Consider the following 72089-nt stretch of genomic DNA (forward strand, 5'->3'; position numbering starts at 1 on the left):
TCACTGACATGCAGCCACTGTGACAGCTAATTTTATGTATCAACTTGACTGGGCCACTGGGTGCCCAGATATCTGGTTAAACATTATTTCTGGGTGTGTCTGAGAGGGTGTTTCCAGAAGAGTCTAGCGTTTGAGTCAGTAGACTGAGTAAAGCAGATCTGCCCTCCCCAGTGTTGGTGGGCGTCATCTAAAACATTCAGAGCCCAAGTTGAATAAAAAGACAGAGGGAGGTTGAATTCTCTCTGCCTGACTGCTTGAGCCGGGACATCAGTCTTTCCTGCTCTTGGACTGGGACTCACACCATCAGTGCTTCTGGTTCTCAAGCTCTCAGACTTGGCTTTCCTGGGTCCCCAGCTCGCAGATGGAAGATCATGGGACTTCTCAGCCTCCATAATCACATAAGCCAATTCTTTATAATTAATCTTATTTTACATATATATTCTATTGGTTGCTTCTCTAGAGAACACTAGTACAGCCACCTCCTTGATGCACCCTGGTGCTGTGTGCTATGTACATGCCCTTATGCTATACCCACATTGTATGCATCAAAGAAAATCTCCCCAATTAGACTCTGAGCTTCTCCAGGGCAAGGACCTCATTTGTATCTCAGTGCTGAACACACAGAAGACAGCCACTGTGTGTTTATAAAAACCAGCAAACAAAGCAATAAGCAAGAGGCCCTGGGTGCAAATCCCTGTCCTCTCTGATCACATACCACAACTAAGTGACCTCAGACAGGGTATTAAACCTCTCTCAGTCTCAGTTTCCATGCCTGTAGAATGGAGAAAACAATAACAGCTCCTCGGTGGGTCATTCATAGGATTAAATAAGATAACACATGTTAAATGCCTGGTGCAGTATCTGGTGCTTAAAAGTTACTCAATTAGGGGCCGGCCCATGGCTCACTCGGGAGAGTGCGGTGTTGAGAACACCAAGGCCCCAAATAGGGATGGTCAGTTAGCTCACTGGCTGAGCGTGGTGCTGACAACACCAAGTCAAGGGTTAAGATCCCCTTATCGGTCATCTCTTAAAAAAAAAAAAAAAAGTACTCAATTAATGTTAGCTATTATCATTGCCATTAATGAGATTTTAGTTAATGGGGTTTCAAGATTGAGCTTTACATTCGACAAAAGGGTCTCAAGCTGGGCTCAGGTAACAGGGGCATTTCCTATAAGGAAAGCACTTTCTCCTATTCTCTGCCCCATTCCAATAAATTGTCCCCACCCCAGCTATGGCCGGAGCCAGGCAGGCAAGGACCTGCCTCTGCAGGTGGGTTCACAGAGTTTCCTGGTTGTACTGTCCCTATAAGCAGCTGCCTCCACAACAGAGAGTGCCTGAGCACACCACACAGGTTCCGCAGTCTGGGTTAGCACCTCAGTGGCACACAGAGCCCAGCAGGACAGAAGCACAGTCATAGCACCATGGACTTCCAGAGCATTCATCAGAAATGCTTACTGAACAGCAAACCCCAACTTCACAGACAGCTGCACCGGAAAACCTCTCACAAAGGCCTGGTTAGATGACCGAGGTGGCAAATAATTAGGACAAACACTCCCCAACAGAAGCAGAAGAAACACCCCCCCAAGGCCTGAGTTATTCTCTAGAAGGACACAGCACAGAACAGCTTGCCTACCCAGAGGAAAGGAGGATTGGCCAGGGCTTGGGGGTCTGCCCACCGTGGGGCTGCTGAGTGTGTCTTCACTCCTTAGGAAGGTATGGGGAGGGGCTGGCATGCAAGAGTGGATGGACGACTGTCCCCCACACACCGAAGGGAAAGGCCAGGCCACCGGCTTTGTCCTCAGCAGGGATTTTTGAAGAGAGCGTCTCTTTTGGATTCCCCATGGTCAACACATAGCAGGCTCTGGATAGAAGTTGCTGAATGAATAAATCTGTTTCCCTGCATCTTGGGCTCCTGGCCGGCAGGGATTTCTAGAGGACCAGGAGGGAAAGTAGGTCACCAGGGTGGAGGAGGGTGACTCAGGAGCATATTCCCAGCCTCCTTTGTCTTACAGGCCCAGGATCTCGGCTTGCCCCCCCCTGGGCAGGGAGGTGTGTGTTTCTTATAGCTAAGGGTTAACACCTAGCTCTCAGCAATGTGGGGTGAGTTACCGTGTAGATTATAAATTGGTGATGGCTTCATAAAGAACTGCTGAACAAATAGGCTGTGCTTTAAAAACCTATAAATGTGGATTTAATTTTATATTGCCATTCACATTTGGAAAGTTGCTAATTGCCAGTCCGTTCGTGTGCCCAGTTCCCACTCCGAACGGAGGCATGTGTGTGCACATGATGCAGCTTCAGTGGCAGACTCCAGAGCCTTCGCTGTCTACACGTGGCCTCTCCCTTTCCCCCGCATTATTAATACTCTTTGGCAACGCTGCCTGTTGCTGCTTTTGACTTTGAACCCAGACCCCTGCTGGGAGGGCTGAGGCCCCATGTGTCCCCAGTGAGCAAGCATTGCTACTGATAGCCAGGTGGTGCACCCACATGGGGGGAAGGCATTCTTGCCTGATGCCAGGAGCCCAGGCTGAAGCGCCCACCTGGACCCCAATTTCTGCATAGAATGAGGAGTTAGACGACCTGATCTGAAAGGCCCCTCCCAGGTCCGTGCTACAAGTCTACGAGCAAGACTGAACGCCTGTGCATTCTCTCCAGGGGCGTTCCAAAGTTAACCCAGGGATTTGCAGAGCCGATGTGGCCAGCACTGAGACAGGTGGTCAAGGCTGCATAAGAGGAGCATCAGGCAAGGCTTCTGACCTCAAGGAGCTCACGTTTAAGTTAGAACAGCAGGGCTCATAGGGCACATCGCGTCACTGTGCCAGAAACGAAATTTCACTCATCGTGAAAATTCGCTGAGCACTTCCTGTGGGCCAAGAATCCTGTTACCCACTTCACTGATGTGCGCTTGCTTAGTTTCCACTCCCCTGTGAGGGTAATGTCATTTCCTCCATTCTGTAAGTATGGCAGTGAAGGTCAGAGAGGTGAAAGACCTGCCCAAGTTCATGCAGCAGTCCAGTGACAGAGCAGGATGAAACTGTATGTCCTGCTTTACTCCAAAGTTCTTGAGCTCTGGGGGCTTCCTGGCTGGAGTTGGCAAAGAAGACTTTGCGGAAGAGATATGTAGTTATGTATTTATTCATTTACTGACAACCCACCCCACATAATTTTGAGAAGCTTTAAAGTTGTGCTTATAAGAACAGGTGTGTACTCATTATAAAAGGTCAAAACCCATAGAGTACAGCAGGAAGGATAATCGTACCTGAAACCTGAACTAAAATTCTTTCTTCGGCCATTCGTTCAATGAGTATTTATCGAGTACATGGTAAGTTCCAGATACCAAGTGTTCTGTGCTGGGTGTACTGAGCTGAGACACACTCCCTGGCCTCAAGAAACTTAAAGGGTTGTGTGTGTGTGTGCGTGAGTGAGTGTGCGTGTGCATGTATGTGTGTGCGTGTGCGTGTGTGCATGTGCTCAAAAAAAGGGAGGCTATCTACTTGAGTGTTCTGAGGGAGATCATCGTGGGTCGGCCAGGAGCACTGAAGTAGCCTCTTTCCCAGACTTGGGGAGTCAGAGAAGGTTTCCTTGAAGGACATGTAAAAGGAGGTATGTAATGCAAGTAGCTCAGAAGTGATAGCTTTTGAGCACAAACCTACCTGAATTGTATGGCGAGCAAAGAAAAAAGGGAAAATATGTTCTATTCCATAGTGGCCTAACATCAAGGAGGACTTTATTTGTCTGTACTAACATCTAAGATCACACACAGCTGTACTCAAGGAACATGGTCTACAAAGGACAGTGTCTTCCACAATGGGTTTGCAGAAAATGCTAACCTTCACAAAGTGATGGTGACTTGTAGCATACCCCAAGAGGGCCAAGAGTAGAATTCTAGGATGTCCTTCAGTGAACACATTTGCTGTAGATTGGATGCCCCCCAAACTCAGTGAGGCTTAATCCCCACTGCGACTGTTAAGAGGGTGGGAAATCCTATCATGGTAATTGAAAGGCGGAGCCTTGAAGAGGTGATTAGATCGCAGAACCTGCCTAGTGAATGGATTAATAATGGTGGTCAGGGGTGTGGTTCTGAGGACGTTAAAAGGAGAGTGCATGAGGAAGTGTCTCTCTTTCTGCTCTCTCCACTCCACCATTTTCGCACTGTGATACTCTGCCGTCACTGTCGCCACCACCAAGGCTCTCACCAGATGTGTCCCCTGGACTTTGGACTTCCCAGCCTAAGAAACTGTAAGCAATAGATTTTGTTTTTGTTTTTGTTTTTGTTTTTTATAAATTACCCAGTTCCAAGTATTTTCTTATAAGCAACAGAAGCAGACTAATACAATGCTCATGTAGGGAATCCAACTAATGCAGTCCCCTTACGTGGCTTTCCAATTCTCAAACTTGGTTTGCCAAATGAGCGAGAAGAATGTAGAATGGGCAGTGAGGAAATCAGGGAAAAGGAAATTAGGAGGGAAGCTCCTTTTTAAGAGCCTGCTATTGGGCCGCCCCGTGGCTCACTCAGGAGGGTGCGGTGTTGATAACACCAAGGCTGCGGGTTCGGATCCCTATATAGGGATGGCCGGTTCACTCACTTGGGAGAGCGTGGTGCTGACAACACCAAGTCAAGGGTTAAGATCCCCTTACCGGTCATCTTTTAAAAAAAAAAGAGCCTCCTATGTACCAGGCCCTGAGCTAGACACTTCATGTACATTAGCTCATTCAATACTTCCAACTCTTCAAAGTAAATGTCACTTAACCTCCTTTAAGGTGACAACTGAGAGTTGTGGAGGTTAAGTGGCTTCCCAATGTCACACAGCTAGGGCTCACTGAAGGACCTGAAAAATGAGCTGGTCCAGATTGACAGCTTACAACCCATCCTTGTAAGTTGACTGCCCACAGATCTTACCTGTCCCAATCACCTGCTACCAACTACATATCTGACAGAAGAGGTAGCTGAGGCTGATGGAAGACAAGTGCCCTAGACCAGGAGAGGAACCCCAGCCTTGCTTTCCTGACTCCCTGGCAGACAGCTTCTCCCTCCCACCTCTCCTCCAAGGTCCAGCAGAGGGATTGCTCACCCTACTGGAGCAGTCAGTCAAAAGCTTAAGCTTCTGGGACCCCCACTAGTGATGACTTCTCAGTGGGGAGGAGCTCATTGGGACCGATTGGCCCTCTGCCTATGCTCCACCTCAGCGACACAGCCATGTTAGGACAGCTCTGGGGGCCACACACAGGATTCCCCAAAGGGTGAACACATCCTGGACCCATGGGAGATGGGTGTCCAAAATCCTGTCCATGTTTCATTAAGAGGCAATCTCCGCCATGTACAGGGGAACCAAGATAAGGAAAAGAAGATATTCTTCCACCAGCGACCTCCGCAGATGTGTCTTTCCTTCCATCCACCCTTCCTGTGATTTACCCTTGAATTCATGTGCAAGTAGTTCATGACACTTTTTAAAGCCCAAATGAGAGACTTAGCTAAATTCGTCACCAGCTGAAAATTATCACAGAAAGAATGCTATCATAGGGCCGCAGAGAGAGATGGCCCAGGACTGACAGGTTCTCATACAGACCCTGAGGCAGGAGGGCAGGCAGACAGGCAGCAGGACCGGCTGTCTGTGTTTCCCCCTCACCTCTGCCAGGCCCAGTCATGGCCCCCGTGGTGACCTCAGACCACAAGTAGCTGGGCCGATGCAGGGCCAGGCCCAGGAGGTCTCATCTCTGGCATGGCCATTTTCCATGTTCCCTTTGATTTGTTAGCAATCAACTTCTCCTAAAGAAACTCAAGGTTTGGTTCAGAGAATTGTAAAAGAATAAATAATTCCACCCACCCTGCATGTTTTGCCAACAAGAAACTTCTCCATGTGTGCATATGTATACCCACTGGTGCACACATACCCACCGCTGTCCCCTTGCTGGATGGGAAACAGGACATGCAAAGCTCCAGGAGGCAGCACTCTTGCAGGCCTTTTAGTCTTCCCCTCCCCGGAAAGGACAACATGGCGTCATGCATGCACTAAGCATTTTTTAAGTACACAGTTGTTAGTAAATTTAGAAAACTTAAGACCTAGGGTTCCTGGTTACCCCATCTCCCCTTACCTTTTAAAGTCAGCAACTGCATAGTCCCTGACCAGAAGCGAAGGAAGGAGCCTGAAATTTCACTCAGCTAGTCTGTCCTTCTTCCTTTGCCTCTGACCCCGGACCCTTGGCCCCAGGCCAATGCCCCAGAAGCCTCATGACCAATGGCTGGGAAAATATAATTATCATAAGAGGCTTTACCCCCGAGTAGACTTTTTATGAAGTTATGTTTGTTTGCCCGGCATGTTGGAATCTTTCCATTTGCTCGTTCTCTTGAGATTGTTTCTATTTCCTTCCCGTTTCGAGAGGCAGCTGTTGATCTCAGTGATAATGGCCTGGTGATTTCTAACAAGCTCCTGGTCCCTCTGCTGATGGCCTCTCTCAATCACATACCTGAACAAGCAAGACTCGATATTCCCTCTTTCTGTTATCATTAGCCGCCTCCTAGTAAATAAAACCCACCTGCTCCCCTTCCTCCCCCTCCCTCCCTGGCTCTCTTAACCCCTCCAGGCCCAGGCTCAGCAATGAGTAGATTCTCTGGGGCTAAATTCCCAGTGCGGAGCCAGCATGCACTCTGGGTGCAAATTCAGAAAGAGGCCTGTTGACGCGTGGTATTTTTGTGCTAGAATGTCATTTTTTAAAGTAGGAAGCTGAGGCTGGGTAAACCAGGACAAGCGGTTATTTGGAGGGACGAGATGGAAAAATCAGACGACCATGAGCTTGATTATAAGATGAGCTGCCTGCACAGGAACGCACCGAGCTTGCTTCAACAGATGTCTAAGTCTCCAGCAGCCTCCAAGACACTCCCCCACCCAGAGGCTCTCATCAAACACCCTCGTTCCAATCCCACCGGATCTAAGTCGATGGTGCTTGGCTGGCTCGAATGAAAGCTGCCTTTATTCTACCCACAAGAAAAGAGTTTGCAAAGCAAATTAATCATTTTAAATGAGATTGCAGGGTATGTATGTCACCACCTAAGAGAAGAAACCATTTTCAAAGATGGGAGAAGGGGACTGGGCTAGGAAATAGAGGCCAGGATCCTGTCTCAGCCCTGCTGTCAACGATACGCTGTGTGGCCTGGGCTAAGGTGTAGGCTCTGAACTTGCTTCAGCAGTAAGGAAAGGGTCTGAGGCCACCACTCTCCAGGCTTCCGCTTTAAGACACTAATTCAAAACCCTCTCTGTTCCTCTCCCCACCCTATTTACCCTCGACATCCTACCTGAACACCCTCCCAGAACCCATGGAAACTCTATGCCTACTTTCTTTCTGTCAATCAACAGACATTTCCTGAAGTCCCTCTCTCTCTGCTAGGCACTGCTCTAAGTGCGAAGGACTGAGCTGTGCAGAAAGAAAGAAAGAAATACAAAAACAGATGAAGATTCTGCCCTCTTGGAGCTTACACTCTAGTGCAAGGAGGTAGATCATAAACAAATACACACATACACATATACAAGTATACAAATACGTATGCAAATATAGTCTGTCAAAAGGTTGTAAGTGCTTTGGAAAAGTAAAGTGTTAGAGAATAAAAATAAAAATAAAGTGTTAGCCCTGAAGGAGGGGACAAGAGAGGAAAGGTCTCTTTAATTAGCTGATATTTGAGCAGGGACCTGAAGGAAGTGAGGGGTTTGCTATAACAATGAGTAGGAAAAGAGTGTCCTAGACAGGTGGAAGAGCCACTGCAAAGACCCAGAGACGAAAGTCAGCTGGGGGTGTGCAAAGAGAAGCAAGGAGGCCACTGTGGCCGGAGCAGAGTGGCAGGGGGAGGGCAGCTGAACAAGAGGTCAGAAAGGTAGAGGAGCCAGACCACGGAGGGCTTCACAGGCCATTATAAGGGCTGGGGCCCACTTTAAAGAGATTATACTACATTTCTTTGTTTAAGCAAAATTCTATAATTCACAGTTCTTTATTCATTTAGACAAGACTCCTTTAAAATCTCCCATTTGACTCTAGTGAGGGAGTTTTGACCCAGATTGGTAAAGAGATGCAAGAAAATGCACAGTGAAATTTGGAGAAGCTAGAACCTGGAAAAATATATAACCGTACTTGGGCATGCCACGTGGGTGGAGTACGGCTGACCGACATGCTGACATGTACCTAGTGGGTTTCTTCTCTCCACTCCATTCCACATGGAGGGGACAGGGCCCCATGAAGGGGCTGAACTAGATGCAAGGAGGGACAGTTGAGATGGAACCAGAGGGTGGATGGTTCAGGAACTTTGCGTGGACAGATCCCCCAAACAGCCGAGAAGAAGAGAAAGCCTGACCCAAGGCAGAGGACTCAGAGGGGGAAAAGCCCTTCCTTCTCCAGGGCCTGCAATGCTGAACACAGTGCCCACACCTAAAGGTGAAACACCGACAGCCAGCCAGGAGGAAGAAGGTTCTGAAGGACAAGGACGGAAGAGGAAATTCCTGGAAGAGAATGATTGGATCCCAGCTCTGTGCCAGGCTGAATTTCTAACAGGACACAGCAACTAGGAGAGACCTAATCAGTATGCACACATCATACCCTGAGTCCCAAACCTGTCTTCTAAATCCCACACCTGCGTGCTTAAGTATTTGGTATCTTGGCCTGACAACAGTGGGTGGGGTGAGGAGAGGAGAAGGGGAGAGGTCTCTGGGACAGCAGCCCCATGGAATGGAAGTCAGAGGTCTTGCAGAGGACAAACAGAATCCTGAGGGATACCCCTGGGAGAGACTCCTGCTCAGGGGGTCCCTGGGAGGACCCAGCGTGCTGCCAGAAATCAGTCTCTCCATCAACCATGTTGATTGCTGGAGGAGTTGGCACCCCTCTTGAGCCCTCCTACTTTCATTCCACGTCAAATTTCATTCTGAAGTCGCAGATACCTGAGTCCGCATGGAGATGCCCAGGACCTGGCCCTAGGCTGAGCTCTCCCCAGGAGGTATGGGGAAGAGGCCCTGGGCCACCTAGAGGTCTCCTATTGGGGTCCTTCAAAAGGCGCAGACCCAGCAAGGCAGGTCCTGGGTGACGGGCACTTCGTAGTCCTGCCAGCCGATGCACAAGAGGAAGGAGGCTCATGGGGCTGGCTCAGCCCCGCCTTCCCACCTGCAGCAGGGACCAGCAGTTGTGACTGCATGCACAGACACTTCTCAGACTGCCCAGGTTCTCTGTAGACCTGTGCTTTCCCAGGCTGTCCTGGGGCGGCACGGTGAGGTGCAAGAGGGTGAATTCCAGGGGCTAGGGTGGGGCCATCACTGTCATCACCTGGGACCACAGTACTCCTGGACCATTTCCAATTGTCAGTGAGGTCAAGTCTCCTCTATTTGGAAGAGAAGGTTTTTTAGCAGCCCCCCCCCCGCCACCAGGCACCCCAGGGAGAAATGCTATGCACTCACTCCCAAGAGGGAGGCGTTCTAATACACTCAGCCAGCTTTCTAACAACGCAAGAATTCAGAGCACTTTCAGGTTGCTGGGGCCCCTAAAAAAAGGCTTTTCATCTTCCATTGAAGATAAAAGTGAAGGACGATGGACTGGGCCAGCAGGTGTCATCCCACAAGGATTCGCTTATCCAACCAGGCTGGACTCTGGTTTTTAAATGGAGTAGGTGAAAGCAGCAGCCTTGATCTGAAACTGTTAACTTCCTGTGTGTGAGTGGGCAGGGAGGAGGTGGCAGGCGCGGTCTGCTGTGCGGTCCCGGGAAGAATCAAGAAGAGCTGTCCTGGTCACCTGTCGTGTGGCTGCAGGAGCTTCAACACCAAGTGGTGCTCACTGTGGCGGTGGTGCAGACTCCCCTCCTGCAGAGATGTTTGATGAGAAAAGGTCACTTTCTGCCTGGGTGGTCCACAGTAGGGAGACGAAGTGGCCACTGACTACTGAGCAGTACCCAGGTCAAGGTGATGAGTCCAGGGTGCCCTCCCCCAGGGAGGGAGGCTGGGCCGGGGGTGCCTCTTGCTCCCTTTGGCACCAGAGGTTGGCTTCCCAAGAAATGCCATCTTGAGGGAGAGGGCTCAGTCCAGAGCATGAGATGCCAGGCCCACGTGAGCCACTGGCAGCACTCCTCAGCTCTGCCCTAGACACAGGTGAAATGTCAGAGCCACCAAGCGGGCTGGATGTGTTTACTGAAGGAGAGATGAATTCTGTCGGCTTCCAAGCCACTTTGTGCCAGACTGGTGAGGTCAGAAATAGCTGGCAATCCTAGAGTCACAGAATCCCCCTGCAGGGGGCACCTTGGAGCAGCCCCTCTGACCTCTTCCTTTGTGGATGAGGAGCGTGCAGTGCAGCAGGGCTGAGTGGCCTGCACCAGCCGTGCAGCGCTCTCAGGGGCACGGGCCTGCTCCTCTCCCACTCCTGGAGCAGAAGCTCCACTTTCTCTTGGCCACAGGTCCTCTACCAGCACACACACAGGAATCTTTGTGCAAATTAGGAAACAGGGAACAATATCCTCTCTAGGGCTGAGGCCCAGGGCAGGCACATGGATGGGCAGTTGAGTGTGGCTGGATTTCAGCCCCATGTTCCTGCTGGCCCGATGCCCTGTGCACAGTACAGCCCCACAGCGGCACATTTGTAAATGAAGTTTCATTAGAACACAGCCAGGACCAGTCACTGACATATCACTTGTAACTGCTTTGGAGCTACAATGGCAGAGCTGGTCACTGCAACCAAGATGGTACAGCCCACAAAGCCTTTCATATTTGCTCCAGGCCCTTTACAGAGAAAGTTTGCTGATCCCTGACCTACAGCAACCTTTCCAAGGCTCTGAGAAGTTCAGTGACTCGGCCAACATCACCAGCTGATGACTGGCAAAGCCAGGGTTTGAGCCTGGGTCCCCTGACCCTCTTTCCAGTATATCCCAGACTCCTTGAGGAAAGAAAATGACTTTAATATGTCATCAGACTCTCATCTCATTGTCAACCTTTTTTCTATAGGAAAAAAGCACACAAAGTAGAGACACTTCTGATCAGAAAGCATCAGGGTGACTCAGACCCCATACCCAACAGCTGCCGCTGGGAGCCTGGGCTCCCTCCCTGCAGGGAGTCCCTGAGAGTCCAAGGTGGCAAAGCTTGCTGTGCTCCTGCCTGGGGCCCCATCAGGGACCCCTCACCAGCCTGCCCTCCATGGGTGCTGACATGCCCCTCAGCTCAGGCCCCATGTCCAGTCAGTGCTTCCTGGCCTTGATTTTCTGGTGCTCAGGTGGTGTGGCCTTCATGCATGAGGAGGGGCAGCCAATCAGAGGGACTTAGAGAGTGTGATATTTGGATGTCCTGTAGCTGCCGTCCCTGGGTACTTCCAGAGCAAATAAGCTCTGATTTACAAATACGGGGACATCTCCTCTTTTTTCTTTTTTCTCTTTACTCTTCCTGCCCTCTGAACTCTACTTGGCAATGCTTCCAAGAGCACAGCGCCGGTGCCTGATACAGTCTAGTTCTCCTGTCTGCTGCAGGGAATCCACAGAAGATTCTTAGGACACAGAAAGGATGGAACCCAACGCAGCTCCACCCACTGCCAAGAGGCAGGGCCTGGTGGGCCGGGCAGATGCTGAGCAATCACGGAGGCCCAGGAGAGCTTGCTCGCTGGGTGAAGGGTGTGGCACGGCTGAGTGCCCACTATGAGCCAGCCACTTGGCAGGGCATCCCATTTAAGCCTGGAGCCATTCCATGAGGCACAGTCCATCTCCATTTTCCAGATGAGAAAGCTGAAGCTCAGACTGGACGTGGTCACCCAGCTGGTCAGTGGCAGATCTGGAATTCAAACCTAGGTCTGCCTGATTCCAAATATGTGCACTCTCGTCTTTAGGCTCCCCTGTGAAGGCCACACGGTATGCTGAGCGCTGTTTCTGTCGGTGGTCTGACAGCCTTGACCCTCACTAGTGCTGAGGTGCTGGAGAGGGAGGGGAGGGCACAGCAGTGAAGCCCAGATTAACTGGACCACCCCCCTCCAGAGGAGTGGCTTCTTCCCCTAGGAGGGAACACACGTGGAGGGGGCAGCAGCCTGGCACGGCAGCTAAAGCTGAACCCCCAGAGCCAGCCTGCCGGGTTTGTATCTGAGCATGGCCACACGTCCTCTGTCATATCCTGGGCAAGGCAGTAACTTCTCTACGCATCAGCCTGCTCGTCTGTAGAATGGGGGTACAGCCCCAGCCCCCCGAACCCCAGTGGGGATTAAATGAGTTAACAGGCATACAGTTCTGGAACAGCACCTGGCACATGATGAGAGCCATATAGGCACTGGTTAAATCTTAAATACATATATTTTTAAATATCTACATTTGTCTGTCTTCAGCAATGCTATTAAAATCCTTCAAAAATATTTGATCCCACTTTCCTGCTCTGGAGGGTACAGCACAAAACCTCCGCTTCATGCTGAAAGTGGAGTGTGGCCAGCAGTGTCCCAGTTCACTGACGCTCTGCACAGCCCTGATTTTGTAAACAACATATTTGTGAAGATTTCAAAGTCCTCACTGCGTGCCCATGTTTTAATGTAGGAAGTATAATGATGAAGTGGTGTGGCTGGGTTTTTCGAAAACACATCAGAACTTAAAAATCCAAAGTGGTCCCCTCAGCAACTGGGCTTGCTCAGGGAAGGGGACGTGCTGGGCAGAAAACCAAGCCGACTGCTCCAAGCCAGCTTCAGGGTCAGCCTCCATCCATCTGTGTCTCTCTGTGTCTCTCTCTTCTCTTCCGGAGCTTGGTTAGAGTTGAGAAGGACTTTAATTATCATCTAACGTAACCTTGTAGGGTAACCATGGTTGAACAAAGTGACAAGATTTTCCTAAAGCCACCCCATAAAGGACTAGAAACCAGCTTTCCCACCACAAAGAATGTCATTGGCCTTATTTACCAGTTTTGGTTCCAAATGACTTTGGCTTTCCCTAAAAAGGTAATCTTTTTTTTTTTTACTCAAAATATTTTCACATTTACTTGTACATATTTGTGGGGTGCAGTGTGTTGTTCCACTACACGCATGTACTGCACAATGATTCACTTAGCGTGGACAGCACAGTTTTGTACCCGTTAGTCCAACACTTCTCCCCCCACTCCTCTCCTGGCCTCTACTCTCTACTCTCTACTTCTGTCAGAACCACTTTTTTTTTAGATTCCACGTATGACTGAATCATGCAGTATTCATCTTTTTGTGCCTGGCTTACTTCACTTAGCATGATGGTCTCCAGTTCCACCCATGTTGCTGCAAATTACATCATTTTTTAAAAATAGCTGAGCAGTATTCCATGGTGTATATATACCACAGTTTTTTAATCCATTCATCCACTGATGAACATTTAGGTTGATTCTATCTCTTGGCTATTGTGAATGCAGCTGTGATGAACATGGGAGTGCAGGTGTCTTTTTGATATGTTGATTTCATTTCCTTTGGGTATATACCCAGTAGTGAGACAGCTGGGTCATAGGATAGATGTATTTTTAGTTCTCTGAGGAATCTCCATACTGTTTTCCACAGTGGCTGCACCAATTTACACTCCCACCAACAACACAGGAGGGTTCCCTTTTCTCTGCATCCTTGCCAGTGTTTGTTACTTTCTGTCATGTTCATAATAGCCGTTCTAACTGGGGTGAGATGATATTTTAGTTTGGTTTTAACTTGCATTTCCCTGACTAGTGATGTTGAACATTTTTTCATGTGCCTGTTGGCCATTTGCATGTCTCCTTTTGAGAAATGTCTGTTCAGGTCCTTTGCCAATTTTTTAACTGGGTTATTTGTACTTTTGCAGTTGAGTCATTTAAGTTCCTTACATATTCTGGATATTAGCCCCTTATCTGATGTATAGTTGGCAAACACTTTCTCCCATTCTGTAGGTTGTCTTTTCACTTTGTTGACTGTGTCCTCTGCTGTGCAGGAGCTTTTTAGTTTGATGCAGTCCCATTTGCATATTTTTGCTTTAGTTGCTGGTGCCCTTGAAGTCTCATTCAAAAAAGTGCTGCCCACTCCCATTTCATGTAGTGTTTCCTGTTTTCCTCCAGTAGTTTCATAGTTTCAGGTTCTAAATTTAGGTCTTTCATCCATTTTGAGTTGATTTCTGTATATGGTGAGAGATAGGGGTCTAGTTACAGTCTTCTGCACATGAACGTCCAGTTTTCCCAGCACCATTTGTTGAAGAGGATGTCCTTTCTCCATTGTATATATTTGGCACCTATGTAGAAAATCAGTCAGCTGTAAGTGCATGGGTTTGGGACTCTCTATACTGTTCCATTGGCCAATTTGTCTGTTTTGTCCTTAACTTCCAAATTCTACCAAACATTTAAAGAACTAATACCAATTCTTCTCAAACTCTTCCAAAAAGTTGAAGAACAGAGAATATTTTCAAACTCATTCTATGAAGCCAGCATTACCTTCAAAATAGCCAGTACCATGCTGTTTTGGTTACTATAGCTTTACAGTGTATTTTGAAGTCAGGAAGTATGATGCCTTCAACTTTGTTCTTTTTGTTCAAGATTACTTTAGCTCTACAAGGTCTTTTGTGGTTTCATACAAATTTTAAGATAATTTTTGCTATTTCTGTGAAGAATGCCATTGGTATTTTGATAGAGATTGCATTGAATGTGTAGATTGCTTTGGGTAATATGGGTATTTTGATGATGTTAATTCTTCTGACTCTGAACATGGGATATCTTTTCATTTATGTGTCCTCTTAAATTTTTTTCACCAGTGTTTTACAGTTTCATTGTAAGGTCTTTTGCCTCTGTGGGTAAATTTACTCCTAGGTATTTCATTTTGGGGGTGGTTATTGTGAATGGAATCACTTCCTTGATTTCTTCTTCAGCTGTTTGTTATTAGTATATAGGAGGGCTACTGTTTTTGTGTGTGTGTTGATTTTGTATCCTGCTACTATACTGAATTCACTTACTAGTTCTAGTAATATTCTGGTGGAGTATTTAGGGTTTTCTATGTATAGGATCACATCACCTGCAAATAGGGATAGTTTGACTTCCTCCTTTCTAATTTGGATGCCCTTTATTTCTTTCTCTTGCCTTATTGTGCTGGCTGGAACATCTAGCACTACACTGAATAAGAGTGGGGAAAGTGGGCATTCTTGTCTTCTTCCAGATCTTAAAGGAAAAGCCTCCAATTTTTTGTCCATTCAGCATATTAGCTGTGGGTTTGTCATATATGACCTTCATTGTGTTGAGGTACATTCCTCCTATACCTAATTTGTTGAGCATTTTATCAGGAAAGGGTACAGGATTTTATCAAATGCTTTTTCTCTGTCTATTGAAATAATCATGGGTTTGTTTTCCTTCATTCTATTGATGTGATATAACATGTTTGTAGATTTATGTGTTATTCATTAGAGATATCAGTCTATAGTTTTCATTTTTTGTTGGTTCATATTTTATAATCCATTCAGCCACTCATGTCTTTTAATTGGGGCATTTAATGTTTACATTTAGGATTATTATTAATATTTAGGAACTTGTTACTGTCATTTTGCTATTTGATCCTTTTTTCCTTTTGTCTGGTGTTACTTTCTTCGTGACTGTGTGGTTTTTTCTAGTTGTATATTTTTATTTCTTGCTATTTGTTTTTAGCATGTCTCATAAGTTTTTGTGTTATGGTTACCATGAGGCTTACAAAAAAATCATGCTATAGTTATAACAAATTATTTTAAATGAATAACAACTTAATTTTGATATCTAAGAAAAAAACCAAAGCCAACTCTATGCTTTGGCATCATTCCCCCCTGACCTTTTGATATTTGGTTGTTCTGAGTTTCATGTTTCAATGTTGCCTATCTCTTTTATGGTGTTGTATATGTTACTATTTGTTAAGTTTGTCCTTTTGTCTTTATACTAAGGATATAAGCAGTTTGTTCACCACCCTGACAACACCAGAGTATTCTGAGGTTATTTGTGAACTTACTTTACTAATGAATTGTGTATCTTCAGATGTTTTCTTGCTACTCTTTAGTGTCATCTTCTTCCAAATTGAAGAGCTCCCTTTAGCCTTCCATGTAAGGCAGGTCTAGTGTTGATGAATCCCCTAGTTTTTGTCTGTGTAAGAAAGACATTAAATCTCTTTTATATTTGAAGGTTAGTTTTGCTGGATAGACAATTCTTGATTGACAGTTTTTTTCCTTCAGCACTTTGAATATATCATCCCATTTTCTTCTGGCCTGCAGGGTTTCTACTGAGAACTCTGATGAGAGACATATTGGTGCTCTGTTGACTGTTATGTGTTTCTTTTCTCTTGCTGCTTTCAGTATTCTTTGTCTTTGGTTTTTGATAATTTGATTATGATGTGCCTTGGGGTATTCCTCTTGGATTGAATTTGACTGGCAACCTATCTCTGAGCTTCCTGTATCTGGGTGCTGTCATCTTTCTCCATACTTGAGAAATTTTTAAGCATTTTTCCCTTGAATACGCTTTCTAAGTCTCTTCCTTCTTCTCCTTCAGGTATGCCAATTATGCAGAGGTTGTTTTGCTTGAAGGAATCCCATATTTGCTGTATTTGTTTCATTTTTCTTATTCTTTTTTCTTTTTGCTCCTCTGATTGGATAATTTTGTGTTTTGTTTTTAAGCTCATTGATGCTTGCCTCTGATTAAGTCTGCTATTGGAGCTTTCTATTGAGTTTTTTAGTTCAGATAATATATTATTTATTTCTAGAATTTCTATTTGGTTTTTTAAAATTAATCCTATTATTTTTTCATTTCTTGTTCTGCTCCTGAATTGTCTTCCAGATATCATTTAGTTTTCTGTCTGTATTTTTGTTGTGACTCTCTGGACATCCTTAAGAGGGTTATACTGAATTCTCTGCCAGACATTTCATAGATCTGCTGTTCCTCTGGGTCCATTGCCAGTGCTTTGTTTGTTTCCTTTGGTAGTGACATATTTCTCAATTCTTTCTCAATCTTTGTGTCTTTATACTAATGCATGAGCATTTGAGAAACTGCTACCACTTCTAGGTTTTATCAGTATTCTTTAGTTGTGTTAGATCTTTACTAGTTAATATCAGAGCTTTGTCTCTGGTATGGGCTTTTTGCTTGATTTTTTGTTGGTTTGTTTTCCATTTTGTGGTGGATTAACAGCTACCACCACCACTTAGATTCTGCACTGGAACTAATGTGCTGTCCTGTGGTTAATTCTTGAATTGGGGGAACTTCCTATGGGGACCAGAACGTAATCTCTGTGTTTGGTATAAGTTCCTGTTTTGCTACTGATTCTCTGGAGAAGACTTTTTGTGCAAATAAGATTTTAACTGTTGACATTAATCACTTCCAGGTCTCAGATGTGTGGAAGTTCCAGCCTGTGACTGAGTCTTTCCTACAGATTGTGCCTCCTGCAAGCCTGTCGCCCTGACTGATGTCCACTGAGGTCAGCTGCTCATGTTGTGCCCCATGTTCTCCCAGAAGACGAGCCTTTCTCCTGCACTCCAGCTACTTCTCATGGGGTAGGACCTGTACACATCCCTCATGATAAATTGCTGGCCTCTGGAAAGCTCATTTCTCTAGTCTGCTGTGGTCAATTGCTCCTATGCAGGCCCAGGGGAATCCTGCCAGTGGTCTTTATGGCCTGTGGCCTCGTCTGGTGCTCTCTGAAACCCATCTGTTTCCTGCAGACTCCAAGCAAGCTCATGCAAAGGCTGCCACTTCAGATTTTTCTGTCTTTGATCCATGTGCTGCAGCTACTCCCCACCCAGTATTACACTGGCTCAGAAACAGCCAGGGCTCAGAATGATCAGCACTGTCCCTGCATCCTCTTGCCTTGGCCTCTCACGCCTTCACAAACTCCACTGCTCTCTCCTCTTCCCCCAGCTCCAGTGGTCCCGGGCTCCCAGTCTGCTTTTTAATAGTTGCAAACTGGTTATTTATGGGGAAGAGCAAGGCTGGGAATCATCTATTCTGCCATCTCGATGTCACTCCCTTCATAATCCATTTTTAGAGGATGAATATCTACCCCCACAGATACTCTTTAAAAGAATGGACAGCAGAATATGAACACATCTACTTGTATTAACATGGAATGTGTGGGTGGTTTTATCTAACCCTGGCATCCTAGCCTTTTTGGGAAAGACACCCCACTTAAACTCAGTTCACACATTAGAAAATGCTGGCAAAGGTTTTCTCTAGCCACAGTCCACACTGGAGCTTTGCTCTTCTGTGAGTAACGGAAAGTCTGTCTTATATGGGCATTTGGAAGTCCATGGCGCGTGCGCGTGCGCACTTCCCCCCCACACGAACATTTTGGCATGGTTAAGCCATAGCAGGGGTACCATCAGACCTCAGGCTCCCAGGGTCCCACAGGCAACCAGTGAAAGGAGGCCCAGCCAGGGCTCCTGAGTGGGCATCTCAGTGAGCACATGAGCCACGGTCAGGGGCCTGGGGCTGGGAGGTCTGGTGGAGACAGCAGGGGATCCCAGTCAGGGTTTGATTCCTGGAAGGACCAGCGAGAGCAGGGTCAGGCCCGGTCCTCAGAAACCTGTGCTGGCAAGCAGGTTACGAAGGCAGGGCCTGGGGTGGTGGGAACTAAGATGACAACCTTGTGTCTGGTTTCTGACTTGACAAGGTGCCAGAGCCTAGAAAACATAGGTAAGACAGCCTTGCAGATAGATGCATGCCCCAGATCAGGAATCCCCAGGGCAAAGAAAGCTAATTATATCTACTTTTCTGACTCTAAGGTAAAGGCACAGTGGGCCTATACAGCATGTAGCTGCACTCTCCCCAAAATAACTCTAAAATAATTTAAAATCTATCTCTGGTGGTCCCTACCAATCTTCTCCTGATTCCATTCCTGTTTCTCTTTCTGTTTCTCTCCCTTTATCTATCCCCCAATCCCAATTTCAATGTCTAGGCCCAAAATCTTAATGTTATTGAGATTCATTCACACCATTAGTTAACATTAAGATAGTAATATTTTACTATTCCCAGTTTTATTTACATATTTTGAGAGGATCATGGAGAATCTTCTCCAAAAGAATGAATATTTAATGGTAAAATTTCAGCCATGTGATACTTGGATCGGGAGATGTTTTAAGGCAGAGTAAAGCTGCCTGGTATCCATTCCTCCTTCGTAATGGCACCTCAATTTCCTTTTGGGAAATGTTTGCTCCAGCATTATGTAGCCCAAGGGCTCACCTCCTATTAGGGACACCAGGCGTGACATAACCTCCCTCTCCCACCTAAGTGTGGCAAAGGGTAAGCATAAGGCTCAGTTCAGTCAGCTGGACGTTTGGTGGTCATTTCATCACAGAGCCAGCCACATGCTGAACCAGGAGACCCTGCCTTCTAGCCCTTCAGGTGGCCTTTGGTTCCTGCCCTAGTCTCCCTGGGTCCTCCCACTTTCCACTCATTCTGTGAGCCACCTCTTCCGATAGCCTTTCAGTGAAGTACTTTTTAAGCTAAACGGCCTTTGCTGTTTGCAAAGAACATGGATCCCCAGACACCACCACCACCTCTACCCACAGTTGGGCCAATGGTGGCTGGGAAAGGGGGCTGGCAGGCCCACTGTCCTCCCTCCATGCAGAGGCCAGAACTCAACACACCACAGCAATCACTACCGTAAATAGATGTTACTAACACAGGTGCAACCAGAAACAAGAGTCACTGGAAGGGACCCAGGATGGGAAGGCTGGAAAATGACATCCTGGCATCTGATGGTGACAGGATGGGATCACATGCAGCCCTGAAGGCCAAGCTGAAAGGGGGAACATGCTCTCACCTGCTAGTCTTCCCTCCTCCCTCCTGCCACGTGCATGCACTCATGCGTGCACATGAACACACACAAGCCCACACAAGTGCACATGCTTATGTACACGGACACGCATGCACTCAGCCAACAGGCATCCTTCTAGTCCTCTGTGGGAGAATGTTGTTGGAGAAATATGGCAGGCCCAGTGTCCGGCCAGGGCCAGGTGGCACACGGAGGAAGAGGACAGGAAGGAGGGGAGAGAGACAGAAAAATCCCTTGCTCTTTGGACCTCGATCCCAGAACACTCACAATTGTCTCCCTTTTCTTGTTGTCCCACGAGACCAGGTCCTTGCCTTCACAATCACACACTATTCCACATAACTGGCTGGGCCACCCAGGCAGCCTGAAAACAAAAACACGCATGAGGCATGACACCAGGTCCTCTCTCCCCCCACCCTCCCCATGCCTGTGTTCATTCTCCAGTCTGGGAGAAGCGGACATCTGTGCTGACAGGAAAGGGGACAGGGAGAGACCAAGGCTCAGTAACAGCGGGACTTTCAGGCCCCGAGTGCCAAATGTCTCCTAAGAGAACCCCATCCACGACACCGTGTGCACACGCGCACACACATTTGCCCAGGGCACTGGGAGCCCCAGGGAAGCAGCCAAGAGTGGGCCCTGAGCCAAGAAGAAAATAGGGCGCAGGCAGCCCGGAGTGAGACAGAGGCAGCTTGCTTCCTAGTGCGTTTATTGGAGCCTTGGTTAAGCATGAACATGGATCAGAAGCCCCTAGCACAGCCCGGTCAGTGTGACAGCAGCAGAGCACAGGGGTTGATTTCCTTTTTTCCCATTATAGACAACATTATTAAAAAAAAATAAACTTTACAATAATATAATTTTGCTCATCTGTTGGGGTATTATTTCAACAATTTTGTTTCTTAAAAAAAGGAAACAAAGGGGAAACCACACAATGTATGTACGTGGATTTGTATATACATATATATTGAGAAAGGAGCTTTGGTATGTACATACAGTTGTCATACGTCTTAGAAATGAGGAAAGTCAACACGGAAACAGGAAGGAGAAGAGGAGAGGCCTTGGGAGACCAGAGGGTGTGCAGACACACGTCCAGCTGCGGTCTCTTCCGCCCCTCCCAGCAGCCCCTCTCCTCAGAGGGAAACCCGCCATATGGACCACAAGAAACCAAACAAGCCAACAACATGTCATTTCTCTTTGATTTCAAAATTCCTGCCATCAAGGAGGAAGACGCGCCCCAGAGCTGGTGCCCAAGTTTCGCCTCCTCCCCACAGGGGAATCTCCCCGAGGGCTGAGCTCCCCAGACCTCCCAGAGCTGGCCCCTGTCCCCTCCCTGCTACAGTCAGGGGGAGCCGGTGCAGCACCACCCCTCCACCAGCATCAGTGGGGGTCCCCACACCAGATGCAGACCCACCTGGCCCACCTGAGGGTAGGTAGGGGGAGAGGGGAGAAGGTGAAACCATCTCCATCCTTGAAGCCAAGAGGAGGGGCTGACGGTGGTCAGCCAGACCCCCACAGCCCACCCCTGGCAGGTCCCCAGGTGGACAGCCTGAGAATGCAGCTGCAGGTGTCCCGCCCTCAGCCTGCATCGGCCACAGTCACATTCCCACAGTCACGTCCCTTCAGCTGCATGGGCCTTGTCTTGGTCTCTTGCTTTGGAAGGGTACAGAGCAGAAAACACCAGGAGAAGGTAAAGAGCATTTCCAGAACCTCGCACCCTCCTCAGCACTGGGCTTCCCTCACCAGGGGACCTTGGGGCCAGCTCTCAGGCTGTCCGCCCGCTTGTCTGTTTGGTTTAGAAAAACTTCTCCAGAGAAGAAACCTGGGAGCAGACAGGTTCAGAGACAAGGCGGGAAAGAAAACTTTTTTTTGCAAGGGGTGTGTGGGTGTCTGTGTTTCCATTTCGTCAGGCAGGTGTCCTCGTCTGCAGCGCTTTCAGAAATCTTCCGACGTGGTTCCCAGAGCCTATGAGGCCAGTTTCAGCATCAGCAGGGACAGAGCAGCCAGAGCAGCCAAAGCAGCCGAGGGTCTGGCTCTGCTGGGGCCTGAGTTAGTTTGATCACCTTGTTACTCTCTGGGATGATATTTGTTGTGAGCTGAGTCCACAACAGAAGGGAGACAGAAACAAAGAAAATGATTTAAAAAAAAATCAGCAGGGCTGGGACCCGGCCAAGCAAAGGATCCAGGAACTAGATTCCTCAAGCCCCTGCCCTCTCTGTCCACCCAGAGGGACACTCTTTGCACTCTGAAAGCCCAGCCAGGCTTCTGTGGGACAGGGACGGGCAGGAACAGAAGGGAACACTGTTCCTCTGGCTCTGTGCCCTCAGGTGTGGGGAGGCAGGGCAGTGATCTCTAGGAAAACAGGCTGCCCTTCCCTGCACTGGGGCTGAGGATCTGCATCCCAGCGAGAAGGGAGACAGTATAAAGAGAGCTCAAGGAGAAGAGACTCCCACAGTCCACAAGAGGAGAGGACAAGGAGCCCACACTCGCCCTGTTCCTAACTGTGTCTGATTTCCTCCTCCTGCATGAAGCCTTCCCTGCACGTCTCTGAGCTTCTCGCTCCTTCTTCCACAGCATCTCACACTGCGTTTTCTTCTCATTTAAGTGACCATCTTGGGTCTGTAAGTCACACACACACACACACACACACACACATACTGCAATGCTGGTGGCTCCTTCAAGGAAGGGACCGTGTCTTTCCATCTCTGTACCTCCTAAAAATCACAGAACCAGCACTGAGCAGCTGACCAACACATTTGTCGTAAAGAGTAAGGAAGGTGTAAGAAGGCCTCTGCTCAGAGCAGCCACTCTTCCTGCCCCCACAGATCACCACGGGCCGTGGCTGCAGCCTTTGCACTCCCCTGCCACCTCCCCAGCAGCATGAGTTCCCACCCAGGTCCAGGAAGAAGCTCTACTGGCCCAGCCCCTGCAGTGGGATATGGGGGCTCTGAGTCTGAGGCTTACCTGGGCAGCACACCCCTCTGGCCCAGCCTCCTGCACCCACCCCCACTCTGCCCCTCACTCACCTCTGTGAAGCACAAGCTTAACTCTATGGAGTTGCTGGCCTTCAGCCCCTGCTCCTGCGGGAGAGAAGGCATTAGTAAGGACAGGTCACCAGGCTTTTTCTGCCTGGGCTTTGTCCGGTAAGCTACACAATGCCCTGCCATCCACCACTGGCGTCAAGCTCAGAGTACACAGTGAAGAGTGCCCAATCCAAACAGCACAAAAGTCCCTGCCCCGTTCTGATACCCTCTGCAATTTAGTCCTGGCTCCTCCAGGCTCCTAGAGAAGAGATCTAAACTCTGTTCTGCAACTATGGTATAGGTAGTAATTAGTCATTTACATGTCTGTCTACATGCTCCGAGCTCCTCAACAGCAGGGACCACGTCTTCTTTTCCTCACGTTGAGCAGTGTTTGGCTCATAACAGCAGCTCAATAATTTACTAGATGCATGCATGCATGAAGGAGTGAATGAATGAATGACACAGATCAGAAATGGCATCCGCGTACCAGCTCCTGGTAATTTGTGAAGGCTGCTGGAGGGCTCCATAGAGAGAGATCATGAGCTCTCTTCTGGGCTCAGAGGGATGAGAGCTATAATTGATTAGTGATGTCTGCCACTGGCACATGTGGGGCAGACAGCTGGCCACTGTGCCAGGCCATTTCCACCAGAAACAGACGTGCAGCACCTGGGAGCTCTAGGACAGGTGAGGAATGAGAAAGCTGGTGTGCTGATGACTCCAAGATTCTCCACCCTGGCCTCACCACTTGGATGCAAGACCTGAGGGCACACACGAAGAACAGTCCTCTGTTATGGTCCTCCTAATCGTGATCCATGCGAACCAGCTGGGGACGTGGTATTTTTCCATCCTGGCTTTGAATGGCTTGTTCCCCGGGCAACGGCAGGGAAGCACTGACCACCAGAAGTAACTGGAAAGCCCAGGAAGTTATGCCTAAATCATTGCTCTTGGCCAGAAGTATCGATAATCCCTCAGACATCACAGGCAATCTACCACCCAGGGCTACCAGTCAGTCCCACGAGGACCCAGCTGTCACACAGACACCCCAGCCAAGAGTGGAGTCACTGCCAGTGGTGGAGACAGGACCACAGTGATGATTAGTACATCAGGCACAGAGCCAGGGACCTGACCCAGGTGGGTCCTATTCAAGACCATAGCATCAGTGACTTCAGGTGCCCAGACATGGTCCAGCCACCCACCAACCGCTGCCCTCTGCAAAGGCCGTGTGCTCTGAGACCCTTCCAACCCCAAGGATTGGACTCTATACCCCAGGACTTGGCGCACTCCAGCCAGAGCTGTGTGAGGCCACTGTGGAGACAGAACACGGCCCCCTAGTTCAGAGGTTTGCTGTCGTCCCCACCTTCCACTTGCCCTCCCTCGCCCCTTTGCTAATCCTCACCCAGTCACCTCAGTCCCCACCTGTGACTTCCTGTGGCCTGTCGGGTCTGCAGGGTATAAATAGCACCTATTTATAAATAGCAACTATTTATACCCCACATTAGTTACTGCTCTGATAGTTTTAGGTATGGTAGACCTGTCTCATCCCCCTTTGGAGGTCCCTGTCTTATTTGTGTCCCACCCCCACAGCCCACGCAGAACCACAGCGACAGACAGCCCAATGGGACTCAAGGTTCTCACCCCTTTTCAACGAAAAAAGCTCCATTTTTATTTGTTTTATATATTCAAGTTATGCATAATTTTTTTTTTAAATACTCCACTACTTAAAAAACAATAAGGTTTCAGAAAACAACTAAACTAGATGGCCTCTAAGGAGAAGCCATGTGACATTCTGTGACTGGGATAGCAGCTCTCAGGGAAGCCCAGTGTCCTGGCCAGACCTGGTTCCATGCCAAGGTCAGCCTGTGCAGAGCAGCTGGCAAAGCACCAGGACCAGAGTCCCTTTCTCCTGTGGCTCAGCAGGAATGAGGGGCCGAAATCTGCAGGTGGAGCCTCTCTGGAGCACACCTGGCCTGGGACTGGCTTTTGCTCTTCAGAGTGAGCAGGACTTGCCAGGTTCCTCTTCATGAAGGGAGAGCGCAGAAGGGTGTTGGTAAATATTACTCAGGAAAAATGAGAGGGAAGAGAGAACGAGGAGAGAGGGAGAAAAGTAAGAGGAAACAAGGGGAAAGCAGAGAAAGAAAAAGGCAACAGCTGGCAGGGGGAGCAGAGGGGGAAGGAAGGGGGGAGGGGAGGGGAGGGAGCAGAGGGGGAGGGGGAAATGGAGGGGGAGGGAGAAAGAGATGGGAGGGGAGGGGAGGGGAGGAAGGGGAGGGGGAGGGAACGAGGCGGAGGCAAGGGGCAGCAGAGGACCATTTCATCCTCGATCTGACCCACAGTATCAGGAGACAGTGCAAGCACCTCCCTGGGCCAGCCCCAAGGGACATCCAACCCAGTGTGTGATCTTTGACAGGGGCCACAGGGCCTTTGGTGGGAGATCAGGACTGGCCTCCACGAAGATAAGGGATAACGGACCCATCGTGTGCACATCTGAGTTGGCGGGAAGCGATGGACACCTCGGTGGGGCAGGCCTCCGGGTCTGGCTGGCCACGCCTGCCCAGTGCGGCCAGCTAATCAGCTTCCCCTCGCCACCCTGAACTACTCCCTGCAAGTGCTGCGAGATTTAGTTTCTAGATTTCTGTCCACACAGACACATCCTAGTCCTTCATTTTTTAGACTGAAGAGTCCTAATTTCCTTGTTGTCTGTCTGCACAGCCCCTTAATCCCCAAAATAGAACAAGAAGCCTTGTTCAAGGCCTGAGAGACCACAGCCTGGACTCAAGTCCCGGTCCCCCCAGTGACCCAGGGCAAGTCTGCTGGAGCCTGGGTGTCCTCGTCTATAAAGCAGGGACAGACAAGCTCACCTGGTGGAGCTACCGCAATGATTAGCTGAGACACCACATGGCACAGAAGCACTCCCCGACTAAAGGCTCAGTCAGTTCCCCCGGGCACGACGCTGAGCAGGGCGCAGGAGCGAGACAGTGAAGGGATGGCCAGGGGGCTGTGAGGAGACCCCCGGGGCAAGCTGGTGGCCTGGGCTGAGGGGGGGGGGCACTGAGGCAGCTTCCTGCTCCCCCGGCCACGTCCTGTGATGACAGGTCTGGATACAAAGTGCAGGAGGCACGCCTCCCGCCTCCGCCCGGCCGATTTCCAGAAAACAGACACAGAGCAGACAGCTCAGGCCACAGGAGCCTCCCAGATGGCCAATGTGAGTCCCCTCGCCCAATCCTGGGCACACAGACAGTTGACCTTTCCTAAAAGCTGATCTTTCCTAAATGCAGCATACGGGGGGTGGGGGGGGTGGTGACAGAGAGAAAGTGGCTCAAACTCACTGCCCCCCCGCCACGAATGTGCCTCTCCCCCTCCCCCAAATTAGTCACAGCTCCACCCTCCAAGGCTCACACCCTGATAGAGAAATAAATGTCCACACCAGTCAAATGAGTGGGATGAGGAGAGCAGGCTGCCCCCTCACCCAGACGCCTCCAGCTGTGGCTGTTTCCCTGAGGCCATGCCCACCTCGTGCCCAGCTCTCCCTGAATGTGCTGGACTCTAGTGGAAAGAATCACAGAGCGGTCCCTGCCCCATCCCTACTCTGAGCTTCTCATCCCCTGGAGGCAAGTTCAGGGCCTGTGTGCACAGTGTCCCAAAGGACACAGGCCTGGGCTGCTAGGATGGCCTGACTCGGAGCTTCTAACAGCAAATCCTTCTGACATGGAGGCGAGCAGAGGAACTTCGTGGGAAGTGCTGATGCACGAAAGAACTGGCCCCTGCAGGTGGCACAGGGGGAGGGACGCAAACAGGCAGGGAGGATGGCAGCAAAGGCAAGCTTCGTCCTTCTAGGACTTTCTCCCAGAGAGGCCCCTTTGCCCAAAGAGTTGGAAGGAAATTATTGTCTTCCTCCTCCTCTTCCTTGGCCACCTCTGTCCGTACCCAACAGCCAAGCCCAGCCTGGCCATCCCACAGCCTCACTAGGACTGGTCTGGCCCAGATGCTATTAACTAGGTCCAGCACTGTCCTGCTGGCCGGAGCTGGTGGCTCTCTGCTGTTCCCTGCTCCTGTTCCTGGCTCTGTCCCCAAACTTCAGTGCCCTTGTCCCCCTCCCTCCCTCTGCCCCGCTGGCCAGTACCTGGCCCTCGCTCCTGCTCCTGCAAACGCCCACCCCAGCAACTCACAGCCCTCGTCCCCCTCCATCCCTGCCCACACTAGCTCAGCCCCTCCTTTCTTACCCGACTATCACCACAAAGATCTCCTAACAGGCCCTCCTGTCTCTCCAGCCTCTCTCCTGCCAACCAATCTCCACCTGCTGTCAGATTAATCTCCCTCAATCACCGTCCCGATCGCAACTCAGTGCTCCCCTGTTCCAAAGCCTTCCAAGGGACCCCTCACCACTCACCACTTCAACTGTTCTTCACATTACACCCACCCCCCTTCCCACATTTCCTCCAGATCAGGGGCTGTGAAGGGCCAAAGGGCAACTATGTTAGTCTTTGCGGGACACACAGTCTGTCACAATGACTCAACTCTGACTGTAGCACAGACAATACACACACAGAAGGGTGTGATCCTGTCCCAATAAAACATACTTCACACAAACAGCCAGAACAGACCCCTACTCGACACCCTCTATGCTGTCCTGACCCCACACCTCAGCTCCTCCTTAATCCCCCACCAGGGACGCCCTGCCTGCTCTGACCCCAGCTCTGCATCCCATGTATCCAATTCTCCCTGTTCTTCCAGGCCTGGCAGCAGGCTCCACCTTGCCTGTGAGTCCTCGGCTTCCTCTCCCAGTCAAAGCAGTCCTGCTCTCCTCTGATTGCATCACGCTTCATCAGTCCTCACAATCATCCGAGCACGCATCCTGTCCCTCACCATCATCTGAGCTCACAAGGGCCACCACAGAGCCAATCAATCAGAGACCAACAGGAAGGAGGGGGCTCATGGAGCTGAGGGACAGGAGAGGGTGCATCTGGGGAGAAGGAACCACACCTGCACCAGCCTCCAGGAGAGCCGAGGTCAGGGACAAGGACTTCTTTGCTCCGCACTGCCAGTGCCTGGCATGCTCATCAAAAAGAATATAATTAAAACAGAATCAGCAGCCTGCCCCTCCCATTTCTCTGGAAGGGAACCTGGGGAGTGATGGTGGGTGGGCACCTCAGGAGGATCTGATTCTCTTCCTTTCTGCCTGGGATGGCTGTCCCTTGCTGTCCTGCCCAGAGTGACGTAGTCAATAGGTCCCGAGTGGACAGTCACTGGGGCCAGGCAGCTCCCCCAGCCTGGGACTGATGGCACCTAACATTTGTGTAGCACTCCTTCCTCAGCTTACAAAGCACTTCCACATACATATGGATCGTCCACTGTCTCCACTGGAATCAAGCCAAGATTAAGACAAGCCCCCAGACAGTGATTCTGCAGAAAACCAGGCTGGGGCTAAAAGAAACCAAGTGACAGATGACTTAGCAAATTGCTGAGAGAAAACAGGGGGAAAAAAATAGGAGTCAGAATCATCAGGCCCTGAAGGGGGCTGGGGTGCGGTGCGTGAAGCCACGGCTTTGAACTTCTCTACGCCCACGACGAACCACATTGAGAGCCTTGGGAAAGGTCAGCAGCCATGTGCTAAGTAGTCAGTATCTCTCCAGGTGAGTGGACCCAGGTGACCTCATGGACGGAGAGTGGGTGCCATATGGGAGGCTGATCAGGTCCAGAGGGACATGTGGACCATGCCAGCACATGGTCACCTGACAGGTGGCACAGCCCTGACCAACCAAGCTGCCCACCTCTCTAGCATGAAATTGAGCTGGCAGTTGTCTGTGCAGCAGGACCCTGAGCCCCCCGCCAGCAGCCACTCAAGCATGCCCAGTGTAATTAGGAGCTGCCCAAGGGTGACACGGGCACCTCAGCCCAATCGGGAGGGGTGGCATAATGGAGGGACTGGGACATGGAAGGGTCCATGCTGAGCCCAACAGGAGGACATGTGGAGGTCAGCTGTCACCGAGCATGGGACCCCAACCAGGAGGTGAAGGGGAGGTGAGAAGAGGGCCTCCTAACTGGCACAGGCATCAGGACACAAGCTATTGGTGCACTGGGTGCCAGGAGGGACCAGAGCACCTCCTCCAGGCCCAGTCCCTGCACACATCCTCCCCTGGCACCATGACTGCCTGCTGTTGATCGCACAAGCCTGCCTCAAACACAACCAGTCTTGTTCCCCCACACCTTTGCATAGGCGGGGCCCCACCAACTGCTCCTCAGACTCCACCAACCCACATGGCAATTCAAGTCCCAACTCCTTCCTGAAACACTCCCTGTGCCCGCTGACCATGACCTCACTGCTCCCTCCCTCCTCTGCTCTCCCTGGAATTCTGCATTTGGCTCTCTTCTGAATTCCTTGTGTGTGTGTGTGTGTGTGTGTGTGTGTGTGTGTTCCCTGCCTAGAAGCAGAGATCCTATTGTAGTGAATGGTGAGATGGTATGCAGGTAGCTCAGCAGAGAGAGAGGCCAAGGGGAGCCCTAGACTGTGACTACACAGTGCCACCTGTGTCCCCTGTCATGGCACTGACTGCAGTCCACATCTAATGCTTACTTAATTGTTTAACCCTCAACAGGACCAGAAAGGCCACAAAACCTGGGACTGTGTCAGCCTCATTCACCAATGTATCCCTGGCAGCTTACATATGCAGTACACTTTAGATGGACAGATGAAGTGATGGATAGACGGATGGATGGACAGATGGGAAGATGGGTGGATGGATGGACAGATGGATGGATGGATGAATTGATGCTGGGTGGACAGACAGATGAGTGCATGGATGGAGAAATGGTATTTAATACAATACTGTGATGTAACATATGTTTAATACTTGCAAGATGCATGCCTAAATACATGAATAGGTGAAAAACTACTTCCACCAGCTCCTCCTTGCCTCTTGGGCCCCTGATATGAAGAGATGACCTTCAGTGCTCCCTCCCTGGCCCCAGTTTACCCATGTCCCACCCCACCTCCAGTATCGTGGTGCTTCCCCAGACCCTCAGCCCCAACCCCTCACCTGTACAGACGTGCAGGTGGCCATGACACTGGTCCCCAGTCTGGTGCTATCACTGAGGTCATCTGGCAAAGAAGGATTCTTCTCCACCCGTGGAGTCTGGGTGGCCTGGAACGAGGGGCCTTTAGGGGACACGTTCACATCTGTGCCATTGCCAAAGGCCTGGATGGCATTCCCTGGGGGAGAGGGACAGGTAAATGCAGAGAAATCAGGACCTACCTCCATCACTTCCACCCCTGCCCCACCTTGACCACCACCTTCCCTGGAACAGCCCAGGGACTTGGGACAGTGCTGAAGCTCCTTTTCAGATAGCTACAAAGATCTCACATTTAGATAAGAGAATAGCAAGAGAGAGGCTGAAAGACAGAGAAACCAGAACAGAAAGAATACTCCTGATGAGGAATGTAGAAGAGGAAAGGAGGAAGAGATGAAGTGGGAGGCATGGGGAGTCTAGGGCAGGAATGGCCATGCCAAGGGCAGTGTCAGGGCTGCAGACCACTCCTGTGCAAACCCCCAGCTCCCTAGGCTCAGGACCTGCTGGAGCCCTTCCTGTTGTCACTGTCCTCTCTCATGAGCAGCAACTACAGCCTTCTGATGGGACCCTCCGTGTGGGCCACCCGTGAGAATCAGATCCCTAACCCCACCGCCTGCACAACACAAGCAGTTGTGCTTTCTGAACCACCGATATCATGACTCCACCTGCTGATATGCTTTCAGAGACCCCTCACCACCATCACCGCCACCTACAGGACAATAAAATCCAAATGCCTTCAGGTGTGCAAGGCCTTTTTGAGGAGGATGAGCTCAACCTGTTCAGATAACTGTCACTCCAGTCATCTTCAATGCCATGGAGCAAGACTAAGTGGTGTACAGTTCCCTCAACCCACCACGGTCTCTGTGGAGCCCTGGCCCTCTGCCCAGAGTGGACAGGCAGGCCCTCCTCCCTGCCTCTTCCAACTGACCGATGCCCAGCTAGCCATCAGAGCCTCCCTCCTCCTGGCCAACGTGGGCATCCCCACCCTGGGCTCCTGAAGAACCCTGTGTAGACTTCCACCTAAGGATCATTTGCCTCCTACTGAGATCACAGGTGACCTCTCAGTTTATCTCCACCAGGCTGCATACTCCTCAGTGACAGGCACCATAACTCGTCTCTCTGAATCCCTTGTGCCGTGCAAAAAGGAAGGAAAGAGGGATGGATGGACAGACTGACAGAAAGAAGAAAGGAGAGAAGGACAGAGGGGAGAGATTTTTGGGTGGATGTGGGTAGCAGTGGATTTCAGGCTGTAAAGATATGATTAGGAGTTTGATGACTTGAAAAGAAAGCACTGATTCCAAGGGGAAATAGACTCATTAAAGGCATAATGGAGAGATGCCTGAGCTCCTCATGAGACAGCTCAGTCTCCAAAGGAGCCTGACTGAAACTGTCAGAATAACAGACCAGAAAGCTTTGACCTTGACTTGCAATAAGTTCGGGGCCTCCGGTGGTAAACTGAGGCTGGTCTGCTGACAGTTCTGGTGTGAATCTCTGAGAGCACAAAAATCACGGACCCCGCAGGCAACACCCATGGTGAAAAACTCCCATATATATTACTGGCTATCCCAACTGAGGAAGAAGGGAATGGCCAGGGCAGACTCCAGAGCCCCAGGGGTGGAAGAGTTTCTGGGGATGGGGAGAACATTCCAGAACTTACAGAGGCACGGGTTCTCAGTGAAGTCCCTGAGGAACTTCTCACACTCTTCCTCCATGTTCCCACTGCCACGACAGCTACACCAGGGGGACACCACAATGCCAATGGGGCTGGAGTCCACGCAGTTGGGTGTCATATCAAACCCTGGGCAGGGAGAAAGAGGAGGGAAAGGAGACAGGTGCAGTAGGGCCTTCCCTTTGGGCTTGCAGACCCCAGGCACAGCAGGGCAGAGCTGTGTTACCCACCTGCCCCAAACACACATACACCCCAACTCACAGTGCTAACTCTGAGCATTACTATCCCAATGACCGTGGAGGTCGGCAGGGCGTGGGGGCCATAGGCACAGAGGATCCTGGGCTCCTCATCACCAGGAAGGCTGAGCAGATGCCCAGAAGCCCCTGCCCCAAATGGGGGCATTGCTTTCTCCTTCACCAACAAACAGCGTGCGTGTTCTACAATCAGGGAGACTAAGGCTCACACTGTGCTGGATGCCAGTGCCAACAAGGACCAGCTAGGGGAGCCTGCACAAGTTACTCAACTGCTCTATACCTCAGTTTCCTCATGTGCAAAATGCAGACATCAACCCCTTCTTTGTAAGAGCTGTTGGGAAGATTCAATAAGACAGCTGTGTCAACTGCTCAGCGCAGCACCTGGAACGTCAGAACCATGCAATAATGTCACCTTTTCCTCCTATTTCAAAAGCCTTACAAGGCTCCTAGAGCTCTCCCCCACCCTCCTCCCCTGTGATTTAGGAGCTGGGACCCTCCTCCTTGACAAACAACTGGCCTCCCTCTGGTTTCCTAGTGCAGCTCCATCTGAATCTGCTGCAGAGAAGGCTGAGCCTCAGTCTGTCCCCAACCACAGCAAGTCAGGGCTGTGGCCCAGCCCAGTGGCAGCAAGGATCCACTGTGAGCCCAGACACACAGGGAGAGGTTACCAATCATGCCGGCATAGGAGCCCAGGCACGCCTAGTAATTGTCCGCAGGGCAGCTGGTAAGCATCTGGTAGGAAGCTCGACAACTGGCGTGGAAGTCTGCCAGCCGGGACCTGGTGGCGGGGAGAAGACCCAACAGAGAAAACAGGAGTTCAGTCCAGCTGCCTTCTAGTCTCCTCTGCCCAGCCTGTGGCAGAGCACCTCCTCCCTGCAGCTCCCAGGGCTGGAGGAGACCAGGAAGAGGGAGGGGAGGAAAGTGGGGAGAACCAAGTCTTGGGGTACCCCAAACTGTGAGCTCCTTGAGGACAAAAACTTCCTGGAGAGCTAGGCACATGATGCAGCTTGAAAACTCAGTGGCCGACTGATGAAAAGGACTGACTTCAAAAGGTACAGACACAGCCTGCTCTGCACGGCTTTTGGTTAGAGGAACACAGACAGGACCCGGGGTGGGTTTGTGAAGAATGCCTGGGACAGAGGCAGGAAAGCAGGGCTCTGCTCTCGGCTCAGCCACACTCCTGGATGATCTTGCCCCAGTCCTTCAACATGTCACTCTTCCCACCTGCAAAATGGGTACAATGATCTCTGCCCCAGCTACCTCATCAGATCCATCAGAGAGTCAAAGGAGCCAGCCCCTGGAGGCCTCTTTAGGGGGAGATATCCCATGGGCATTACCAGCTGGTCTCTTTTACATCAAGTCAGAGCAAAGGCTCCCCTGCCATCCCTCCATGCCCTTCCGCAATCCCACCAGGCAGATCAGCCCCCTGGTGACCGTAGCATCCCGTCACCTGTTCTGCTCTGTCGCCACCTAGGACACTGCATCATAACTGCTTGTGCACACTCTGTGCTCCACACTTGGCCATCAGACACATGAAGACAGCCACTGTCTGACCTGGGTCTGCCCCACGTCCCCAGCACCAGGCATGGATGTAGTGGGTTATGTGGAGTGCAGAGCCCCCAAGTCCAACGTGCATGACAATCCCCATGCCTTTTTCCTCCTGCCATGGTGACCTGGCCATGGATTGTCACCATCAGCCTGGGCCGGGGGAGGATGCTTTCCTCCCCACCGTGTCTAACAGACATAGGCAGCTCTCACAGGTGAGTGCCCTTTGCCACAGACCCGCAGGTCTCGCATCATCTGCATCTCATGGCAGCTCCAAGCTCACTGGCATTGTCCCCAAGATGGGCAGATAGTAAGACCTCAGTAACCATGTGCTCAGTTAGAATTCTACGGCAGCTCAATGAGCTAGCTACAGGAAGGACCCGAACACAGGTCAACCCAGAACCTCAGTGAGGTACCTCACAAAGCCATCGCCAAGGTCACCCCAAATTTAGCTCCCCCAGTTCTCCACCAGAACTTTGTCCCATTTGAGAAATGAACAGGTAGAGGAGGGAAAATGCAGGAGATGGAGGGAGGCTGAGATGGCCTGAAGGAGGCAGCTTTGTACACAGCCCCGAGGGAAAAGGAACCCACGCCACAAGGAGACCACATGGAGAGAGTGCTGGGGTGGGCCTGGGGTGGAGAAGACCTCAGCGCCACAGCAAAAGACCTTTCCTCCTCTCAGTGACCATACCTCTGCCCCAGAACAAGAAGAGCTAAAGGCAGTGGCCATACTGAACTGGACCAGAGGAAAAATCGCAGAGAGTGGAGTGTGAGGCCCAGGCAGGGCAGCGGGGCATCTGCCCAAGCGCGGGCTGGAGAGGTGTCCTGCAACAAGCTGAGGCAGCATCTTTCTTTCTTGGCTTCAGCAGATTCCAACATCCCTGAGCAGGACCTGGGTGCATCTGGGCCACTCAGGAGCAGCTGAGCCGACACGGCCACTGGCACCTGCTACCCCGGCCCAGTGTCCCTGCAGGCTTCTCCCCTCCCACCTTGACTGAGTCAAAGCCTGCACAGCCAGAGGAGGTCTGGGAATGGGACATCCTCTCATCCTCGGCCTTCTGTAGGCTCAGAATTCAAAGCACCCTTAAAGGTCAGGGTATTAGCCTAGGGGGGGTTGGACAATAAGGATGCTTACTTACTCTGCTTGCCCTGCTGGTGGGGCCTAGGACCCCAAGGGATGAGCCTCACACAAGCTTAGGTAGGCTCCCGAACCAAAAGAAGGCTTCCCCATCCTGCCAATTGGCACGTGTGCCCAGGGCAGGGACACGCTCTGCAAAGGTCCAGGCATCCTTTCACCACACTGTGACCCCAGAACCAATCGTGCCCAGCCAGAGAAAGGAATCGCGGCAACCCGCAGGCCTCAGCAGAATCCTACGAGAGTGAAGGGCAGAGGGTATCCTGGTGATGTTTCCTAATCCTAGGTCAGGAGGAAACTCAGATCCACCAGGAACAGTCACGTGGAGCAGCTTCCAGAGACATGGGTCAACTGAGACAACACAGAACTACACCTGCCCTCCTGAGGTCCCCACAACAGCTAGAATGCCAGTCGGAAGTGGGCCCTCTGACCAGCTCCGCTGCTCCAAGCCACCTTCCCAGCTCATTCTCTCTTTGGGTATGCCAACGCTGCAGGTCAGCGGGCTGGGCAACGAAGGCCCTTCTCTCCACCAACGGTCCTCCACCCACAGACCTCACTCAGAGCCTTGGGAAGGCCACATCAAAGGCCCTTGCTCCTGGAAAGACACTTCACCATTCCCCCAGCCAAGACTGCCTAGCAAAACTCCAGGAAAACCTCTCCCGCACGTGGAATTTCCAACCAACTCCCAACTATGGGCTCCTTGCCAGGAAAAAGGCCTTAAGGCTAAAGTTGCCACCAACCTATCCCTTTCTTTTGGCTGGCCTGACCCAGAGCCTCTCAAGATCCTGCAGCCACTCAGCTAAGCCCTCAGCCCGGCTTTGGAAAAGGACTTCTCAAAGGAAAGAGAACTAAAGGGCTGTGCCCCGAGGGGATGCTGCCCCTGCGCCTCTCCTGCTCCCGCCACCACCACTACTCAGCACTCAAGTCACAGACACCAGGTGGGAGCCTCCGACCAACCCCCCATGCACACACTTCCACACACAAACATACACACCCACCGTGAGCAGGATCCCCAATGCCACTTCTGGGAAGGACAGGAGAGTCGACTCCTCAGCTGGGGAAAGCCTGACTACAGCATGGGGGTCTGGTCTGGAGGGGGCTAAGGGGCCCACACTGCTCTCCTCCAGCCCCAGCCCTCAGAAGGCGCCCCCACCAGGGAGCCCTGCAGGCAAGGGGGTGGAGGGGGGTGCAGCTCAGCATCGGGCAATCTGGCCGCTTTTCCTGAAATAAGATTTTCTTTTCTTATTGGCCCTGATCATTCTCAGACCCAGAAAGCTGGGTTTTCAAATCAGCAGTGGGAGAAAAGGTCAGGTTTTATAATAGCCCCTTCAGAATGCGAGGCCACTTCCCCAGGGCTGCTTGGAAGGGCTGGGGGATCACAGTGGGCCCAGAGCATCTTCCAGCTTCCCTACTCACCCTCCCACCCCAGAGAGAAGCTGCCTGCCGCCTGGGAGGTGGGAAAGGCCACACCCCAGAGCCGGGCCATGCCCCCTGGGAACTCATGCCAAGGGCCTGGGGCCTGACCAAAGTCCACCCTCGCTGACTCCGAATCCCCTGTCCAGTCTGGAGAGTTCTTCTTAGACGGCATACCTCTTCCTGTAACCAGCACCTACCGCCCCCCACCCCTGCCTTCCCAGGGCCCCTCCTGCAGGAAAGAAATGGTGCTGGGCTCACAGCGGGCTCACAGCGGGCCACACAGCCAGGCAGGGCGGCTGGGGCAGCACCGGCACTGAAGCACATGTGCCTCTTTGACACACACCGAGTAGTGCCCGGGCTCCCCTTATGGGGCACCTACCCGGTGGCAGCAGCGTGCCTGGGACTCCTGTCAGCACACAGCCTGGCACACACTCTTCCGCACTCAGCTGGGCAACTGCTTTCTCTAGACCCCTCTTCCTAAGCAGCTATTGCACACAGGATAATAGGGGGCGAGGGCCTGAGAGTTCCGTGTGGGAAAGAAGCTGCTGTGGGGATCGGGGGCACCGGGCAGCCCCTCCTCCCTGCCCTGGAGGAAGGGGGCTTTACAGAGGGGCAGCGGTCTTTGCTCGGATCCGTTTCCCCCCCACCTTCTTCACCCTAGGAAGCAAACTTTGGCCTCCCTGCCTCTTCTTCCCACCAACTACGGGTCGCCGGTCCACAGAGGTGGGCGAGGTAAGGCCGGTACCGCTGCTCGCAGCGCTCCACTCCCGCCCACCCATCTGGCTCCGGTCGCGGTGGGTGGGAGGGAGGGAAACGGCGGGGAGACACTTGAAAAGTGTTCCAGGGGGTGGAGCCGCTGGGAAGGGGCTCCGGGAGGGAGGAAACGGGGTGCATTTTCCAGAGGTTGATTGGCAGGTGACTGCCCGCGCTCCCCCGCTGATGTCCAACCAGGAGCTCCTGGACAAACCCATGCCCTGCACCGCGACCGACCGCGACCGGGAGCCGACCGCGACCGGTGGGCCTGGCACGACTTTTCCCTGCCAGTCTCTGAGCCCCTCCTCTCCTTCCCCTGTTCCAGATCAAGAGTTGGATTTTTTTTCTTAAGTTGCCGCAATGTGAACCCATTAATTCGGGGGAAATATGTGCGATCGCGGCGTGTGAGCGAGCCAGGCTGTCTGTGCGCAGGGATGGTTTGGACGTTGGAGTCTCCTTCCCAGGCCCCCGCGCAGCCAGCCAGACGCGACTCCCGTCGCTCCGCCCGCGTCCTCGCCGCCCCGCCCCGCTCGCTCCGCGGCGCGCGGTCCCCGCCGGTCCCCCGCCGTCGCCCCGCACGCCCCCGCGACCCCGCGACCCCGCGACCCCGCTTCTCCACGCCCGCAGGTACTCACCTAAAAAGGAGGCAGAAGGCGTTTGCCAAGATCATGTTAAATAAATCCCACAGTTTTTTTGTCTTTCTCCCTTGGGTAAAAAAAATAACAACAATAGTAGAAACAGCCAAGCAGTGATAATCAGACTGTTCTGTGCTCTCTTGAGCACGCCCAGCCACCGGATTGCACAAGCCAGGCCCCTGTGGTCTCATTTTCCCGTTGGTGCTAAAAATAGGTCTAACTGGCAACAGTTACTTTCCTGCAGGGGAGAGCTCAGAGGAGGGGGCCTGAGACCTCAGGGAGTGGCTGGAAACGCAGAGGCCTGTCCTGAAACCCCAGCCCAGGGAAACCGAGCACCTCCTGTATCAACCTGGCAGTGTTTGTCCACTTTCTCCACTTAAAGGTCCTCCCCCCACTGCCTACTTTCCACACTGTCCTCTTTTGAAGGAAGTCACTCTGCAGAGCCCATACCTGGTAAGATGCTGTGAAAAAGAACAGAAAACAGTAAAAGTAAAAAAAGTGTGAGACATTAGAACTTGGACATTTAAGGGAGGAGTCTACTTGGAACTCCCCTCATGAAAATTATTTAACACAAATGTAATGGTCTAATAGCATTATTTTTTCTTTTATCCAAATTATTCTCATGTTAACCCCTAACCGAGGACAAGCACTGAGGATCTGAGAGGTAGAAAGCAATGGAAGCAATTCTGAAAAAGGACATATTGCTTGAGAAAGGAATGGGCGAGGAAGCTGCCCCCAGTAACATGCTGGGGGTGACAGGGGTTGTTTGTTATCAAGAAGTTGGAACAGAAAATCAGAGGTAAGAAGGTGCCAGAAACAATCAGGTGAATTTACCATGCCTAAAGTGCCTTGTGGGTCTGGTGGTAAATACACTGAGCAGATCACATGATCGTACCTCTTCTTTTTCTCTTTGGCTTTGACCATGTGGTGAAGAACAGAACTTCGAAGCAACAGATTTCATCATAGGTTGTCTGGATTTCTTCCTGACCACGATGATGCTGAAAGTTCACCTGCTCTGCGACAGGATCCAGACATTTGCTAGTAAATTACCCCAAAAGAATTGCCCTAAAAAATGGTTCCATTTGATGACTTTTTGTTAAAATCAGATTTTTTTTTATTAACTCAATTCAGAAATGTTAAATGTCCTGACAGTCTTGCTAATGAAAATAAATGGCTAAGAAATGTTTGTTTGTAGTTTTGTTTTTGCTGGCCAGAAAAGATCATACCTCTCTTTCACCTACTAAGAACCTGGGTTTTGTTCTCCCCCAAAAAGATTATAAGCAGTAAGGTTAGAAAACATTATAGATATAACCTCATATCGATGCCACTACACCTGTGAGAATTGTGCATTTGTTTGTAAAATATAAATTTCCCTAGGCTTGCAATGATTTTTTAGTTTCTCAGTTGGTAGAGAACATGTCATTTACTGAAACTGAACTGAAGAACATTTGATTTGAGCTGGGTCACACAGCTAATTAATGGCCTGCAGCAAGACATGTTCCCAGGAGTCTTGATTCCGGACCAAGTGTTCCTCTAAAGGCCAACATGTTTGACAGAACAGAAAGTTTCTTTGCTTTTGTAAATTCACCATTAGCATCAGGAATAAAATATAGATGCAAATGTCTGCCTTGCTTAAACAATATGTCATACCACCATCAAAATATTCTGACTGGATGCCTGTTAATTGACTCTCTTATCATATGATGCTGTCTAATTTTTATGACTATAACTAAAGTCCTAAGAAGCTCAGTCTATAACAACAGTGGGCATGTCCTTATTCAGTAATATCCACAAAATGTTAGGAGGGAGCTGAATACGTTTTGTAAATGCCAATAGCGTCTCTCCGCTACCTTGACCTGCAGCACCACTTTTCTTATCTAGGATGGAAAACACAGAACCAAGCTCTCCTCCAAACCCTCCATTCTGCACCTCCCCCCAAGCCCACCTCCAAAGCCATGGGAGACACTCGTCAGCCTCGGCCCTCTCTCCTGCTGGCTACAGCTCCACACTCCTTAGCAACACAGTGCTCCAGGAAGCCCCTAAAACTGAAATGGATTTGGCAAATGAAGGGAAAGTTGTTTAAACATCCTAGTACTAAGCCCCTTTGCAGACATCCTCATACTTACTCTTTTCTTCTTCATACCTAACCCTCTTTATCCAGAAAGGCAGTGAAGCATTTATTTTCATAGCTTGGTACTTTCTTAATTAGAGTGTACAGAAGCAAATTAACTATTTTTTGACATAAAAATTTTACACACAGCCATCATGGTTCTTTGTGACAATGGAATGTTGAGTTTCTAGGTTTCTTTTCCTCTGTCCATTGTTATGACTTCATTTCTTCTGCTACCAACAGCCTCCTGTTCCCTCCATGTCTACCCCTCATCCTCCAAGTCTTTGCATCTAGTGTCCCATTTTATATGCTGAAAGCTATAAAGCGGTAGACTAAACTCATCAGGGGTGTACATGTAAAGTTAGTATCTGTAAAGCTGCACAGGCTCCAGGTGGAAAGAATGTGGGACTGCTGTGGTTGAAGCTCATAGTCCCTTTTGTTAAGATCTGGGTGTGGCTGGATTGTGACACCTAGCACCAAAGACTGGGGCAGATTAAATGGAACCACTTAGCTCTGCTTCTTTCCTGCCTATGTCTGTTACATTTCAAACATCGATTCCCCTGATGCAGGGGTTGGTTTTCTTTTTGTGATGTTAGGTGAGAGCTGCTCAGACCAGAGGTGCAGCCGATAAGTAGGTTGTTCCTGAAGTGTACAGAGTGACTACTGTAGACAAATCGAGTCTCCAACCTATTTTCAGAAGCAGAAGCTCAACTTTGGTAGAGCAGGAACTGGATGAAAGGGGTGGGGGACAGATAGGGGCTGGGGTGTGTGGCCTCAAGTGGAAGCAGAGTCCAGGTGTTGTAGAGAAGATCTGTCAGCAATCAGAGGACTTCAAGGGTGGAGGTCTGGTATGAAGGGGTTGTCTCTGAATGTTCACATTGGGCTCTATTTATTTTATCAGCTGAGTCTGTTTCCCAGTTAGTTTGGAATTCTGCTGTGATTTTCCCAAGTGTTGAGTAGGCCTCATGGAGCATCTGTCAACACACGTCCAACATTGCACCCTCCCCAGCATCTGACTAGGAGTAAGAGGTGGGTTGTCCTGTCCCGGGCTGGGTTGAGAACCCTCAGTCCTTCTGCACAGCTGTACCCCACTTTCCTCTGCTGAAGGTGAGCTCGTTATTGGGCTTGACTTTCCCTTCTTGGTTCCATTCTTGTTAAAAGTTCGGCTCCATTTCAAATTCATTAAAGAGTGTAATGACACAGCCACTCAAGACATCTCCCTGGAAAGTCATCAGAGCTGACCACGGCTGGTAAACGTGCTGACCTCCTGTCACTCCTCATCCAGCGTGAGGAAGCTCATCACCTCCTCCTCTTTGCTGGTTGTCACTAGATCCACGGACGTTCGCTGGTTTTACTGAGAAAATCCTGACAGTTACTGAGATTTTCCAGCCCTCTCCTGAGAACAGTCATGGACACAAGAATCACGTTGTCCGTCTTGTGAAAGTTGAGAACATTGATTGTGGCTCCTAGAGATGGTTCTGGTGCCCTTTAAGAGTTGGTGGGGATGAGGAGACTGAAGCCTCTTTTATTGCCGTGAGTCAAGTCAGGGGCTCGTTTGGAAGTGCAGTGTCTTCTGGACGCATCCAGAGAGTTCTTTGCTTCCTGTTTTAGGTATCAAGGAGAATGTCAGCAATATTGGGGGAAGGTTCTGGAATGATTCTGAGTAGAAAATGGCTGTCTCCCTGGTGTGTGCTCGGAGGGTGTCCTTGAGGCTCCCTCAGGTTGAGGGCATCCCATACTCCAGGGCTTCATTTGTTTGGCCTCATGGCAAGTACTTTGCTTCCATAGCCAGACGGACACCATGGACCATGTAGGACCTGCTACGACAGGCTGTGGTCACGGACCACTGGAAAGTGGTGAACTGGCTCATAGTGGAGTGAACAGCAATTCAGTGCTAGGATAGGATGCCCATCATTAGGGGGCAGGCACAGAATTTTCATCTTTTTTATAATTATGTCTTCGAGTTACCCCCATCTGCAATTTTCAAGTGTCAGCCAAGGTGAAAGGCGCCCATCCCTCCTCTCCACAGGCTATTTGCTCACTGCAGATGTTTCTTATTCCAGTCTTACCACAGCTGCCAGACAACAGAACAAAGAGCTTAGACAAGTAGGTCCTAGATCACGTGGTGTACTTGGGTTGCCAAACCCAGAATCGACTCCTCAGTGTCGTTTGCAATCTTGGCAAACCCTGTCTTATCTTAAAATGGAAAGTATATTCTTCAGGAGGAGAAAGATAAATGATAAAACAGAGAGGATCTCAGGGAAGCATTGTTCTTAGACACCCACCCAGGCCCCTTGTGCTCAGGAGGTAGAATGTTGTCTTCTGCACGAGTCCAGCTCCAGCCCAACGGGCCCCTCTCTCCAGGGCTCCAAGCCCTTCCCTTCCCAGATGTCCAGGCCGGGGAGAAGCAGTTGTTGCTGAGCAAGGATGTGCAGCAATACACTTCACAAAGACACGAGGTAATTACTGGCCAGAGCTCTGCATTTTGACAGACTTTTCTCTTCCCGGACTGAACATCTGGATGTGGCTGCTCCTCTTCACCTTCCAGCTCCCTGGAACTGCAGCCCTCAGGCCCTCCTCGACTCTCTCCTGTGCTTCACATGGGGAAAAGCATCCAGGGCAGTAAGGTGGCAGGCCCCCACTATGCTGGGCATTTTTGACTTCAATGCAAGTGGCAGCATAGGGCAGCCACACCTGGAGGCAGCAGCACCTGGATTGGAACGATGCTGTGTCACTGCAGCCCTGTCACTGTGGAGAAGTCTCTTCCTCAGTGTGATCTTAGGGCTCCTTGTTTATAATGCTGGGGACACCCCGTGATGGCCACCTCCTCCCAGGCTGGTCTGAGTGTGATCACGTGGTGCAGAGCAGGCTGGGAGCTTCCAAGGATTGTGCAGAAGAAGCGGTACTTTGACTGAAGAAGTTGGCCTGGCAAGTGGTGCAAAGGGTCCTGGCCTTGGATACAGGACACCAGGGTGGTAAAACTGCTGATGGCACATGCATGTGCCCTCAGCATGCCTGAGTTCACCTGACACTTGGGGCAGCAGGTCCTCTGCAGGCCTACAGCACCTTCTCCCCAGACAAGTGCACACACACACACATGCACACACACATGCATACACATCTCTGCACACCCACACCTATGTGCACATGCACACGACTCCACATACACACCTACAAACACACAACCCTGCACACACACACACACACCCAAAGACACAAACCTCCACATGCCTCCACACACTCACACCTGCAGACAGACGCCTGCCCACACACATCTGCACACACACACCTCCACACACACACACACACACACACACACGTGCCTGCGCACAGGGCAAGAACAGGAAAGAAGAACACCACAGTGGACACCCACTGGGCATCTGGGTGGAAGGACTGTGTTTTTAATGTTATTGTTCATTCATGTTGAACTACTGATTTACTTATAATCATTATTGTCTTTGTAATAAGTGCCTACAAAAATTGAAACCGGGTAATGTACTTTACTTAGTAGGTGAGTGTTTAGTGGATAGTATTTAATGTGATGTTAATGTTTATATAAACATAAAATAATGTGCATATTAAAAATATTCGCATATCACGTAAAGGAGAATAAAAGGTTTTGAAAGTCCCACCCAGCAGAGCTGGTCCTCATTCATGGCTTGGTCACGTCTCCCAGCCTGTCTCTCCCATTTGACTTCCTCTGTCCTGTGTCTGTCTGTCTCACTCTCTCACCTAAACAGTCATTTACATACAGGTGTGTATGCATGTTGACAACACATAGATGTTTTTCAACCTGAGACCCTCAATACAGACTGGCCTTCATGACATGTTTACATGACAATTTCTGTGTGCAGCTCAGCAGCTGCTCAATTTAACACCCAGCCCCTCTAGAAGATGTTAGAGACGTGGCCAGCCACTTGCTACCTCCACCAGTGCTGTGATGAAAACACTTCAACAGAAATCTTGAAAACCTGGGCCGTTGTGGTGGTGGAATAACCTCCCCAGATTACCACTACTTGGCAGATGGACACGCGTGTTCACTTTGATAGAAGTTGCTGAGTGGAGCCTGAGATGGGGTATCTACGAACATGTCTCCCAGGACATCCGCTGGGACCTCTTCTCCCACATTCTCACCAGAGCTGGTCATCACCAGACATACAGACCTGCCCATCTGATGGGGCAATGACATCTCAATAATGTGTAAATTGTTGTGTGTCATCATAAGGGATGTCGTGGATGTCTGACATTTACTGGCCATATGAATTGCTTCCCTTTGGAACTGCAGGAATATATCCTTTGTCCCCTTAAAAACATGGATAAATGAAAACTCTTTATACCACTAGGATGCATATTACCCTTTCTCTGCCCATGAAGAATTTTCCAATCTGGGATTTGTCTTTTAAGCTTTTGACATTATTCTTGTTTTGTTTTGACCAGGAAAAGTCAGTCTTTTCCTCTGTGGTGTCTGGCTCTCCAGTCATTCAAAAGTAGTTCCTATTTCAAGATTATGACAATAATAACTATCGCGGCTCTGTGTTTCTATGTATAGTCTTTGATTTTTCTGTAATTTTCCTCTTACTAAAAACATAAAATAAAAATTAATCAGTTCCTTCTCATATTATGTGGCCAGGCACAAAAGGCCACATAACATATAACTGTACTGATAGGAACAATCCACGATAGGTAAATTCACACACAGAGAAAATGGAGTGGTTGTCAGGGACTAGGAGAGGCAGGATGGGGAGTGACAGCTTAATGGCTACAGAGTTGATGAACCTGTCCTGTCACTAGACAGAGGTGAGGGTTGCACCACATTAGAAATGTACTTCATGCCACTGAATTGTAATTTTGAAAATATTAAAACACTTTATTTTATACAAGGGATATAAGTGAAGAGAAAAGATGATAAAATTTGAGGAGAGGCAGGACAAAGACAAAAACGAGGACAAGCACAGTGGCAGGGAAGGGGAAGGACAGCTCTGGAGTGGGGACTGGTGAGGGTGTTTGTGGGAGCTCTGGAGCCAGGGCTCGCCTGGATGCTGGCGTTTCTTCTACTGTTGATGTTTCAGCAGTGGTTAGGTGAGCTTGCTCTGGCTCTTCCTCTGGCTCTGGTTCTGGATCTTCCCTTGGCTCTGGCCCTGTCCCTGGCCATGGCTCTTGCTCTGGCTCTGTCTAGCTCTTGCTCTTGCTCAGGCTCCGGATCTTGCTCCTGCTCTTGCTTTAGCTCTTGCTCTTCCTCTGGCTCTCGCTCCGGCACAGGATCATGCTCATGCTCTGGCTCTGGCTTGGGCTCTGGTTCTAGCTCAGGATCTTGCTCGTGCTCCAGATCTAGCCCTGGATTGCCCTCTGGATCTTTCTCCTGCTCTTTCTCTGGCTTGGGCTCTGGCTCTTGCTCTGAGTTAGACTCTGGCTCTTGCTCTGTATCTGGATCTAGCTCTTGCTCTTTCTCTGGCTTGGGCTCTGGATCTTGCTCAGGCTCTGGCTCTGGAAGTGGAGGTGGAGCTGGAGCTGGAGCTGAAGATGTCTTTAGCCCTTGGGACAGTTGTTCAGCCTGGGCAGAAGCTGGAACTGGAGGGACAACAATTGAAAATATCAACATGAGTTTCTATGTCTCTTCCAATGACACTGTCTTTCTGAGAAGCCCAAGTCCAGAGACCCAGCCTCAGGAAGTCTTTCCATACTGCAGAACACTGCCTGATTGTTCTGAGTACTCAGTGCCCCTGTCCCCAGCCTGCTTCTGGAAACTCTCCTCTGTGTGGCCCAGCCCAGCCCCCTCCCCAAACCCTCACAGGCACCCACCCTCTTCCTCCTCACCCTCAGTCTCCGCCTCACTGGGCTCCAGGTGCTCCAGCTTCTCCAGCTGGGCCAGAAGAAGATCAGCCTTGCGCTCCACCTCTGAGCCTGGCAGATTGATGTGTACATATGCCAACAGAAACTTCAAAGAAGGAAACTCAGGAGGCTCGTGGAAGTCAATGGAATAGAATTCCAGCCAGATCTTTAGGATGGAGGACATGGCGCTGGGAGGAGACAGGTGGGCAGCAGCATCAGAGGCCTGGCCTATCCCTCTATGCTGCCCTCCCAGGGCTCCCCTGAGTGAGCTGCCGTCTTGTACCCTCTGCCCCTGCCTGTCCATAGACCAGCCCCTCCAATGTCCAGTATGACAGCCCTGGCAGAGATGGGCCTGGCAACCAAGGAGGGGCCGGGAAAAGCCTCCATGGGGGGGAGCCTTCAATTTCCCTGCAGGGAAATCCTGAGCCCTCAGCCCTGTAGCAGGAATCATAAGATGTGTGGCAGCCAGAGATCTGCCAGCTCCCCCATCTACAGGCTCCCATACACCACACACAGTTCTGTGGAGATGGGAGCCCCTCCATCTGGACACAAACCCTACTTACCCTTTTAGCTGCTCCAGGGGTCCGCCATCCCCATGATAATCCAAAAGGATGCTTCTGTACCTAGAGGAGACCAGGGCGGTGTCATATCTACCATATGGTGGCACTACCTGCTCCTCACATATGTTGTGGTTGACTGACCTCTGACTAGAATGGAAACCCAGGAGGGCAGGGAATGTAGTCTCCTCGGTTCATTGGAATATAGTCAGTGCCCAGAAAGTCACTGCGCATAGTGTGACTTCAAATATGTTTGTTGAAGGAATGAACCCCAACCGACTCCTCCCAAGATATCTGGGTACACCTGAAGCCCCTCTGCCAGCCCCCGGTCTCCCTGCTTTGAATACTCCCAGAAGCCTACAGATAGGATCTCAAATGTGAAAACAGTGAAGCCCAAGTCAACGAGGTCAGTGAGGGTGTGACAGAGACTTCCTCGTGGGGGGGCAGGAATCCTGAATGAGGACGACCGTGGCCCCTCCAGCAGAACTTTCCACAGGGCTGGACTCAGGAGCAGCACTTTCCATGGGGGACCCACTGGAGCTTGTTCCTGTTACCACCCACCGAACACAGGTGGAAGCTGAGGCTCAGAGGGGTGTGGTGACAGTCCCAAGACTCATAGCTGGGAGGCGGCTGAGTGACACTGTGTGATCGAGGGACAGAGTGCTCACCTGAGGAAAAGCAGATCCAGCGCCTGCTGGGGAGTGGCGAAGTTTCTGTAGTTTAGCAGAAACGTGTGCACATAGGAGTCATTGCCACGCATGACAGTGGGCACCAGGTACTCCACCCACTTTTGCAGGGTGCCTGCCGGGACAGGCCACAACATGTGGGTGGCATCTGGGCTTAGGGAAGACTTCTCTTCACTCTAGGATAGGACAGGGAAGAGATGCACAGTGACAGCACCGTGAACACCCAGGACGGAAGGGGCTGGAGGCCAGTCTTAACCCCAGGGAGGACATGAGAAGTGAGCCTGAGGGTCCAGGGTTAATGTACAGGGTGGTGGTTGCCACCCCGGCAGTCCCCTTTCACCCTCTGGCCATGACCTGAGGTGTGAACACACCAGGACCAGCAGGTTTATAAACACCCCACCCTCTGCCTCTGCCCAGGGAGGTTGTCCCATGTCCCCATTCCCCCCACACGCAGGAGGAAGGTGTGCGGTCACCCAGGGAGGCTCACAGTGCTGGCCTGGCCTGGCCCGCCCTCCCCTGGGACACCTGACATTACCTTTGGGGACCTCCTGCCAAACGGCCACCGGAGTCCAGGGCGAGGGCTGACCCAGCGCCGGAAGCAGCGGACAAGCCTCTCAGCACAGGGCTGCCTGGGGCTACTGCCCCGGGACCTCGGGATACAGCACAACATCTCACTCTGCCTGTGGCCAAGTGAGCTGGGGAAGGGGCTGTGTATAGAATGTGGGTGCCAGGTTACCGAGTTCCGAGTTCTGTTGGGGTCTGTTCTCAAGGAAGTGAGGTCACTTCCTGGTACCTCATTTCCTGAACCCCTCCTCTGTGTACAAGACTGCAAGTGCCCCTCTGGGTACCTGACTGCTGACCCTCCTTCCCCATGACCTCTCTCTGTTGCCCACACTTCCACCAACACTGCCTGACCGCACCCCTGTGCAAGGCCTGGGTGCAGCCAGCTTCACAGCTTGGAGGAGATTCATGTAGGTTCAGCCCCAGCACCTCCTTCTTATCACTTATGTGACCCTGGACAAGCCACTGTGATTCTCAGGACCTCCCCAGTCTCCCCTTCGGCACAGTCATGATCATTCTAGCATCTCCTTCCTAAGGATGTCATCAGGGATGTGTGAGCAAACATCCGTGAAACCTATGACCGGTGTCACATGTAGCTAATGAACAAAACTAGAGATAAAAATCCATGATGGTGTGGAAGGTAGCATGGAATACGACTGACCGGTCTGGTTTCTGCCACTGTGGTTAACATAAAATGTTTGATGTTTACTAAAGAAATCTGTTTACCTTCATAACTGTATAATAGGGTCATTAAAGACAATAGATACAGTCGTTTAAAAGTAATAAAATTTAAAACAAAGTGTATTTAATTTAAAATTGAATTGCCAGCAAACGGGTGTCCTAATGAACACTTGTGTCAACATAAGCTCTAACCAAATTAAGAGACATCATTTGTATCACAGGAAACTAAATCAGTAGTGAGACCCCAAAAGGCACTTCCTCTGGTGGGGATACAGTCATTGTCACAGATGACCTGGCTGATGGAATTAAGTCAGGACAAGTGAGATTCAAGATTCTTCTTAACTTAAATGAATATGGAAAAGCAGGCAAATGCTGTCAAGATTTGAGAAGTTGGAAAAAAAAAAGAGTCAACAATAAAAAGGAACCTCCAATGAAGTCAGCAAGTTAAAAGGAAGAAAAGAGTCTGGGGAGCATTTTGAGGGTAGAAATAGATCTTGATCTCTGGTCATTGTAAAGAATAAGAACGTTTATGTCCTATCAGCTATCCATCTATTTAAATGATTTTTTTTCTCAAAGTTTCTCTACCAATTTATAAGATTGAAGCGGGGGAGGTGATAGAAAATGAAGTGGGAAAAAGTCTTATCACATGTGTGATCTGGTCATTTCTAAAACAAGTGACATTTTAATTGTTGGGAGATCAGTAGCTAATATAGTGAGTCGTATTTTATGGGGCCACACTTCAAAAGCCACTCACCTCTGTGAATTTAATCAGCCAGAGCATGTGTAATATGGTGTCCATCTAACTCCTAGTTAATCTGACAAAATGTTTAAGGAAAACATCAAATTGTGTTGTGGTTCCAAAGGCAAACCTTTTCATTATACCTCGTTGTCAATTTCTCTTTTATCTTCCCTCATTCTCATGAGTGCTGTAGAGCTCCAAGCCAACCCTTCATTGCAGACCTAAATGTCTGTAAAAAGGACAACAGAGCTAAGCCTGGTACCCACAGAAGTAACTAAGGACTTCAAGGGAGCAGCCGGGTCTTGCTGCAAGGTAAGGCTCTTGCATCTGGCTTTTCCTCTGATGTAAAATGTTAAATGATGACATCAATTGTATTGCCCCACTCGCCTGGTGGGCTTTTTCTCCTGTGGGACTCTTGAGAGAAACAGTTTTAGCAGGTCTTAATAAATAATTTTGTCGAGAATCCTATGCCAAAATAGGATGGTTAAAAACTCTAAATGCAGAGCTGCTGGAATTTCTCAAAACAGAGCATCAGTAGGACCAGTCTCAGCCCCCAGCAGACAATGAGGCAGCCTGCACCGTGCAAATGAGACCAGGCTTGAGATGGGATGAATCTATCTTCTTTTCCTACTTGTCTGACACTCGCTTTGAGGAAGGTTGTAAATGCAAGAGAGACTGTGGCATACTTCCTCAGACTGGCATTTCTGCCCCTAGTCACCATTCGATTATCTTCCAAATCGCTGTGTTTCAGAGAGAGAAAGATTTTTTATGGCTTGCTGACTTGAAACAACCACAAGAGCCAGCGAAGAGATGGCTAAGTGGCCAAGCATAGTAATTCCATTGGTAAATGACAAAATCTTTGTGTGTATGACATTTCCAAAATTCCTACAAAAGATGAATCTAAAATACAAAATGTCAGAGGATGAAGAAGTACATCGAGGACATTTTCAGGGAGAGGGAAGAGAACCACTAAGAGATGAGGTCACAAAAATAGACATAGTGTTAAAAACTGCATCAAGTCTGTCGGGAAAGGCAAAGGCTGGCGATAGCTCCAATGATAAAATGTGTTTTTGTTCCTGCCAAACAGAACCCAAAGTATCTTGGACTAGTTGATACAGCAACCCCAAATTTTCTTCCCCTGTGTCAGAAACAAATGAACAAAAAATAATTACCTCCTGCCACAGTCAAGGAAAATTTACTCTTTCGCAGCTTGACAAAATGTCACTGAATTACATCTGTCCCTTGCTTTCACCTAGCAAAATTCTGGCTCCCCAAAGGAATATGCTAGGCTATTTCGTATTCAGTGAATATAAGAAAAGTACAAAATTTAGGATGAAAACAAAAACAAGAAAAGCACCAAAATATAGAAAACTTGACAAGAAAGAGAAGTCATCTGAGGCGTTTTGCTTCCGGAATAAAAATGCTGTTGCTCAAAGTCTGCTCATTCCACTAGGCGCTACCCAGTAGCATCAAGTTTTCCCACTAAGCACACAATTCTGCTGCCGGTCACTCTCCTGGCAGTTAGCGGGAGACTGACAGGTAAAAAAGCAAGTTTTCAAGCAATGCAATTCTGTAATAAAAGAAATAAACTCACAAAAACACATACATGTGCATTGTGTATGTAACTGATATGGGGACATTTAAGATATTTAATTCATTCCATTTAAAATACAAGTCTAAGATAGGTGCATCTCTATACTTACACTGTGAGTGGGAGAAGTGGGCTTCCATAAAAAGGAGAGAGATGATCATTGCCTTGGATTGAGTGTCTCCCCAAAACTTGACCCCCACTGTGACAGTGTTGAAGAAGTTAGGAAATCCTATTATGGTCATTGAAAGGTGGGGCCTTGAAGACGTGACTAGATTGCAGGACCATGCCATAGTGAATGGATTAAAAATGGTGGTCATGGGCATGTCTCGGAGGGCTTTAAAAGGAGAGTGAATGAGGAGGTTAGTCTCCCTCTGTTTCTCTGCCTCCACCATCTTGCAATGTGAGACCCCTGGGTCACTGTCACCACTTGTATTCCTTGGACTTCAGACGTCCCAGCCTCTGAAGAATAAGCAATAAATTCTGTTTTCTTTATAAATCACCCAGTTTCAAGTATTTATGTTATAAGCAACGGAAACAGACTAAGACAGTCATCTACTCCTGTACAAAAAGAACTGAAAGTCATACAAGGCCCCATTCATTGAGAAGCCCCAAGTCTGCAGAGGAATTGCCCACTTTACACATCTGTAAGCCTACGCTGCTAACAGATTTCTGAATGAGGGCACAATGTTATAGCATCAAGGGTGGCTTACCTTTGACATCAGGCTGGGCCAGGAGACAAACTCCTGAAGGTTAAGGTGGAAGAGTTGCTTATAGGTGTTTGAGAAGTCTCCTGAGGGAGTAGGGCCAAAGGTGTATCACTCCAGATGTCGCAGTACCATTTCAAGATACTATCCCTTAGATCTTGCTCCAAAGAATTCCCCATCTTGACATCGGTTTTTCTCAACTGTAAGGTGAAGGGGGTCAGACACAATGAGTTAACTGACAAGTCTAAGGCTCAGTCCCCTCATGGAAAATAAGGTAGTAATAATTCCCTTGTTTGGGTCACTGTGAGAATCTTGTTAAGGCAAATTCAATTATGGACTCCAGACTTAGGCTCATAACTTTTGAGCATCTTTTTCAAAGATTTTGAGTAATTCCTTGGTAAAGGCATTTGGAACATATTGATTTCTGACATTTATCCTGGAAATATTTCAGATGGAAAACATTGCCTCCTTTGTTGATAGTATTCAGCAATAGCCAATAGGCTTAATTCTTTGTAAAAAATGTGCCAAAAAATATGCCTTTTGACTCATGGTTCTGGCAGGTGATGAACTAAGGTAAGAGTTCATCTTATCTCACTCCACCATCCTGCCAGAACCAGGAGTCAAAGGCATATTTTATTTTTAGAATTTGTTCTATAGACACCTGGGAATCTAGGTAAGATATGAGCAAAAGGTGTTTCCATGCATAAACACTCAAGAACAAAAGGCATCTTCTTGAGTACCAGAAATAAAGACAAGATTAGAAACCAGAGAGGGAAGTGGGTAACCTGAGGCTGTGGCTACCAAGGAGAGGGGAGAACAGACTCTCAATCTCATTGATCTAAAGGTTTGGATTTTTAGTGGCCATTCAGGATATGAATGAGGCCTTGGGACCAGCAGGTATAGAGTGTTGAAAGACAGTCTCCTGCATAAATGTAGGATACTCAAAGTGTGTCTAAAAGGCATAGACTACACACACAAAAAATCTGTCCATTAGATAAAGATAAAAGATGGAGATAAAAATCTCTATTAGAGAACTAATAAGAAATTTATCTTCCTCCAAACTCTGTTCAAAATTGTAATTCTAAAAATCTTCAATAGAATTCCTATGATGGAAAAAAAATATATAGTAGTTGAAATTAAAAATTCAAAAGGTATATTACACAAAGATTAGACCCTCTGAGTAGAAAACTAATGAACTTCTAGCCAGATCTGAGGAAACTTCTTAGACTGCAACACTAATAGATAAAAAGATGGAAAAAGTGAAGTGACTTGAACAGACAGAGAAGAGGAGGTCTAACACACCTCTTATACAATTTCCAGAAGTGCAGAATAGAGGGAAGGAGAGAAAGACATTACGTGAAGAGATAACAGCTATGAATCTCTCAGACGCATCGGAAGACGTGAACGCTCAGATTAAGGGAACAGAAATTCTGAGCAGGACAAAGTTAGACTAATGCACGTGGACACAGTATAATGCTACTGCAGACAGAGTCAGCAGAGGACTGAAGACAATTGAACAACACATTCAAAATTCTGAGAGAAAATTAATAAAACATATTACTCAACCAATCTATCATTCAAGATTTGGGGCTGGGGTGTTGCAAATCAATAGAAACATTATTTGACTAAGAATATTGTTATTAGTTTCCTAGGACTTCCATAAGAAAGTACCACAAACATAGTGGCTTAAAACAACAGAAATTTGTTGTCTCAGTTCTAGAGGCGGGAAGGTCCAAATCGATGTGTTGGGGCACCAGGCTCCCTCTGATGGTGCGGGGGTCTGTGCCTTTCTCCCGGCTTCCGGTAGCGCCAGGGGTTCCTTGTCCTGTACACGCGTCCCTCCAATCCTCATCTCCACGTGGTGTTCTTCTTGTGTGTCTTCATGTCACCTTCCCTCTGTGTGTGTCTGTCTCTGTCTCCAAATTTCCCTTTACCAAAAAAAAAAAAAAAAAACCACTGGTCATACTGGATTAGGGCCCATACTGATGACCTCATCTTAACTTAGTTAAATCTTAAAAAAAAAAAAAAAGGTCGCGCGCGGGGCTTGGGGCGGTGCTGTGCAGCCGAGGCCGCAGCCAGCTCCACGCCGGGACTGTCCAGCGAGCGCAGCGCGGCGGGAGCCAGCATCCACCGCGACCCCGGAGCAGCAGCAGCAGCAGCCACAGCGACCCCGGAGCAGCAGCAGCAGCCACAGCGACCCCGGAGCAGCAGCAGCAGCAGCAGCAGCCACAGCGACCCCGGAGCAGCAGCAGCAGCCACCACGACCCCGGAGCAGCAGCAGCAGCCACAGCGACCCCGGAGCAGAAGCAGCAGCAGCAGCAGCGACACCGGAGCAGCAGCAGCAGCAGCCACAGCGACCCCGGAGCAGCAGCAGCAGCCACCGCGACCCCGGAGCAGCAGCAGCAGCAGCGACCCCGGAGCAGCAGCAGCAGCCGCAGCGACCCGGAGCAGCAGCAGCCGTCGCAGCGACCCCGGAGCAGAAGCAGCAGCAGCAGCAGCGACCCCGGAGCAGAAGCAGCCGCCGCAACGACCCCGGAGCAGCAGCAGCCGCCGCAGCGACCCCGGAGCAGAAGCAGCAGCAGCAGCGACCCCGGAGCAGAAGCAGCCGCCGCCGCCGCCGCCGCCGCCCGCGGAGCACAGCCGAGCCGGCCAAGGCGTTGTCGATGCCGCTGAACAGAGGGAAGGAGGAGGACAAAGAGCCCCTCCTCGAGCTCTTCCTCAAGGCTGGCAGTGATGGGGAAAGCGTAGGAAAACGCCCCTTTTCCCAGAGGCTCTTCATGATTCTTTGGCTCAAAGGCGTTGTATTTAGTGTCACAACCGTTGACCTGAAAAGGAAGCCTGCAGACCTGCAGAACTCGGCTCCTGGGACCCACCCGCCATTTATAACTTTTAACAATGAAGTCAAAACGGATGTCAATAAGATCGAGGAATTTCTTGAAGATGTCTCATGCCCTCCCAAGTACTTAACGCTTTCACCAGAACACCCCGCATCAAACACTGCTGGAATGGACATCTTTGCCAAATTCTCTGCATATATCAGGAATTCAAGGCCAGAGGCTAACGAAGCACTGGAGAGGGGTCTCTTGAAAACACTGCGGAAACTGGATGAATATCTGAATTCTCCCCACCTGATGACCTTGATGAGACTACTATGGAGGACATTAAGTTTTCTACACGTAAATTTCTGGACGGCAATGAAATGACATTAGCTGATGGCAACCTGCTGCCCAAACTGCACATTGTCAAGGTGGTGGCCAAAAAATATCGCAACTTTGACATCCCAAAAGGAATGACTGGCATCTGGAGATACTTAACTAAGGCCTATAGTAGGGATGAGTTCACCAATACCTGTCCCAGTGGTCAGGAGGTTGAAATAGCATATAGTGATGTAGCCAAAAGACTTACCAAGTAAAATAGCACTTACGAGAGAGCTATCTTTCTGTCTTCCCCTAAGAATATGCTTTTCCTAACAGACTGCTCTTATTCCTATAAAGTAGAAATTGTATTTTGCATGAACATGCAGTTATTCAAGATTAGGGCCAAGGATAGACAAGGTATAGTAGTTATCTTAAAATGTACACGCCTAAGCAGTATTATTGTAAAATCCTTTTACCCTGCCTACCTCCCATATCCTCCCCCCTCTCATTTGGAGACCCTCCAACACAAACTTCACTGCAGAGGTAGTTTGCCATCTCTCTGGAGCCCTCGCCGTTGTGTCCATTCACTGTGTATAGAAGGCAGAACTTTTGAGGTGCAATGTTTAACTGTTAAAATAGTAGCCATGACTTCATCAGTCACCCCCAAACTGGTGTATAATGCATGGTACAAGGAATACTTATGGTTTTTTTTTTTTTTTGAAATTTTGTAATATTTAGTAAGAGTATATGAAAGGATTGCTACTGTATCAGAAATAGTCTATCCTGGGTGTATATTAAGGGATATTACCACCAGAGAAGAGCCTTCTACAAAAAGTCACTACAGATTTCGCTATTTTGCTTTGTAGATAGATTTTTACTTTTGCCTAAAAGCATTTATCCACACCAATTGTAACACCTGACACTATGTAGAAGCTAAAAGTTTAGAGGGAGGGGTGTATTCTCAAGTTCTTCCTCAAGCATTTTATCCTTACAAGAGAAACTGATAGGTACCTGATACTCTGTCTAAATGTATAGCGTGTTACGTGTATTTTGCCCAGTGCCATTCATTTGGAACATTATTGCTTTCTTTCCTCATTTTAAAAAGCTCCTTTTTAGGTAAGCATACACCTTGCTGTTTATACATCTTTGGAGCAACACTACATAAACTGATATTTACTTGATTTAGCTCTAGCAGTACAGTGTTTAGTAATGTAGAAGTTAACACATACAGAAATTAACCTATGGAATGTAGGGTGGGTTTCTCAAAATATCAAGTAAAATTTTGTTTCTAAAGCATGTTTAATGTAGATGACCCAAAGAATACATTGTCCAGGTGGCCAACTTTCCCATCCCATCCCCATTTACTGTTGAGACTTTGCGTAGAGGATTGTTCACTCCTTGTGGAGTAAATTATAGTTGTGTTATGGTGAGTGCATATTAACAGTTTTGCCTGATCTTAATTACTGCTCTTCCTCAAGTTAAATTTTCTACAGCCACGTTGGAGAATATAACCCTGCATGGTTTTTTTGTTTGTTTTTGAAATCAAAGTCCCAAACCAGGAATTATTTGTGCTCTAACAAGGGAGAATGAACTTGGTGATTAAAAAATAAAAGTTTTCTATGTATGTAATTCATCTTTAAAAAAAACCAAAAAATGGACTTTCTAAGTACTAAAAGAACTGTGGTTGTGACTCTAATACATTTTGGGTAATTTTTTGTACCTAACTTGTTTAAGAAGAGTTGCTTCTCATAGGCTGATTAGGCTGTTTTTTGAAAGTTTAAGTATATTGCTTTAAAATGGCAGTATTTCCCCCCCTTTGATGTGCTAGCATTTAGTAAGCACTGGCTTTGTGGAAGCAGCCTGACTTTTATCAGCATACTGCATTTTTTACCTATCAGTAACTAGCTTAGGATAGAAACATAAGAAAAACTCTATGTTGTATCCATTTGGTTCAGGGAGATTCCTTTCCCTTACCCTTTCTAGAACTCCTTATTGCTGATCTAGAGTTTGAGCACCCATGTTTTTGTAATTAAATGTTGGGTGATGATGTGTCTGGTTCCAGGAAGAAGCACCCGCTAGTTATCTACTGACAGATTGTGTTGCAGTAGCTTCAGGGGGTGCAAGTGCCCTGTCTGCACTGGTGCGTGGACAAGCTTCTCACTCTTCACCTACTTTTAAATCGTGGCAACTTGGCCTTCAGGTGATATTGAACCTTGCCTCATAGCTTAAAGTACAAGAAAGACTCAAGAGGAGGGTGTCTTTCTCCTAATGAATGGTGGGCTGAGTGGTGCAGGACAGAGGGCTGACAGAGGAAGGAGCTCCAGTTCTCAAAACAGAGTGGCAAACAGTACATTCTGAGCCTCAGTTGTGAAGTGTTTTCACTTTGGGTATTTATTCTATTGTTTTTTATTTATCCACTGATTACAGTTGGCTGTCCCTCTGGATGTCCAAGGAAGTCAGGTCTATTATGATTTTGATGAAGGCAGAATTATTTTTCTCTGTAGAAAGACAGATTTTATTACTTTACGAGGGAAGTTATTCATGTGAAATTGAGTTTGGCAAATGGACGAAAGCTAGTAAGAAGGATGATCCTACAACATGCTTTTACCCCATTGTATATTTGTGGAAAGATCATGGCTTAAAATCTTGAGATATTTGGGACATTAAAGTTTTCTTGGCAGTTTGTGTAGCATATGTATTAACATGGAAATCATCTGGTTTTATTCCTGCAACTAAGGAATCATTTCCCCTTTCGTGTTTCACTTCAGCGAGGAGATCTAGATGGAAGGTCTCATTATTTTCCAAGGGATTTTGAAAAATCATTGTATTCAACCTTTGGAAAGCTCTCTACTATTCCACTTAATGTAACTTCCCTTTTTTGATACAGATGCAGGTTTTCCATACGGTTCTGTTCTCTTCTTGTGCTAGGATTATTAACTTTTGTGATAGAATTCAAATAAGATTTTATTTCTTGGTAACTGGCTTTCACAACTTATCTTTAAACCCTTGAGCAATATGTGTACAATTAAGAGATTTCTGACATTTATTCTTATACTAAGTGGATAAACTCTAGAATTTAGGCATTTTCACTTTACTTCTGTTGTGTGTCGATTCTCTCCAGAGTTGCATGTAGATAGCTTTTATTTCTGTGCATTTACAAAACCCATTTAGAAAATATCTACAAAGTAAAAATGAGAGAAAATAGAAATGTATTTTTTTCAAGAACATTTTGATACACATTTCATGAAGTTTACTGATTTATCAGTTTCTTACACTGGTTATAATCAATATTTAATTCAAAGAGAGGGAAGCATTCATTATGATATACATGGCTTTTTAAACTCCTTCCTTTATGATTTATTGCGGTTGGGGCCACCAAAATTACATTTTTATCAGGAAAAAAATTTTCAACTCCTCTAGCCATAATGTTGAACAGAATTGGAATATTTTCTCTAGAATTTTCTTCAGCAGGCAAATGAAAGCTTAGAGTACTTGTATTTTCTTTTCTCTCTCTGGAACATCAATACCAGTATATTGCTGGCAGCTATTGTATTAAAAAAATAAAGTATATTTTCACTATCCAAAAAAAAAAATCTTAAAAAACAAAGCCTATTTCCAAATAAGGTCACATTCTGAGGTATTGGGGGTTAGGATTTCATCATATATTCTATTGGGGGACACAATTCAACCCACAACAAATACACCCTTAGCAGAACCTTGCTAAAGGAATTAACAGCGAATATCTTTTAAGATCAAGGAAGAATGCAAGAACTATGACATCTTTATTTTTTATAAATTTCCATTTTTGAATTGTTTTATAATTTTGCAAAGGAATATTAAATACACAATATGCCTTTTTATCCAATTTTAAGAAAATATTAGGCAATTAAGAACATTTGAATAGCAAAATAAAGATCAAATGATCATATAATTTGTATAATTAAATGATTATTTCTCCAACTAATTAGCTTCATAAAAACTCAACTAATTAACTCAAAGTCAAGGGTTGGGGCTAGGGCATCTTTACTTTTCATAAGACATACATACCACACTTTGGGAACCACTGGCTTAAACCATTCATATATGTGTGCAAGTGCAAATCCATCTTGTTGATAATTAGCAAGATGAAAAGTGATAGAAAACATTACTAAAAGAAAACACTAAGTTAGAAAAACATTATTATAGGAAAATTGTACAGATCCTTTAGAAGTTTGGTGAGAGATTTCACTATTTCTTCATTAGTGCTTGATTTCTAATACATTAATGTGAATGAATAAATCCAGATATTTTAGGGCTGTATAGAAGATTGAAAGAGAAAATGTTTTAAAGTAATTTCAAAGCATGTAAAGCTAGATACAAATTAAAAATTGTGATGACGATTTTCCTGTTGCTGATTATCTCGCATTGCCATCTATTGGGGTGACATTTTAAAATATCATTACTGAACTTTGGCAATGGTATCTGAGCTGAAAGCACTTTCTGTTAATTATTAGCTAGAACTGTTATGCTTGCAATTCTCATTTCATTGGGTGCAGAGATTGACCAACTTAAAAAAAGGATACAAATAATAGGTTAAAGAAGCAAAAGCAGCAAAATTCAGGCAAAGAACATTGATTAATGAATTTTAAAAAATTCTTAAAGGTCATGTACTCGAGTTTGGTTAAGCTTCAGGCAGACCTAATGAACATGACCAGGCCCCTCCATATGGAGCAGGTAACCCATGCTGACTCCAAATTTGCTGACATTATAGGGTTATTATTTCTGGAAGGATGTAGCATTCTGAAACAATTTCTTTAATGATTCCATTAAGACCATGGTTTCCTTCCATTTAGGTTTACATATTTCATTTTTCACATTACCCCATACCAAAAAGAAAATAAAACCATATCTTAGATTGAGTGTCTGTGTGAGCCAAAGGAAAAAGAAAATCACTTGATTTTGATGGTTCTTAACCCCATTTTATTTGATAAGTACATGTGTTTTTTGGATCATGCATCAGTGTGTAAATGATGAAATTTTATGAATACTAGTTTAAAGGCAAAAAGTGATTTTGCTTACACTAAATTATGGCAAGCTTAAACGTATGCCATCATATGAATGATACGGAAATGCACACTCCATAGCAAAGAAGCTGCAGGAATAGGGATCTCAGAGAACAGAATGTGACAACACAGGCTTCCAGGTAACAGACTCACACTGAGTGTGCAGTTACTAGTCTCTTAGTTTGAAGAATATCTGCTTTTTACTTATTTGTCACTAGATGTTGCTTTTTCTTTGGACAAAGGGATAAAATTCATTTTAATTACTAATAAAATCTTTTGAAATGCTGTCATAGAAAGGTTCTTCTTGGATATTTAAATATAAAAATTTAATTCTGAAGGCCCAGACATGGTTGAATGGTGGTTGAGTGTGAGCCTTACAATCTGATTTGAATTCTGGTCCCCAAACCTGCTTAGCAATGTGACAGCAGTTACCTGACCTCCCTGTGCCTCTGTTATCTCCACTATGAAACAGCCATCCCAAGAAGCCCTGTGACGTTGATCTTATGATGTTACCACCAACAGAGCAGTGGTCTGGAGTCAATGTTATAGCGCACTTAGTGTCTGGCATACTGAAGGACTAAAACAATTTTCAACTAAAACCAAACCAACTCTAAAAAGCCAACAGTGAACAAGACCCAAATATATACCTTAAGTGAAGTTTTGGTAAATTAAAGTATGTGGTTATTTCCCTTTATAGCACATCCACGATTGTATTGTTTGAAAGGATAAATGAACAATTTTGAATAACATTTATATTTTGAATTTTAAGTCCTTCCTTTCTAAAAACAATAAAATCTTTTTACATTACAGTAGCATTTACAGCTTTCACTGATATTATGACCTTGAACTTCAAAAGAAATTAGTAAGGTGTACTAGTCCATTTTGTGTTACTATAACAGAAATACTTGAGACTGGGTAATTTAGAAAGAACTGAGGTTTATTTGGCTTATGATTCTGGGACAGCTGCATCTGGCACGGGCCTCAGGCTGTTTCTACTCATGGGAGAAAACAGCACGCAGCTGGTGGGTACAAGCAGATCACATGGCAAGAGGAAGCATGGGACAGAGAGAGAGAGAGAGGAGGTGCCAGTGTCTTTTAAACAACCAACTGTCATGGGAACTGATAGAGCGAGAACTCACTCATTAATCCCCCCTCCCCCAGGGAGAGCAGTAATCCATTCATGAGGGATCTGCCCCCATGACTCAAACAGCTCCCAACACTGCCACATTGGGGATCAAATTTCCATAGAGTTCTGGGAGGGCAATACATCCAAACTCCATCATAAGGTAAACATTAATATTTGTATTTCACTGATGAGAAATAGAATTTTGGAGAAGTAATGCAAGTTACCCAAGACCACATAGCTTATGATGGCAATGTGAGGAATAAAACCTTTCCTCTATAACTTTGGGTACTTGACCCTTGCTTGCTAACTCCAGAAAGGGCATTCTATTAACTCAGTGTCATCACCAAGACCCCTAAAGTCATCATTAACTAAAATGGTCTTTCTGCCATGTTTCTTTATTGCTTTACTTTTAAAATCATTTGGTGACTCCACTTTGCTCTTAGGATTGCTCAGACTTCTTGCCATGGATTTAAAGACCCCAGTAATGTAGCCTCAGCCTCCTTCCACAGTCTTTACCCACATCAAATAGAGCCTACCTCCCATGGCATACTCAACTACCCTTCCAGCTTGAGCTGTATTCAATTTCATATATCCTCCAAGTTCTTTTTATTTAATTAATTAATTAATTAATTTATTAATTTATTTATTTATTTTTGACTGGTAAGGGGATCATAACCCCTGGCTCATTGTGGTCCACACCATGCTCAGCCATTGAGCGCACCGACCATCCCTATATAGGATCTGAACCCATGGCTTCAGCGCTACCAGCTCCGCACTCTCCTGAGTGAGCCATGGGGCCGGCCCTGTCCTCCAAGTTCTGATGTGCCACCAGGCATTTTTCCCTAGAATTGACTCCTACTTACCCTTCAGTTTCTAAACTTAGCCACTTTTGCTATTGTTTATACACATTAATCAGCTCCAGCAAGATTTCAGGTATTTGAGGGCAGGGGCCATACCATGTTTATCTTTATGTTTTTCAGAGCATACAGTACTTGTGCATAATAGGTATTCAATAGCTGTACTTCTAGTCAAAGAGGTGCAACAAGTTTAATATAAATTCAGCTCACCAAAACTGTGCATTGTTTCCTGAAAAAACAGAGAAAGTGAAGAAAATGTTATGATAATCTTAAGAGTAACATCTTGGTGTCAGTCATTTCTAAAATAAAAATTAAAGAAAGATCTGATGGAGAAGAAACAAATCAAGTCAGAGATATTATTTTAACATTATAAGAAAATAAACATCAATATTTAATAGTTTTACAACTTCATGTTTATTTTGTCTCTTCTCTTCTCTTTGGAAATACAATATTTTAAATATATATTTTCTAAGAAGAGAAGTGAGCTCATAAACTTACTTCTTTGAGGCATGAGCAAACTCAGTAAAGCTCAATGTCAAGGAGAAAACTAGATGGAAGGCCTCTGGATGTTTTCTGAGAATTTCTGTAGTACTTTGGCATGCATGGGGACCTCCCCCAAATACACCTGTTTATTGTCATGTTAACTGTAACCTCAATTTCTTTAAGAATGAGGCAAAAATTTCTTCAGACAATTTTTGATATTTTCAAATGAAAATAGCTGTATTGGCCTTTCTGACTATAGAAGAAAACTACAGACTCTTTATTAAGAAAATCAGAGAATTAAAAAAAAAAAAAACCTATGTACATGGTCTTGTTTTCAACAGGCATATACTCCTATTCTAGAACTTCATTAATTTCATATATATTGACCTTTCTTTTCTTGGTTATGGCCATTTAATCTGGGTTGATTAAATTATTTATATTCACTGTGTGTTAAGACACACAGTTCAGGCAGCCATAACAAAATACCATGGAACAGGTGGTTTAAACAACAGACATTTACATCTCACAGTACTGAAGGCTGGAAAATATAAGGTCAAGATACTAGTAGATTTAGTTTTTGTTGAGGTCCCTCTTTCTGGCTTGCAGATGGCTTTATCTCCCTATGCACTCATGTGGCCTTTCCTTAGTGTGTGTGCATGGAAAAAGAGTGAGATCTCTCTGTCTTCTTATAAGGACACTAATCCCATCCTGCCTTGGGTTGAATGTCCCACTAAAACTCAAATCCCACTGTAACTGTTGAAGATGGGAAATCCTCTTAAGGTAATTGAAAGGTGATTAGATTGTAGGACCATGCTGTAGTGAATGGAATAAAAATGGTGGTCATGGGCATGGTTTGGTGGGCTTTAAAAGGAGAGTGAAGGAGGAGGTCAGTCTCTCTCTCTCTGCTCTGCCATTTTCACAATGTGATAGCCTGTCATTGCTGTCACCACCACCAAGACTTTCACCAGCTCTGTTCCCTGGACTTTGGACTTCCTAGCCTTAGAAATTGTTAGCAATAAATTTCATTTTCTTTATAAAATATCCAGTTCTGTGTATTTTTTAAGCAATAGAAATGGACTAACACAGAAAATTGGTACCAGAGATTTGGGTGTTGCTTATAACAAGTGAAATGTTATAACAAGTTGAAAATGTGGAAACAGCTTTGGAACTGATTGTTGAAGAGAAGCTGGAGGAATTTGGAGGAATAGGCTAGAAAAAGCCTAGATGCTGGTGAAAGTTTAGAAGATAAGAAAACCAGGTAAAATTTGTAACTTCTATATAACAACCACAATTATTTGAAGTTGATACGACAAGCAAACAGAAAGGACATTGTTGGGGGGGAGGGGGGGAGGGAGAAGGGAGGGAGGTTTTGGTGATGGGGAGCAATAATCAGCCACAATGTATATCGACAAAATAAAATTAAAAAAAAAGAAAAGAAAAATTTGTAACTTCTTAGATGCTGGTTAAGTGGTGGTAACCAAAATGCTGATAGGAATATGGACAGTAAAGGTGTTGGGAAGAACTCAAAAATAATTTTCTGATAAGCTTGTTTTGTTTTTAAAATAATATTTTGTCTTTGAAATGATATTTGCTTATTGCACCAGTCTGACTGCTAATCAACTGCTTGCATTTTTTCGCTTCTGTAACCAAGGTTGCTTAGATCACACAAATTCTGAAAAATCGAAACTTACAGCTGACATAGCCACATGAATGCTGAGAAAGCGAAACCTAAAGCCTGGATGAGTTTGCCTATATAAACCTTGTAAGACCTCAACTCGGGGTCCAGATTTTGGAGTGTTATCTCCTCTGGGACTGCCAGTGTAATAAAATACCTGAGTCTCCGACCCTCTGAGTGCCAGCTGCTTCCTTGCTGAGTCCATTTTCATAACAAAGGCAATTCTGAGAAGATCTCTGATGTAAATGAAAAGGGACTTATTGGAAACTGGGGCAAAGATCAACCTTGCTATGAACTGGAAAGGAACTTGGCTGCATTGTGTCCATGCCCTAGGATTTTGTGGAAGTTGGAACTTAAGAGTTGTGAGCCAGGGTATTTGGTGGAAGAAACTTCTAAGCAGCAAAGCACTCAGGAAGCTGCATGGTTACTTGCTACAGCCTATGCTGAGTTATGGTGGCAAAGGGACGATGAAAAGCCAGAAGTTGAAAGTGAAGAAGAGCAGAAAGATTCAGAAAACGTGCAGCCTGGCCATGTGTGAGAGAAGTAGAGAGCATTTTCAGAAGAAAGATTCAATGGTGCTAAGGAGATTAGTAGGAAAGAAAGGGATTATTTAGAGAAGGGGAAAAGGCTCTGAAGGCATTGCAGAAGGCTCTGAGGCCAACCCTTCCATCGTAGGCCTGAAGTCCTAGGCAGACCGATTGGTCTCAGAGAAAAGGCCTCAGTGCCCTCCATGGGCTCACCGCCCAGGACCACCTTGGGATGCTGCTCCCCACACCAGCACCCCAGGTGCTTTGGCTGCTCCAGCCATGGCTAAATTGGCCTCAGCTGCACTCGCAGCTTTGGAAAACACAAGCCAGAAGCCTTGGCAGTGTCCACGTGGTGTTAGGTCTGCAGGCTTGTAGGATGCCGGAGCTTGGAAGGCTTGGAAGCCTCCACTCAGATTTCAAAAGGATGTATGGGCCCTGGAAGAGATCTATTGCAGGGGTGAATTCACTGCAGACAGCCTTTGTTAGAGAGATGCCAAGAGGCAATGTGGAATCAGAGTTGCTGCAGAAAAACCCCACCAAAGCCATGCCTGTTGGAGCTGTGGAGGCAGGACTGCCATGGAGACCCCAGAATTGTTGAGCTATCGGCGTGAAGTGCCAGCCTGCGAGAGCTGAAGCATGACCTCAGACTAGGAAAGCCACAGAAGCAAAGCTGCCTGAGGACTTGGGGACCCAACCCCCACACCAGTGTACAGAGGTCGAACATGTAGTCAAGGCACATGATTCACCAGCTCTTGAGATTTAATGCCTGCCCTGCTGGGTTTCAGACTTGTTTGGGACCTGTTACCCCTTTCTTTTGCCTATTTCTCCCTTTTTGAATGGGACTATGTACCCTATGCTTTACCTTGGAAGTAGATAACTTGTATTGATTTCACAGATGGGACTTTGAACTTTGGGCTTTTGAGTTAAAACAAGTGAAGACTTTGGGGATGGAATGAATGTATTTGTATGTGAAAAGGACATGAGTTTTGGGGGTCAGAGGTGGAATACCTTGGGTTGAATGTCCCCCCAAAACTTGGTCCCCACTGTAAATGTTGAGAATGGGAAATCCTATTATTGTAATTGAAAGGTGGGGCCTTGAAGAGGTAATTAAATTATAAGACCATGCTGTAGTGAATGTATTAAAAATGGTGGTCATGGACATGATTTGGAGGGCTTTAAAAGCGGAGTGAAGGAGGAGGTTAGTCTCTCTGCTCTGCCATTTTCACAATGAGATACTCTGCCATCACTGTCACCACCATCAAGAACTTCCAAAGCTGTGTTCCCTGGACTTCCCAGCCTCAGAAACTGTAAGCAATAAATTTTGTTTTCTTTATAAAATACCCAGTTATGTATATTTTTTTACAAGCAATAGAAAAACTAATAAATGACATGACCTCATCTAAATCTACTTGCCTTCCAAAGGCCCCACCTTCAAATACCATTGCACTGGGGGTTAGGAGTTCAACATGTGAATTTGGGGAGGACACAACATTCAGTGTATTGATGTAACGTGCAAATGAGAAGTATGTTTCATAAGTAAATAAGAATTTCAAAATTAAGAAAAAATACATATAATAGGAGAGTCAAAACAAATATGAAAACTTGGCAAGTAGCATCTTGAATTCATATTAGCTTGCTTGAGTTATTAAAAATCTTTCATATTTGGTGTTCACTCAGATGGGAATTGCTGGGTTAGTCAAAGGTTACTGCAATGTACATGGCCACATAGATTAATTTTATTTGTAGTACATAGTACATTTTGCATATTTTTGTTCATTTCTTTAGTTACCAGTAACCTCCTGTGGTAATAAAAGATGGCCATAAAATCTCTGCTAGTCTTCCCACTGAAGGATGAGGTTTGTTTTTTTCCCCTTGAATCTGAGGGGCCTCTGTGTCTATTTATCGATGGAACACAATGGAAATGATGGCGTACTCTGGGTTTAAGATCAGGCTTTAAGAGACTGGCAGCTTTCCTCTTCTGCCTCGTTGGAAGCCTTGCCATTAGAGCCTTGAATCATCATGTAAAAAATTCAACTACCCTGCTGGACAGACTAGAAGGTGAGACCCTGTGACTACTGGAGAAGGAGAGAGAAAGAGAGAGAGAGGGTCCCAGCTTAGCCAATCCTTCCATTTGTTCTTGCCAAGGAGGAGGGCATGAGAGCGAAGCCATCCTGGACCCTCTATTTCAGCCCAGCCACCAGCTGAAGAGCAGCCCAAGTGGCCCCAGTTGACACCGGGTGGAGATGAGTTATTTTCCTGAGTTGTGCCTGAATTCCTGATGTGCACAATTGAGAGATACAGTAAATATTGCTGTTTTGAGCCACTAAGTTTTGGAGTAGTTTGTTATGCAGTAGAAGATGACTAAAGAAGTTATTTAGCCCCTTCTACATACTGAGTACTGTATCGAGTACTGGAGAAATAAAGTCAGGGCCTTTCCCTGAAAGTGCTCACAAGTGTAGCTTCCACAGATTGAACCTTGTATGCTTTAAAGGGAAAACAAAAATCATCCCATTTTTATATTCATTTTTGGATCATCCAAAAGGCATTTGGGTTTTGAGTGAAATGGTTTATCCTTTAGTTACGCTATGTACATGTAAAAAGGTAGGTGTGGGAGATGGAAGTGGATCAAAAGGGGACTGTTATGGGATGAATTTTGTCCCCCCACCAACTTCACATGTTGAAGTCCTAAGAATGTGACTGTATTTGGAGAGAGGGTCTTTAAAGATGTAATTAAGTTAAAATGAGGTTGTTAGGGTGCACCTTACTTCAATCTGACTGGTGTCCTTATAAGAAGAGGAGATGAGGACAGGATACACACAGAGGGAGGACCATGTGGGGACACAGGGAGAAGACAGCACCTGCAAGCCAAGGAGACAGGCCTCAGGAGAAAGCAGCCCTGCTGACACCCGGGTCTTGGAATTGGTCTCTAGAATTGTGAGGAAATAAGTTTCTGTTGTCGCAGCACCCCAGGCTGTGGTATGCTGTCATGGCAGACCTAACACACTAACACAGGGGCTCATGAAGAACTGGTAACAATAAATTGTCCTTTTTTCCCAATGGACAAAAAGGAGCAGCAAAAGACTTCAACCTTTCAGAAATTAACAGGTAAATCTGGCATCTCTGAAATAAGCTAAATTTGTGAGAGGGAGAGGTCTGGCCCACTCTGTTCCTTTGGTGTAGCCACATCATACGGAGGAGGTTTTGGCTAATTGTAGGGTCCACATAGGCACATTAGAAGCTCCAGAGCAAACCTCACCTAAACTCACTCTGCTACCAGACTATTTTCTGATCTGTAGAACTTTTTAGAGTATATCAACCAGTTAATATTTGTATATCAACGTGCCAAGGTATCATTATATAGTAGTCTATGGGCACCATTTTTGTTCGACTGGAGGGAAATTCAATATGAATAAAATAGCAACTTTTCAAACATGACATTTAATCCATGCATGTAAATCAAACTGAGAATTTTATTTATTATTAAAAGGGTGTCATATTTTTATTGCACTGAGAATGAAATACAAATACTATAAAAAATTTAGTGCCTTTTCTTGAAATTCTAAGACACTTACCATATAGTCATCTAGCTAGTACTGGCATTCATTTTAAATTATAGCCATGAAATTAATAAGTTTGAAGTTTTATGCCCCCAAAAAGAATGCTCAATTTCAGTGAAATAGGCAAATTTATTTTTTATTTAAAGCTTCCTAAGTACTTCAGATGGTCAAGTACTTCGGTAGTGCTCTGATTCTGATATGCATATGAAGAATATAGCTCATATACTTGTCATTATTAGCCATGGTTACCATGCTGTTCCCTGAGATGTTTTCTGAAAACTGCATATATCAGAAACTGATTAAATTACCTTAAGTATTCATTCTTAAAATACGATGAACCCAACATTTTGCAAGAGGTATTTTCTGTGTGACGTTTAATATCTAAGAATTGAAATGATTTTAATAACTCATAGGAAGGAATGGTCTTAGGAAAACTATAGCCTGAGCATGATTTCTTTTATTGATTATTGATTATTAATCATTAATAATGGAGAGGCTTGGAGTACATTACGTTGTTCAGCTTTAGAATTTTTTCCACTATATCAGTTAGACGAAGGCCCTTTTGGTCAGTTCTTGAAAAGGTCACTTCTGCTGGTTAAGGGGTCCCCCAGACTTGTAAGAACCTTAATGGCAAGTGACTCTTCCTGAGTGGCTCGTGTTCACTGGGCATTCTCCTCTCAGCAGTGGTCTCTCCTAACTCACCCCTAACTCACTTCCCTCTACATAGAGGAGGCTCCGATTGAGTAATGAGACTCTGCCCCTCCCTGCCACCAAAAGAAACAATGAAAAACGTGGCCCACGGTGTAGTTGTTAAGAGAACATGTTTAGAGTAAAGGTGACCAGAGTTGGAATCCTGGCTCTGCTACTTACATTTTTCAAAGCTTTGGGAAAATGATTTAAACACCCTGGTGTCAATCCCCTCGTCTGTAAAATGGAAATTTAATAGCTATTCCAGAGGAATTTTATGAGTATTAAATAATATAATATATAAATTGTTTAGCATGACAGGTTTCATGGAGAAAATATCTGGTAGCTATGGTTGTTTTAATCATTATGATAATAATCGTCCACATACAATGTTCTCTGCTTTCCTCTGTATGTTAGGTTTCTCCAGCCCTTCAGAACATTCCTTCATGAAGTTTTAATTACTCCGTTCTTAATTCTCTCCTCTGAGAAAACTCAGTTTACACTAAATTTGATTCTATTTTGCTTCCACTCCTTGCTACTAGATGCTGTGAGGTAGAGTAGCATTTATTGAATGCCTGCTGTGTGCCAGTTACATCACTGTATACAATTACATCACTATTCACTGTCAACGCCAACTTCACACAACCTGCCTAAGGGAAGCAGTGAGAACCCATATATTGGTTTTCCATATCTGTAAATTATCCACCCATTCCTGTACTTTTTCTTTGTGTTTTTACCAGACTTATATCTTTTTCTAAAGGCAAATCTCTCTGTCTTTTCAGTCTCTCCCTTCTGTCTCTGAAAGGACAGACTCAGTATCACGTAGCAAACTAACATTTGGGAAGAAGGCTATTATATTACGTGACTTTGGCAGGTGGTCATTGGATCTTAATAATGTTTGGCAGCACAAGAATGTAAGCTTCTTGGGAGTAGGGACTCTGGTCTGTTTTGTTTGCTGCTGTATTGCCAGCATCTAGAAATATGGCTGTTTCAATAGATGTTTTTTAAATGAATGAACAAATCTAAGAATTCTGAAGAGTGACACTGAGGTCTTCAAATAGACAACTAGTGACTGTCTTTTAGTTGAATTTGTTTAACATTAGAAAATATTTGGGGTTTTATGTTATTGGGAATGCTTTCAAAATGCCATAAATCCGTCTTTGCCCTTTGTGTCTGTTTTCTACCTCTGTTTGCATCCAATGTATTCAGAGTTGAGAATGCCCTAGTTACAAGAGTAGTTCTTGTTCACTTGGCATGCAATTCAACAATCAAATCAGTTTGAATTCTCTCAAGAGTAGGAACTTGCTTCTGTATCTGAACTCACTCACATTCCAAGGGAATATGTTTTAATATTTCTGCATCTATAAAAAATGCTTTACAATTACTTTTAAGGCATTAATTCTCATATGAACACCGAGTGAAGTCACCAAGGACTGAGTAGGACAAAGAATGTCTCTAAGGTCACACGGCCTGTGAATTGCAAAGTGTAGATCTGGCTATCTCTTTCCATCCATCTGTCTCATATACCAAGCAATAGTCAGTGACTTTGAACTGATGTGGCTTTCAAAGCTTTTGGCAATGGCAGGAAAAGGATTTATGTTTAAACAAAAATGTCAGTAAACTCAAGAACCAATAAAGGTCCATCTAGAAACTGCAAATCAGATCATGTCAAGCCCCTGATTAAAATCTTCCATTGCATTGAGATCTTCATTGCCTTTAGAATAAAATCCAAATTCCTTATGTGGGCCTTCAAACCTTATGTGATTTGGCCTCTGTCCCACTCCCTAATCTTATTTCATCCTAGTTTTCTGCTTGTGTATTTCATTCCTGCCTCACTTTCCTTCTTTGAACACACTGAGCTTATCCTCCCTGCAGGGCTACTGAAATTATTGTGATTTCCTATCATGAAGCAGGCTGCTTCTTCAAACCTTGACATGGCTGGTCTTAGGGGAACATGTGCTTCTTTAGACAAGAGTTTCTTACCAGAATATCCTCCTCCTCTAGTCATTTTCTGGTCCATCAGTATTTATTTTTATTATTTCAATGTCAGTTGTGGTGGGTTAATCATTTGTCCCTACTGATAAGGTCTTTTTTCTTTGTTCATTGCTTATTCCCTCCCCCACCACATTATAGCTCAATGAGATTAGGAAGCCTGTTTGTCTTACTCAATTATTTTTGTCCTCAGTGCCAAAAATAGTGCTTAATCACAAAAATGGACATTTAATAAATGTATGTGAATGAATGAATGATTGGAGGGAAGCAGCAAAGGGGGATATGGCATTTTGCATAGTCAAATCAGCAATTTGGTAGCTGGGGAAACATGAGCAAATCTTTACTCTCCTAAACCTTTTTTCAATCACGTGTAAAATGGGCTAAAGGCAGCAACATAACAGAGTTGACATGCAGATCAAACTTGATAGGTGCATGTAAGGGCTTTGTAGAGTACAGAGCGCTGCACAGGCATCAACTTCATTGCTAGGTATCTTTGGGGCAATGTGGGCTGCCCAAAGGGAAAATGTTGACTAGTAGCTATTGCCAGAAGTTTTCTCTCTTACAAATGATATATTTACATGCTCCTTGTAAAACCATTTGTGGGTAATTTGTTGGTCTTTGATCTAATCAGGCTGCAGATGTTCAGAAATGCTGTCTTTTTGTGTATCGAGGTTCACTCACTGGGGTTTGTAAAAGTAATGGGCTGTGCCCAATTTTTCCCCAATGTGTTCAACTCTCAGGGACAGTGAAGGGAAAGATCTATCTTTTGCCTAACAAGGAGAAACTGAAAAGAAAATTTAACTTTTGTTTTCACAGTAAAAAAAAAAAAAAGTAAGAATCTGAGAACTGCATTTTCTATACTAAAACATTCAATTAGATTTTCCCATCTCTCTAGTGTGAAATATTCTTGGTTGAACATTTGAGCAGCAGGTGAAGAAATGAGTTATGACATGTTGAGGTTGAGGTAAGGAAATGGAATTGCGATATAATGAGATGACGTGCAATATATTTCTTCTTGATTTCTGTCATGTTTGATGGAAAATGGTAAAAAGGTCGTATTGCTTAGGCAGTAATTATTCAAGTATGATTCATTCAGATTTTAGACAGGAATATACTTTTCCTTAGCAGTGGAAGTCAATCAGTGATCAAGGATTCAAAAGCCTGTCTTGCTTATCTTTGTATCCGTATTGGGAAGTGATTCTCAAAGCGTGGGCTGACACCCCCTCTGGTTCACAATTGGCTCAGCATGCGTGCTAAAACTCAGAGTCCCAAGCCCCATTCCAAATTTGCTGATTTAGTGGTAAGCATGAGTCTTGGAAATCTGCATTTTTAATAAGCACCCGTGGGTAATTCTTATCCAAACTTAATTTTGGGGACTGCAAGTTTAGAGCCTTGAGGACATTATAGTATGATCATTGGTGTTTCTCAAATTACTAAATTAGTTATTGAGAAATCATGAAATTATATTCAGGAGCTTTAGGTTTGAGAGATCATAGAATTGGCCCTTCATTTAAGAAGGATTTTTATTAGGAATTATTAATTGGTCAGCTATCTTGTAAATTTAGCCCTTCAGAAAGACTCATTCTTTGAGGATCCTGGATTGTATTGGGGTAAAAATTGTTTTTTCTCAGTAAGCTCTATGTTTGTTTTGGATACTTGAACCCAAAGTGAGCAATTTAGGAAAGAACAGGCTGGATACAGAGAAACATCTGGAGGAAGAGCCCTGGCTTCTCAGTTTGTAGGAATCATGAAGAATAGCAATAGGATTGAGCAGAATGACCTGAAGCCACTTCACCGTGAATCTAAGGTGAGCTGTTGGATGTTGGCCTCTCCTACACTCAGGACACATAGCGTGAGTGGCTCTGGAGCAGGTGGCCCAGAATCAAATCCCTGCTCTGCCCTCTGCATCTGCTTTGTGTGACCTAGGTCCAAGTCTTTCTTTTTCTCAGTTGCCTCATTTATAAAATTGGGTCAATGATAGAATCTACTGCACAGGATTATGTAGCAATTGAGTTAATGAGGATAAAGTGTTTTAAAAAGTGCTTAGTATTTAGTAAATAAATGTTAACAGTTGAGATTAAAGAATTTTAAAAAATTCCTAAAACAGAGATCTGGAATGACTACATTTAACACGATAGCACTAGTTTTCTAGTGGTGGAGAAAGTAAGATTCTCTCTCTTCTACTCAAAGGCTGTGGTAGTTATTGCTCCTGCTACACTCTGTCCTCAATCCCTAGGCCAAGGTAAGTTTCCAAGAATAATTACTTCATTTTGTCCCACAGCAGGAAGACTGGGGATTAGAACTAATTGATCTGCTTATTTATCTTGGCCAAGGGAATGAGGAAGAAAA

At 46.9% G+C, this 72089-nt stretch overlaps 2 pseudogenes; one reads left to right on the plus strand and one right to left on the minus strand.

Moving 5' to 3' along the window:
• Positions 1-21669: 21669 nt before the first annotated feature.
• Positions 21670-37234, minus strand: LOC134378899 (GDNF family receptor alpha-2-like; annotated as a pseudogene).
• Positions 37235-53317: 16083 nt separating this feature from the next.
• On the plus strand, positions 53318-54069 carry LOC134378772 (chloride intracellular channel protein 4-like; annotated as a pseudogene).
• The last annotated feature ends 18020 nt before the right edge of the window (positions 54070-72089 follow it).

Source organism: Cynocephalus volans, chromosome 5 (assembly GCF_027409185.1).
Source record: "Cynocephalus volans isolate mCynVol1 chromosome 5, mCynVol1.pri, whole genome shotgun sequence".
In the NCBI taxonomy this organism is placed as follows: Eukaryota; Metazoa; Chordata; class Mammalia; order Dermoptera; family Cynocephalidae; genus Cynocephalus; species Cynocephalus volans.